Source organism: Tenrec ecaudatus, chromosome 11, assembly GCF_050624435.1.
Source record: "Tenrec ecaudatus isolate mTenEca1 chromosome 11, mTenEca1.hap1, whole genome shotgun sequence".
Lineage (NCBI taxonomy): Eukaryota > Metazoa > Chordata > Mammalia > Afrosoricida > Tenrecidae > Tenrec > Tenrec ecaudatus.
This window is the reverse complement of record NC_134540.1, coordinates 80,844,845-80,916,933: the sequence shown is the minus strand read 5'-3', so window position 1 is coordinate 80,916,933 and position 72,089 is coordinate 80,844,845. Positions and strand designations below refer to the sequence as shown.

At 43.6% G+C, this 72,089-nt stretch overlaps 1 non-coding gene and 1 pseudogene across 1 annotated transcript; both read right to left on the bottom strand.

The window, feature by feature from the left end:
• LOC142460989 (adenylate kinase 4, mitochondrial pseudogene) overlaps positions 1-12,386 on the bottom strand; it is a 21,466-nt pseudogene extending 9,080 nt beyond the window's left edge.
• A 28,122-nt stretch (positions 12,387-40,508) lies between these two features.
• Positions 40,509-40,635, bottom strand: LOC142462010 (small nucleolar RNA SNORA25). Its single transcript, XR_012787160.1, has one exon. It is a non-coding gene; the product is annotated as a small nucleolar RNA SNORA25 (small nucleolar RNA).
• Positions 40,636-72,089: the final 31,454 nt, after the last annotated feature.

Sequence of the window (72,089 nt, the reverse complement as noted above, 5' to 3'; positions counted from 1 at the left end):
AATCCCTGAACGCATTGCATTTACATTCTAGGGCAAGAAACGGCAAAAAACAAAGAGGTCTATGGTGCAATGACTGGCATAGTGTAGTGAAGCCCACTCAAGCAGGGTCAGGGGCAGATTGTGACGGGGGCTGAGTACGGGGGCCCATGATGATGGGACTTGGGGTAGGTGCTGTTTTAGACAGGTAGTTACCCTGATGTGACATGAAGCAAGACGTGAATACAACGAGGTGTGAACGTCAAGGACAAGAAAGCACTCTGCAGAAGGAACTGGACCTGTACTGCCCCGAGAAAGCGTCGAGCCTCACTGGTTCGATCCTCTGAACTGCAGAGTCTTGGGTGGCTAGAGCAGAAAGCAGGGAGGCCGTGAAGGTTCTGAATAGTCTAATCACACGATCTGTTTGAGTGTTTTCAGAAGCCATGACCCCCCCACCCCCCAACCACAACTGTGGAGTGTTCAGTACAGGAAGGCCAGAGAGAAGTGAGGAAGCTCCCTAGAGGGAGGCAGAGCAAAGGGGTCCAGTGCGGTAACTGCTCTGGAAGCAAAATGGACAGGATTTGCTGAGGGCGAGCGCGCTGACTATTAGAGAAACCGCAGACACCTTTGGGGTTGAGAAAGCAGGTCCCTGGTGGTGCCATTTACTCTGAGAGGGAAAACTGAAGTGTCAGGTAGGTCAGTCGAGAGTCCTGTTTTGGATAGACTACAAGTGAACTGTCTGTTACATACTCAAGTGGATATGTTGAATAAACTTTTAAATGTATGAATCTGGATTGGAGACAGGTTTGTGGCAGCGAGGATAGAGCTGGGGCTGGAGAGAGCAATGAGAGTCATCAGAAGGGACATGACATTCTAAGTCAAGTTTCCAGCTGAGGCCAGGAAAACCCGGGGAACCGAAGCAGACACAAGCGAAATGCACAGACGTCGTGGAAAGCGGAGGGCCAGGCCACAGTGCTTAGGAGAGCAATGGGTGGTATACAGATGTTTGTTTCCGCAGGCCGCCTTCCCAGAGCCTCACAAACTGGGTGTTTTGAAATGGCAGAAATATGTATATTCTTTCACAGTACTGAAGATTACAAGTTCTAGTCTTTGAATTAAAAAGTTAAAATTTAAAAAATTTTAAAAGGCATTGCCGTCAAATTGATTCTGGCTCATAGTGATTATGTGGCTCATAGAACTGCTAAGGGTTTGACCACCAACATTTTCACTAGTAGCCATGAACTTAACCACTGTGCCAACTAGACCACCTGCACAATACCAATACACCTTTGGGAAGCCATTGTTGAAAACAACAAATGAGCAAAGGAGTGATGTGTGATTCCAAGACCTAGGACACGGTGGGTGTGGGCCGGGATAGCTTAGAGTGATTGGGGGCCACGGTGGATCAAAAATGACAAAGAGATAAAAACTATTTTGGAAAGGTCTAAAACATATGGATAAAGGTTTTTGCCTTAAGCTTGCAGGCCAACAAAATGCCATTGTCACTAACCGGTACCGAGAAACCAAAGACAGTGAAAGCGTGCTGATGGCAGCTCTGTGCTTTATGGAGCCAGGAGGGATTCCACTTTGAAGACCACGTAAATCTGATTGCATTCCTCAAAGAGTCAGCCGAAGAAGAAATGTTCTACTTTAGTAGCATGAAAAATTCCACCCCATCACGTTCCAAGAAAAAAAAAATCAGCATGTGCATTTCAAAAATACCACGTCAGTTTGGATCTTTTTCCTGCGATCGTATAGGGATAAGGAGGGGACAGGAAACCATCGCCATGCAGCCCTTCAAAGCAGATGGAGGTATTTGGAGTACATGGCAGTGTAAGCCCACATCCAAACCACATGTTGCCTCTCCTTTCGAGCGCAAAGGCATCTCAAAGCATGATTCATGGCAGCGTGTGCCCTCAAAGCCTTCTTGTCTCCCTAGTCTTAAATGGCATTTAATTGGTTCACATTTTAACTTCAGTTGAGAGTAAGAATGTGTATTAAAGAGATAGAAGGCTTTCTCCGGAGGGGATTGTGTTTCAGAAAGGGAAGGTCATTCTAAAGCACTAGAGGAAAATGCCATGCCCCTGAGTCTGGAAGAATACTGCAAAAGACAATAGGCTCAAACTGAATAATGACCGCTGCCCTGCCCCCACCCCCACAATATCCACATCCTGATTCCTACTATCTGTGAGTGGTGGCAAAAGAAATCGTGATGATGTAATGAAATTCAGTTTTGAGAGAAGGAGATGATCCTAGATTATGTAAGTAGACCCAATATAATTTTAAGAGTTCTTATTAATTCACTGCCATCGAGTCAGTTCTGGCTCACAAGGACTCTATAGGACAGGGTAGAACTGCCCCCTGAGTTTCTGACATTGACTCTTTAAGAGACTAGAAAGTTAGTTGCTGCCATTTTCTCCCAAGGAGCACGGGGTGAGTTCAAACTGCTGACCTTGCAGTTTGCAGAACAATGTACGACACCTCCGGGGCTCCTGCAGTCCTTCTTAGAGAGAGGCAAGTGGGTCAGATGAAAGCAGAGAATGAGGAGATTTGATGACAGAAACAGAGGCAAGAAAAGGGGAGAGAGAGAGAGAGAGAGAGAGAGAGAGAGAGAGAGAGAGAGAGAGAGAGAGAGAGAGAGAGAGAGAGAATGCTGACTTCAGAATGGAGAAAGACAAGAAATGGAAGCCTCTCCTAAAAGATAGAGAGGTAAGGAAATGTATTCACCTATAGAGCCTGAAGAAGAGGCATAGATAGCCCCACCTTTTCGACTTGACTTCCAGAGTGCTGGGTTTTATGTTGTTCTAAGTCACTTGGTTTGTGGTAGATTGATTACAGAAGCAATAGGAACCAGAACCCTCATTGGCATGAAGGGAAAAACAAGAATTGCCCCCCACCAAAAAAAAATTTTTTTTTTTTAAGCCAGACATTTACATGCTCTTCTGGATACTCAACTTTCCATCATCTATAGAAGAGTTGAACTTTAGACTTAAAAGGAACTCACAGTCCATTTTGCCCAACAGCCCGAGGAATGAAGGGACCCTGTGCAGGCACTCAGCATAAAGCCAGCCCCCAGGACAATGACACTTCACCTAGAGCCACTCCTGGATGGCGTTCACATTCAGCTACCTTCTCCCTGTCTTTGACCTCCAGCATGGATGACCTGCAATGGGGTACCTCTGAGACAAGTCTCGTGGTCCCCTTGCACACTCTACTGATCCTATCCCCCTGCAAGAGCCTTCTATGGCACCTGCTGCCCCATTCCTCCTCTACTGGGGGCCTCAGACTCCTTCAATTATTAAGGACCATCACCCTTTACTCAAACTCCATGTCACCCTTAGAAATTTATCCTGCGACAAGATCATATAGAAATAGCCTTTTCGTGTGCTTTATTAACAATAGCTATGCATCTCCATTAATGAAATACTGAAAGTGGAACAAGATAACAACGGATTTGGGCACAGCAATAATTATGAAGATGGTGCAAAGCCGAGCAGTCTTTGGTTGTGCTAAATACTACACAGAGTCACTGGGAGTTGGAACTGTCTTGAAGCAACTGCCAACAGCAACCACCAATAATGCACAGTGTTATTTCGCAAAAGAAAAGATTGGGACCGCAAAACCTCCCTTTGGCCCATATCCCGCACACAACCGCGGCTCACATTGCGGCTGTCTTCTTTCTGTCTACGTGCTACGATTGTTTATCTGTTCACCAGGATCACACTGTGCATACCACTTTTTCTCTTTTATTAAAAGATCATTTTATTGGGGGCTCTTACAAGTCTTATTAAAATCCACACATCAATTGTATCAGGCATATTGGTACATATGTTGCCATCATTTTTGTATTAGCTCCTCTTTTTTCCCATCTCCCCCATGTAACTCTTTTTTTTAAAACATTTTATTAGGGGCTCATACAACTCTTATCACAATCCATACATATACATACATCAATTGTATAGAGCACATCTGCACATTCCCTGCCCCAATCATTCTCCAAGCATTTGCTCTCCACTTAAGCCCTTTGCATCAGGTCCTCTTTTTTCCCCCTCCCTCCCCGCTCCCCCCCATGTAACTCTTAATAGATTATAAAGTATTATTATTATTTTCATACCTCACACTGACCACTCTCTCCCTTCAGCAATAGTTTCTGTTGTTCTTCACCCTGGAGGGGGTGTATGATTATGTGTCAGTCATTGGGATCCGTTCCTCCTTCCTCCCCTCCTCTGCCCCACATCCCCCTACCCTTCTGGTGTCACTATTCCCCTTCCTGTTCCTGGATTCTGCGTGTCGTGAGCTCTTATCTCTTATCTATGTCTGTGTACGAGCTCCGGTCTAGTCCTAAGTGAGTTGCAGCACTGGGGTCATGATAGTGGGGTGAGGAAGCCTCAAGGAACCAGAGGAATATTGTGCATACCACTTTTTTTATCTCGTGCTTATTCCATGCACTTTTATGAAATGTCTTCCAAAAAAGTGGGAAATGGAATTACAAGATCATCCATTTTTTCACACTTTTTCGAAGCTTCCCCCCGCCCCCATCTCACATTTTTTTTAACATCTAAGTACATTTAAGAAACATTTATGCAACTCCTGCGAGTCAGTTACCTCGCTGGGCGCTCGTGATGCCGTGAGGAAATATGGAAGCTTTGACTGTAAGGGACAAGTTATTACTTATAGTGAAGCTCTCCATCATTGATTCATTCCTCGGGCAAGATCTCGACGCTCCTCCCGAAGAGAGGAACGCACCTCCCCTTTGGACTTGTCAGGCACAGGAAATGACTTATGCTAACGCTTCCTTAAGTTGGCCTAAGCTTCAGAAGCCCGACTCCAGTCAAGAAAAACTGTGGACTCACAGAGAATACTGATCAGTGTCCTTGCCATCACAAAGCATTGGGTAGCAATAGTGCAGGCAGCAGCAGCAGCCAACTCTCCTTAGTAACCACTGTGCGCCAGGCAGGAGCCCTGGTGGTTCCATGAGTTATGCACTGGGCTGCTCACCACAGGATTGGCCACTCAAACCCGCCAAGCACGCCAAGGAGAAAGTTAAGGTTGTCTACTCCCTCAAAGGCCTCCAGGCCGTGGAAGCGTTGGGCAGCAGTTGTTCTGTCCTACAGGCTCACCGGGGACCCCTCACCCAGCCTCCTGCACTGCTAAAATGTGCACAGCTAAGATTTGCATCATCAAACCTAGGAAATGACATCTAAACAATGCTACTAACGACGCAACAGACCTTTAAAAACGATCTCCACATTTCCCCCCACAAATGTCATTTTGTGGTCTAGGATCTAAGACTACACTTGGTATTTCGTATCTCTTGACTCTCCAGCCATCTGTGACAGCGCCTCCGCCTTTGTTTTTGATGGCGTTGGCACAGTGGTGCTCACAGATCAGCATGGGGTTGCTACCGACACAGTCAACTGATCAAACCCACCAGCTGCTCTGAGACAGGAAGATGAGACTGTCTACTTCCATAAAGATTCAGTCTCTATAAAATATCAAGGGTCCATGAGGGAAAGGGAATGGGGAGGGAGGGGAAAAATGAAGAGCTGATACCAAGGGCTCAAGTAGAAAGCAAATGTTTTGAGAATGATGATGGCAACAAATGTACAAATATGCTTGACACAATGGATGGATGGATGGATGGATGGATTGTGATAAGAGTTGTATGAGCCCCCGGTAAAATATTTTTTTTAATTCAGTCTCAGAAACTCCACCTAGGACTGTTTGAGTTGGCCCGACTCAATGGCAGTGAGTTTGGCTTGGTTGATTTTTCTCTGATCAGTTGGTTTGCTGAAAGTCTTTTAATTTGGGTTTGTCTTATGCAGTGTCGCCATGACATGGGGTTTGGATTGATTACTAGGCTGAGGGTGTTTTGATGGATTTCTTCATCTTAAGTTTATTTTTATTGCCCTAGTTAGTAAATACCTTGGGGAAAATATTTTGAGATTATGCAAATATCCTGTGTCACCTCAAACTCCATTAGTGGAGCACCACAGCAATAATTTGCATTGAAAAAAATTCCTGTTGGTGATTTTTCTATTTCCCTCCACAATCACTCCCTGGTTGTTATCAAGTCAATAATGACTTATAGTGACTGTGTTAGTTCTAAGTAGACTAGAGAAACAAATTCGTAGACACTCGTATGTGTATAAGAAAGAGCTTGATATACAAGAGCAGTTGAATATTGAGAAAGCATCCCAGCAAGTTCAGATCACATCCAGATAAAGTCTGTAAGTCCAATATTAGCCCATATGTCTGATATCAATCTATAAAGTCCTCTTTAGACTCAAAAAACACATGCAATGACACTGAGTGCCGGAAGATCACAGGCCAGTGGGTGGAAAGTCTTGTGGACCCAGTGGCGGTAGAAGTATCTCAGCACTGGCAGCGGTCTCCACGTGGCTCCTCCAGTTCCCAGGGCACGGGGTCTATAAGCGTGGTGACATGTATCTTGGCAGGAGAGCAACTCTCAGGGAGTGAACAGAGAAAGAGAGTGTCTCCCAGCTCCAAGGAAGAAATACCGAATTCCCAGAATCCTCCGGGGAAGGCCATGCCCACACAGAGGTCTCATTGACTATACAGTGCTTAACAGGCTAGACCCCCACCCCTTCACTCATAATTCTTTCAAATTGACAACAAATGGTATAACTACCACAGTGACCCTATAGGACAAGAAAGAACTGCCTCTGTGGGTTTCTGAGACTATAACTCTTTATAGGCATAGAAAGTCTCATCTTTCTCTTTCAGAACAGCTGGTAGTTTCGAACTGTTGATCTTTCTATTAGCAACCCAACATCTAATCACTATGTCACCAGGATTTTTCTATATTATTAATTAGAATTCTTGTATAAGGAAGTACCTTGTTAATATATTTATTGTTATTTATGTATCTAGTATGAGTTCATGGATATTTTACCCCCTTTAGGGAGTACAGGCTGACACTACCATTATTTTTTATTTTGTTGCTCAAATTGTTCTAGTTTTGATTTTTTTATCCTTCATCCAGCCTGCCCCCTATGCTCTTCTGAACAAGCTGCATGAGCCTAGAAGCAATGACATCTCAATGACAATGTGAAGCCCAAGTATCCAGATCTTAGTTTCTAAATGTCGTTGTCCAAAACCTCTAATTTTTTGCTTTTTCTTTTTTATTATTTTTAAAAATCATTTTACTGCAGGCTCGTACAACTCTTATCACAATTGATACATACATCCATTGTGTCAAGCACATTTATACATTTGTTGCCATCATCATTCTCAACACATTTTCTTTCTATTTGAGCCCTTGATATTGGCTCCTGGCTTTTTTCTCCTCCCTCCCCATCCTCCCTCCCTCCCTCCCTCATGAACCCTTGATAATTTATAAAAAAATTTTTTCATGTCTTATACTGACTGATGTCTTCCTTCATCCACTTTTCTGTTGTCTGTCCCCCTGGGAGGGGCTTATAGTTACATCATTGTGATCGGTTCCCCCTCTCTACCCCCACCTTCCATTTACCTTCCTGGTATGGCTACTCTCAATATTGGTCCTGAGGAGTTTATCAATCCTGGATTACCCGTGTTTCCAGCTCTTATATGTACCCGTGTACATGCTCTGGTCTGGCCCGTTTTGTAAAGTAGAATTAGGGTCATGATAGTAGGGGACAGGAAGCATTAAAGAACTAGAGGAAAGTTGTATATTTCATCAGTGCTATACTGCACCCTGATTGGCTCATGCCCTCCCCATGACCCTTCTGTAAGAGGATGTTGAGTTGCCTACAGATGGGCTTTGGGTCTCCACTCCACATTCCCCTTCATTCACAATGATATGATCTATTTCCATATCATTATATATAAATATTTACTTATTACATGCCTGTATTTAGACCTCTATACATGTCATTTGCCTCCTAGTTCTTTCCTCTATTTCCTTTTACTTTCCTCTTGTCTCAAAATCATGTTCAGCCTTCATTTGGGTTTCAGTAATTCCTCTCAGTTAGATTGCCCTTGATCAAGCCCTACCAGGCCTCCTACACTCTCCTCGCCATAGATTTTAGATCACTTGTTGTTCCCTTGTTCCTGGAGTTCTTAACACCCACTTCCTTTCCTCCACCACCCCCTCTCCCATGTCCCCACTGGAACCATCGGTCCCGTTGTTTTCTCCTCCAGATTGTTTATTCCACCTCTCTTATCAAGATAGACATGCAGACATAACAAGATGCACAAAAGCATGACAGAGCAAAACAAGGCAACAAAAGAAACAACAACCCCAAAAGCCAACTACAAAAAAAAAAAAAAGAAAAGAGCCTGTAAATAGTGCAAAGTCTGTTTGTTGACCTTTAGGCCTATTTTCCGGTCCAGTCTTAGTGGGGTACCAAGATCTGGTCCCAAAGTCTATTTTTGGTATTCCCTGGGACTTCTTTTCTTTGCTCCCCTTGCTGTTCTGTTGCACGCCCTTAGTGTTTCACCTTGGTGTGGTGGAGTCAGATTGGGTGCAATTCCTGCACTGTGTCTCCAGTGCTGTCCCCCATAGTGATATAGGTGAGTCGGGGACATTGTGTTTTGTAGTAAGGCTGGCCCTGTGGTCCTCTCTGTGCATTAATTGCTCTAAGCAGGAATATCATCCTCAGGGCTTGGTGGTCCAGGATGTGCTCTACTCTCTCTCCCTCCCCCTTCATTTGCTTCCGAATGCTCTGATCAGACATGTTTCTCTCCCAGAGCTATAGCTTCAGTGCTGTCCTCTGAAGTAAATTCTTCTGTGGGAAGGGGCAGCTGTCCACATAGTTGGGATTGGGGCTGGCCCCGCAGACCTCTCTACTGGTTCACTGCTTCATGCTGGTATGTTGTATTCATGTCTTGGAGCACCGGGTTGAAGACTGGTCCTTCTTTCCCTGTGGAGATATAAACAATACCTCCGCTTGGGTGGGTGTCCTATTCCCCCACTACCCGTGTCTTTTCCCCGCCTCCATTTTAGTTGGCTACCATATATATCCCTGGATTTGGTCTGGTCCCTGCCATACTACCTGGACCTCACCCCAGGAATGTATGTATACCGTAGCTTTTTCCCTATGCCCTTTTTGCATATTTAAGCTTACCTCAGCAGACTCATGTTGTGCTTGTCCTTTTGTGCTTGGCTTGCTTCGCCTAGCATAATTTCCTCCAGTTCTTCCCATATGATGATGTGCTCCTTGCATTCATCGCTGCTTTTTAGGAATGCGTAGTACTCCGTTGCATGTATATACCACAGTTTTTTAATCCATTTGGAAATTTGTGTTGTTTCCAACTCCTTGCGATTCTGAACTGTGCTGCAATGAACATTGGAGCACAGATGTCTGGCCGTGGTTTGTTTCTTGCCTCTTCTGGCTATATGCCCAGTAGGGGGATAGCTGGGTCGTATGGTAGCTCAATGTCCATCTGTTTTAGATATCACCAAATTGATTTCCATAATGGCTGCACATACATACAAATGTGCTTGACATAATGTATATATGTTTGGATTGTGATAAGGCTGTACAATCCCCCAATAAAATGATTTTTAGAAAAGAAACTGATGCTTTTATATATGTGTTCTATATGTCCTGCCCACCCCTGGAAGCTTGGGAAAGTGGGGTATGTGAGCTGTGAACATCACAATGCGAAAGAGTGGGGAAAAAAAGGTCCATAACAAGCTGACCCAGACTGCAACTACCGCAGAAGAAACTAACATCTTTTGTACACCCCACACCCCACATCCATCAACTGCCTGGCCTAGGATTGAGCAGAATTAAAGTTTGCATGAGGAGACTGGGGAAGGAAGGGATTTCCTTGTGGGATTCCATTGGAAGATTTCATGCTTGGGCCATTTTTTAAAATTTTTATTTTAGTTACACACCTTGGATTATATGATCTGGCACAAGAGTTTAGATCACATAATGGGAAATGGCTGCGATGTATTGGGAGGTCTTCCATGAAACTTACCTGACCCACTCATGCCTCTTTTAGAAGCCATGTAGGCCAGAGTAAATGAGGCCCTCGCGAAGACCCTGATAGGTCTTTGCTGCAAGGAGACCACAGAGCAGCATGCAGGGAAGTCTGGGACCCAGGCCCATGGAGTTGTGGGCAGGATTTCTGATACTTCTCAGGGATGACTTGGGAAAAGGCCTCCACTGGTCATACCGGACTTCCATACTTGAAGCCTCAGGCCCTTTTCTCACGGCAGGCGGATTTGAAACCTGCCCCAACCTGCAAGTGTGGTGTGGAGAAGTCCCAGTGAGGCAGCCCAGGCCAGCACTGCTCGAAAAGTGCCTCCTTGGATCTCTTCTCCCCGCCTCTCAGCAACCAGACACGGCTTTTCCTGCCACCAGTGTGGAAAGATACCAGGTCTGGAGGTGGGTGGAGGGCTCAAAGACCTCCGTTAGGTTTCAGACTAAGTCGTATGAGTCCGACATAGCAGTGCACACTGATAGGCCCACCAATAAAATGCTGCTTTTCTGGCTTTCTTCTCCATTCATACTTCCCTACCAGTGTCCTCATAGTTTTGAGCAAGTTTGGCTAAAAAATAGGTTTGAGCTTTCCTTGAGTCCAAGGCAAAATACAATAATAATAAGTCTGAATCCTGTCAGGTTTTCTCTCAGCATGGAGCAGTCCTTTAGAAAGCAATTTAATCGTTTGCATTAGGACCAGCTTCTTGTTTGACGTAGCAGTCCCAACTCTGGTAATGCAACGTGAAGAAATGATGTTCAACACAAGATTCCGTGAACATCTTTGTCGACAACGGTATTTTGAAGGGGAAAATGAAAGCATGCAAGGGTCTCACAATAAGAAATCCTTTAAAGGAATTGACTTCACGGACTACAATACATTGCTGTTCTTATTAGGTGTGATTGAGTCTGTCTCACACCATGAGGTCGAACAGAAAGAAATACCACCCAGTCCTGTACCATCTTCACAATTGTTATGTTTGAGCCCATCGTTTCAGTCTCTGGGTCAACCCATCTCAGTGGAGATCTTCCTCTCTCACTGACCCTCTACTTGCCCAAGCACGTTGTCTTCTTCGAGGGACTGATCTCTCCTCTCCAGAGTACCGGGACGTGAGACAAAGTCTTGCTATCCTCCCTTTTTAGAAGCAGTCTGGTTGTGATTATTCAAAGACATGTGTTTGTTCTTCGGGCTGCCCATGGTCCTTTAAACATTCTTTGCCAACACCTTTATTTCAATGCACCGATCTTCTTTGGTCTTCCTCAGTCTTTGTCCAACTTCCGTATGCCTATGAGGGACTGAAAATCCTACGACTTGAGTCACGTGCACTTTAGTCTTCAGAGTGGTGCCCTACATATTCATTAAAATGATTATAGGGACACTAGTTAAGACAAAAGCACACACACTCAATAAAAAAAAAAACTGTTCTCAGGCTAAGAGGACGTGGTTACCTCTGTAGAGATGGTGGGTTTGTTGGGAGTGAAGAATATAACAGTGTGCTCAGAGCTGGTGAATGTTCAGTGTCATTCCCAGATCTTTTATTACGCTGAATGGGTTGATAACCTTGTATAGAATTCAATTATATCAACTCTTAGAGGCTCTGCAGTAAAGACTAGTTGACGTTCATTGCTTTGAACTTGGTACCACTTTATTCCGTCTCCAAATTCGGTGCCCTGGATTGGTACCATCAGTGCACACGTCTTAAGTAGCTGAGTCACCAAACTGCCTTGATCTTCATTTGTCCAAATAGAGCGAAAACGTAAACATTTGTTCACCCTTCTCAAAAATAGTATCTGAGTTAGGATCCATTCCTCCTAGATAACTACTTTTAATAATGCCTTAAACAGACAGCAAGCTTAAAACATTTAACTGCTGCCCTTTGGGGAACGCTGAGTGGGGAGGGGAATTGCACATGGGCCTGGATTTCCATTCCTTCATCCCCTCACCCCACCCCCTGCCCCTATCTGACTTCTGTCCCATTGCACCCATACGGTGAGAGACGTAAAATAAGTGAATAACTTCTCATCCGAATGGGAAGCGGGGGGGACTTGGGACAAAAGCAAAGCCTGAATCAAAAACACCAACGTGGAGTTCTATCAAGATTGCTCAGCAAGCAGCCAACAAGCGCAAGTGAGAAAACCGTCAAAGCCAGGACCCCCAGCAAGTCTGACACAGCATGCCAACTTTTGGAGGCTTCTTCCCTTTCACAACCTAACACCCGGCTCCCGGTCAAGGTGGAGCTGGGACAGTGGTGGGCCTCTCCTACGGAATCTCTCCAGGGAGTGGATTGGGGTTTGTGCTCCCCTCACTTCCTTTTAGAGGGAGGTCTTGGCATCTTCAAAATGGAAAGCCTTTTAGAGCGAGGTCCACGGGAAAGAGGGATGTACGTCAGCCCTGAGGTCAGAGTGCATCAGCATTTCTCCATAGAAAGACCTTTCTATTGAAGGCACCACGGTGGCTGCAACAATGGTCTCCATGGTCGAAGCGGTTGTGACGCGGGGGCCCGACAGCAGTGCGTGGTCTGTGGGACACGGGGGCGCTGAGAGTCAGACTCCACACAGCAACACTTCATAACATTTCCATCGCTGGCAGCACTGTCAAGTAAGCAGTGGGCTGCTACAAGGTCGGCTGTTCCAACCCACCAGCCGCTCCGAGGGAACACAGCGGGACTGTGTGCTCCAGCAAAGACTCACTGCCTCGGAAATCCTGTGTAGAATAGCTAGGAGGCAGAATGCGCTTGGTGGCAGGGACTGGTTTTCCTGTTTTTGTGTTTTTTCATTGATTGACATAGATATGGGATCCGTCATAACGTTGACTCATCATGAAGTGGGCGAAAAAGAAGCAAGTGTGAGAGGCGTCAAGGTGAAGCAGGGAGGCAGCAAGAAGATACTGTGGGTGAGGAGCAGTTCTGGGAATTGTTGAACAGCTTGTGTTAGTATAATGAGACCGACTTTAATCGCCAGAGGTTACATTTTACTCAACATAATTTTCCTCTTTGTTTTACACTGTAAAGATTTTCAATCCCTCAAAATGCATCCACTTTTAAAGCCCATAGAATGGACATCCAGGCATAAGAAACAAAGCTATCTATGCATGAGAACCAAAACTGTGTAAATTTAGTGGAAGCTCCCCAGTAGTGCCTCCCCTGTCCCCCACTGCAACCCCTAGTCTAGGACACACAACGTGAGGAACTCTCTGGGAACAACAGACTGAGACACGCAATTTGTTTCTTTCCACAATGTCAAGTTCACTGGATAGCTCAAGCCCTAACAACACTTCCCAACAAACACAGGTTTGGTGGTGAGGCACAAACATGGACTTGCGCAGTGAATCAAGCAAAGGGAACAGCTGGAGAGCAAAGGCTTTCGATGTCGTCCCTGCAGTAGGGCAGGATCGGTCCAGTATGGTGTGCACTGGGCAGCACTTCTGTCTCAAGCCAGTAGACTCAGCGTGGAGCAGCGTGGATGATCTGGAAGGTGGAGGCTGGAGGAGCAAGGGTCTGGAGGTAAGCGCAGGACAAGATGCTGTTGCCCGTGGCTCTCCCTGCCCCACACTCAGACGCTTGCCTTTGCCTGAGCAATGGTCTGCTCCAGGTCTTGGCTTTATATAGCTGTCTGTCCTGGATCTCTTCTTAATGTAACTTTCTGATAGGTCACGCCAGAGTGTTATATCAGGAGTTATCAATGAAGGACATTCTTATAGCACCCTTTGGTCATGTACATCACCTGTGTCTATATATTCTATCTGGGCTAAAATATGTCAAGAATCTTGCTCTGTAAACGCCTCCCCTCGGCTCTGCTCCTAGCTTTAATGATATGCTATTCTCATTCCATCACTCCCACATTCATTTTTACATGCCTATATCAATGTGTAGCACGCTTTTGCATATGCTGAAGCATTACCACCAATGTTATTTTTGATACTTCCCCCTTGGGTTCAACTTATAACTGAGGTTGATCTAGAAATGTTTTAAGTACTTCACTTTTTAAAAATTGTGGTACCTATATATGTAACAAGTTACTTGTGATTTCAACATTCTTCATGTGTTACACTTCAGTAGCATTGGTAATGTTTGTTTCCCAACCATCACCGTTGTCCAACGTTTCTGATCCACTCTAACAGCTCTGCCCCCTGAGCAGTGAACCCCCCTTTCCCTGCCCTCTCACCTCTAGCAAGCCAAACTCCAAATCCACTGCCAAATCCAATGAGTCGATTCCAACTCATTGCACCTCAGAGAAGACCTGCCCCTGTGGGTTTCTGAAGCTGTAACCCCGCGGAGGAGCAGAAAGCCTCCTCGGTCTCCTCAGAGCAGTGACCGTTTCCAGTCTGGAGTCCAGAAACTGCATCTCAGAGGAATCGGAGAATGTGTTCGTTGTCATTTATTTCACTCCGCATGTTACAGCATGTATCAGAACTTCAGTTTTCTTTATGGTGGTGAATCATTGTACTATATTGTACTAGAAATGAGCCCTGGTGGAGTATTGTGTTGGACAGCAAACCACAAGACCAGAAGTTCAAGCCCACCAGCCTCTCTGCAGAAGAAAGATGAGACTTTGTATTCCTGTAAAGATTTACAGCCTCAGAAACCCAAAGGGGGCAGTTCTACTCTGCCCTATAGAGTTAGTTACTCTGAGTCAGAATCAACTCCATGGCAAGAACTTTGTGGCATGTGTTTGAACTTAGGTTTGCAGAGCAGGAGCCTTGCTGGCATAGTGGATTACATGTAGGGCTGCTCACCACAAAGTCAGCAGTTCAAACCCACCAGTCACTCTGTGAGAGAAAGATGAGGCTTTCGACTCCTACAAAGATTTACCGTCTCGGAAACCCACAGGGGCATTCTGTCCTTTAGGGTTGGAATTGATTCAACGGCAGTGAGTTTGGTTAGTCTGGAAGTTCACAGAAAGCTATGGATTACAACGAGAGCACTAACTTCAATTTGGTCTCCACATAGTTTCCACTGAATTATTGCTGACCATTGACGAAATGTCGAAAATGAGGGCAGAATGGGCTTGCTTCAGCTCAAGGGGGGGGACAATTTTGCCCTCAGGAACCTTCCTGGGTATGCCATCGAAGGATATTGGGGTACTAGGGCTCCTTGATCATGAGCCAAACCCCAACCAAGGTGGTCAGAGGACCTTGAGCCAATTATATAAGCTTTCCTAATCGGTGATGGGGTATACCAATCATGGTCCCTTTCACATTGCTGTGGTTCCATCTGCTACTGTGACAAATTGGTCTGCTGGCAATCATTTATCTTGTGACAGTTTCCTTTGTGCTCCGTATCCAATTTGAGTGACGTGGCTGTGAAACTGTGGATACCGTAATGCCCTCCTGCTGGTGGTCTCTGTCAACAGATGATTTGTCTTTGTCCTGTTTACATGGCCCTCCATAAGTTCTATTCGAATTCAAGTCTCTTTTCCACCTAGAACAGTGCGTATGTGCATTTAATTGATCCGTTCACGTTTTGGCGGACATGGAGGCCAGAGTCTCCCCCTGGGGACCACTGGAAACAGTGCTGCAGCAAGCACTGCACCAAGTTCTTATTTGAGTTCCTGCTTCCGTTTCTTGGGGGGTGGGGGGGTGGGGGGGGTGTCTAGAAGCGAAATTGCTGCAATCAAATGTTAATTCTATGTTTAACTTAGGAACCACCAAACTTTCTCTGCACTGGTTACACTGTTTGGCCATTCCACCAGCCACAGGTGAAGGTTTCAATTTCTTCACATCCTTACCGGAAATTGTTGTTTTCTGCTTTTTCAGTTAGAGCCATTCTAGTGGGTTTTACCACTGTGGTTTTAATTGGCATTTCCCTAATGACTAATGAAAGTGAGCATCCTCCCATGTGCTTGTCAGCCTCTTACATTTCTTCTTTGGTGAAATGTCTACTCCTATCCTTTTCCCATCTTTTCACTGGCTTGTTTGTCTTTTCGTTAAGTTGTGTATAGAGAGAGTTATGTAAATGTGTTACATCAAATACATAAACTCAAAAAAATAGTTTTTTTATCTTATACCCTTTGGGTTTCTGAAAGTTAAAATCTTTACCGAAGCAGATGACCTCATCTTTTCCCCTTGGAGCTGCTGACCCTGTGGTTGTAGCTCAATGCGTAGCCCATTATGCCACCAGGACTTCTTGTATTGTATATATATATATATGATATTAAATGCTTACCAAATCATACATATATCTATAATATTAAATGCTTATCAAATCAGATAGATAGTTGCCAATCTGTAGGTGTATCTTCATTTTTCAGTGAGATTTATCTGTTTTTGTGTCTAGCTCTGGCTCATTCATTTTGATTGACTTACAGTATTACATTAAATGAATGAACTAAAATTATTTATCTTTCACCTGCTCTGAGATCTTTAGGTTGTTTCCACATTTTAAACTCATAAATTATATTGAAATAAACATTATTTTATGTAATTCTTTAGAATACGTGTGAAAGTTTCTCTAGGTACAAAATGGAATTTCTAGGTCAAAAACAACATAAGATGTTCAATTTTAGCTTTATGGTAATTTTTCTTCATTTACATACCAAAAATGATTATGAAATATATATGTATTTTAAAAGTTGTCATAGTTTAGTTCAACTATCTATTTAATTCATTTCAGGAATGATTACCCTTGTTTCCATTAAAGAACTGTGAGATTAGAAATGACTTAAAAATATAAAGCGTATTATAACTTGATTGAAATATATTGTGTTTCACTGTGATAAAAAGTAAAATATGAAATCCTGATAGTCTTTCCAATTGTCTGACATACATAACATAATCATTTTATTCCTAGCTAGCTGTCACTCCATTATAACAAAAGAGGACAGGCATTTTCAATTGTATCATGAACCATAGACTACAGGCGTCTTCCCTGAAGAACAACTTCAGGTACTAAAATCAGAGCTAAAATATTAATAGAGCTACTGTGGAAAAAAAAGAATGAAGAGTGAGCCCTGAATTTATTTAAATAGGTACAAGGTTACAAAACACTGGTGATTTTGGTTCAAAATATGATCATAAAAAATTTAAAAATCATTTTATTGGGGGCTCATCCAACTCTTATTACAATCCATACATCCATCCATTGTGTCAAGCACATTTGTACATTTTTTGCCCTCATAATTCTCAAAACATTTGCTTTCTACTTGAGCCCTTGGTATCAGCACCTCACTTTTTCCCCCTCCCTTCCCCACCTTCCCTCCCAAACCCTTTTTCATGTCTTACACTGCCCGATGTTTCCCTTCACCCACTTTTCTGTTGTCCATCCCCCAGGGAAGGAGTTAGATGTAGATCATTGTAATCAGTTTCCCCTTCTTCCCCCACCTTCCCCTCCCCCTCCCCCTCCTGGTCTCACTATTCTCATTATTGGTCCTGAGGGGTTTATCTGCCCTGGATTCCCTGTGTTTCCAGTTCTTATCTGTACCAGTGTACATCCTCTGATCTAACCAGATTTGTAAGGTAGAATTGGGATCATGATAGTGGGAGGGCGGAAGCATTAAAGAACTAGAGGAAAGTTGTGTGTTTCATTGGTGCTATACTGCACCCTGATGGACTTGTCTCCCCGACCCTTCTGTAAGGGGTTGGGCTTTGGGTCTCTACACTCTTTGATGCCTGATACCTGATCCCATGGACACCTCATGATCACACAGACTGGTGTGATTCTTCTATGTGGGTTTTGTTGCTTCTGAGCTAGATGGCCGCTGGTTTATCTTCAAGCCTTTAAGACCCCAGATGCTATATCTTTTGATAGCTGTGCACCATCAGCTTTCCTCACCACATTTGTTTATGCACCCACTTTGTCTTCAGTGATCGTGTCAGGAAGGTGAGCATCATGGAATGCCAGGTTAATAGAACAAAGTGTTCTTGCATTGGGGAAATACTCAAGTAGAGGCCCAATGTCCCTCTGTTATCTTAATACTAAACCTATCAATATATGTACATAGATCTATTTCCCCATCATCATATATAAATATATATTACATATGTACATGCCTGTATTTAGACCTCTATAAATACCCATTGCCTCCTAGTTCTTTCCTCTATTTCATTTCACTTTCCTCTTGTCCCACTATCATGTCCAGCCTTCATTTGGGCTTAAGTAATTCCTCTCGGTTACATTGCCCTTGATCAAGCCTTACCATGCCTCCTACACCCTCCTTGCCATGGACTTTAGATCACTTGCTGTTCCTTTGTCCCTGGGTTTGTTAACACCCACTTCCTTTTCTCCACCACCCCCTCTCCCATGTGCCCCCTGGTACCACTGGCCCCGTTGTTTTCTCCCCCAGATTGTTTATCCCGCCTATGTTATCTAGATAGATCCTCAGAGTTAATAATATGCATGAAAAACAAGACAGAAAAACAAAGCAACAAAAGAAAACAGAACAATAACACTAAAAGAAAAGACTGTAAGTAGTTCAAGGTCTGTTTGTTGCCTGTTATGCATGTTTTCTGGTCGAGTCTGATAAGATGCCATGCCCTGGCCCCACAATCTATTTTTGGTATTCCCTGGGGACTTCGTTGCTCTGCTCCCCCTGATGTTCTGTTGCACACCCTTAATGTTTTTCCTCAGTGTGGTGGGGTTAGATCAGGCACAATTCCTGCACCGTGTCTCCAGTGTTGTCCCTCATAGCGGTATGGGTCAGTCAGGGGTGTCATGTCTTATAGTGGGGCCAGCCATATGGTGTTCTCTGTGCTTTGGCTGCTCTGAGAGGGAATATTGTCCTCAAGGCTTGGTGGGCCTGGATGTGCTCCACTCTCCCTTCCTCCCCCTTCATTTGCTCCCATGTGCTCTGATCAGACATGTCCCTTTCCTTGAGCTGCAGATTCAGTGCTGTCCTCTAAAGTTAATTCCTTTGCAGGCAAGCGTCATAAAATTTGATGTCGTAGAAAATCTGTAAGTATCAAAACCTAAATGTGGAGGAAGTTTCAGAGATTAGGGGAATGTAATTTTGCTTACTGTCTTATCTTATACAAGAGTGTGTTAGTCTGGGTAGACTAGAGAAAAAAATTCACAGACGCTCATATGTGTATAAGAAAGAGCTTTATATGTAATTGTCCATTAAGAAAACATCCCATCCTAGTCCAGATCAAGTTCATAAGTCCAATATTAGCCCATATTATAGAGCCCAATCTATAAATTCCTCTTCCGACTCACACAAAACATGCAATGACTCTGAATGCAGGAAGATCACAAGCCAGTGAGTGGAAAGCCTTGTGGATCCAGTGGCTGCAAAGCATCTCAGCACTGGCAAGGGTCTCCATGTGGCTTCTACAGCTCCACGGCTCTAGCGTAGCTCCATATGTCTTGTCAGCAGAAAGATGAAGCAGAGCACAGATCTGGACTCCAATGAGTTATTTATCCCCTTTGTGCTTCCAAATGAAGTCATCAAGCTGCGACTTGATTGACAGGCTACACTCCACTCCTATGCAAATTGACAGGAGATTACAATACTGCTATAAAGAGCAAATAAAAAGCATTACTACTAGCAGAAGGACACTAAGGTATCTGTCTTGGAGAGGAGGAGGGGAAACTATCACTATTTGCAGATGACGTGATTCTGCACATTGAAAACCCCCAAAAGCTCCACAATAGGAGTACTGGCAGCAATAGAGAAATATGGAAGAGTGGCAGGATAAATGATCAGCAAACAGAATTCTATTGGTTTGCTATATACATCAGACAAGACCATGAAAGAGGAAGTCAAGAAGGCAGTGGCCTTCACATTAGCCAAGAACAAGTTGGAATAGCTAGGGCTATATCTAAACAAACAACCAAAAATGATGTGTACAAGGAAAACTACAGAACCCTGCCACAGGAAACCAAAAGCGACCTCCACAAGTGGAAGAATATCCTTGCTTATGGATTGGAAAACTCAATTTAGCAAAGATGTCAATCTTACCCAAGGCACTATATAAGTTTAATGCTATCCTGATTCAAATACCAACAACCTTCTTAAAGAATTGGAAAAACTGATGACCAATTTCATATGGAGAGGGAAGAAGCCCAGAATTAGCAGAGAACTTCTCAGGAAGAAGGACAAGTTTGGAGGGCTTGGTTTACATGACTTTAACACCTGCTACACAGCCACAGTGGTCAAAACAGCATGATATGGGAATGATGACAGCTACACAGACCAATGGAAAAATAACAGAAAACCCAGAAATAAAACCATCAGCATATAGACAACTGATCTTCAAGAAGGGCCCAAAAAGCATCAAGTGGGAGGTGGATGCCCTCTTCAACAAGTGGTACTGCAAACAGTGGAGATCTACCTGTAGAAAAATGAAACAAGACTATTACCTTGTGGCGTGCACAAGAACAAACAAGTGGTGGATTGCAGACTTAGAAGTAAAACCCCAAACTATCAGATTATCAATGAAGGAATTAGGACAAACCTAAGAACCTTGGCATAGTGAATACATAGGCTAAGTGTAATAGGGAAGGGGAGGGTACACACGCGCGCACACACACACACACACACACACACACACACACACACACGAAGCTGAAATCAACAAGTGGGATATACTAAGGATAAAACACTTGTGTTCATCAAAAGACTTCACCAAGAGTGTAACAAGAGAACCCACAGACTGGGAGAGGATTTTTAGCAATGATACAGCAGACAAAGGGCTTATGACTAACATCTAAAATACCCTCCTCGCCTGTAAAAAAGAAGAAAACAGTTAATCCCCTGAGGAAGCAGGCAAAAGGCCTAAACTGTAGTTTCACTAGGGAGGAGATCCAAATGGCCAATAAACATAAAACACTCCTGATCATTAGCCATCAGAGAAATGCAAATTAAAATAACCATGAGATACCACCTGACATCCTTGAGGTTAACCCAAATCACAAAATCAGAGAGCAACAAATGTTGGAGGGGATGTGGTGAAATAGGAACTCTCCTCCACTGCTGGTGATCATGTAAATTTGTACAGCTAACTGTGAAAAGCTATCTGGTCATATTTAAAGCAAACGGAAATTGAGTCACCTTATGACCCAGCAGTCCCTCTTTTGGGTATATACCCAGAAGAGGTAATAAATATGTCGTGACCAGTCTGTACACCAGTGTTTATTGTGGCGCAATTCACAATCACAAAGAATTGGAAAACAACCTAAATGTCCATCGATAGACGAGTGGATTAGAAAACTCGGGCACATACATACAATGGAGTACTGCACTTCACTAAAAAGCACTGATGATCACATGAAGCACATCATCTCATGGGAAGAGTTGGTGGAAATAAGCAAAGTTAGCCAATTACAAAAGCACAAGTACAACATGAGTCTACCGAAGAAAGTATAATCAACACAGTAGATATCAAAGAAAAGCCACTTATGCCACACTTCATGGGTCAAGATACAGGCAAATGTGCAGTGGACAGACCAGTCCCAAGAATGTACATATCATTCCAACACAAAGAAGGGGAAGTGGGTGGGGGGTGGCCAGGGAATAGAGGGACGATGGCACAGGACACTAATCCACCCAGGGGGAGGGTATTGCTTGTCTCCACAGAAATGGGAGTGTGCACACAGACTCCACAACAGCACACCAAACCATGAAGGCAATGCAACCACATGGGGAAACTCCTGAACAGAGAGGGCTACAGGGCCGGGCCCAACCAGAGCCAAACAGACCCCCTCCCTGGAAGTCCCAAAACAAAACACGTGGGGTGCAAAGGACAACACTAAGCCTACAGGTTGGGGAGAGGAGCCCGCCTGCCACACCCACACAGAAGCAAACCAAGATGGATAAAGAGGATGAGGGGCTAGACCCCATACCAACACACCAAGCCCTGAGGACAATGTCCCTGCACGGAGCTGCTAAGGCACAGAGAGGACTGTAGGTCCAACACCAGCTCAAGACAGGATGTCCCCTCACTGGAGCATAGCGCGACAGGACAATATCGGGGACACATGAAGCGGAGTGAGCCCAATCTGACACACACCCCCATATACACCATGCTATGAACCAAGAAAGGAATATAACAGATCAACAACAAAACAAAGCCACAAAGCGGCTGAGGAGCTCCCAAAATAGACTCCAGCCTAGGAAGGGCAATTCCCAGAATCCCCCAGGACCAGTCGGGAGATAGGTCTTTGGAAAGACCTGGAATTATGTATGCTTTTGGGGGTGTTTTTTTCCTCTCTTTTTATTCAATCTTTTGTTTTCTTTTTGTTTTTTTTCTTTTGTTGTTGTTTTGCCTAACTATATAAGATAGGCATGGGAAGCAAGCCAGAGGAGAAAGCAATGGGATCTATGGTTCTGGAGGGACTTAGGGGAGGAGGAGGTGAGCGAAGGGAGCAGTGAGTAAACAATGCCATCGACAGGTGAGGTGGGAATTAAAATGAACAACAAGGAGGACATAGAGATCCTGAGAGTGTTTGAGAAATGCAATCCAGCCTGAGAGTTACTAAGAGGCAGAAGAAGGGTGAGTGTGATGGTGGGACAGGAGGACGGTAAAAGGAAACAGAGGAAAGATCTAAAAGCAAAGCTATCAATAGAGGTATAAACATAGATGTGCACTTATGTCAATATATTAGTTAATAAAAATAGAGGTATTGGTCTATGTACATATCTTTATAAGGCAGTGCATTGAGGAACTGGAAGTACTTGGGTCTCTGCTCAAGCTCTCCCTCAATGCAAGAATACATTGTTCTAACAACCCGGCATTCTGTGATGCTCACCCTTCCAGCACGATCGCTGTAGACAAAATGGGTGCATAAGCAAATATGGTGAAGAAAGCTGATGGTGTCCAGCTATTAAAAGATATAGCATCTGGGGTCTTAAAGGCTTGAAGTTAAACAAGCGGCCATCAAACAAAGAAGAAACAAGCCCACAGGGTAAAAAGCACACCAGCCTGTGTGATCATGCAGTGTCTACAGGATTAAGTAACAGGCATCAGAAGACCCAAAACAAAACATTGTTGAGAACGAGGGGACTCACAGCAGAGACCCAAAACCCATCTGTACACAGTAGGACATGCCCTCACAGAAGGGTCACAAGGAAGGGATGAGTCAACCAGAGTGCTGTTTAGCACCGATGAAATACACAACATTCCTCTGGTTCTTTGAGTCTTCCTCACTCCCCACTATCGTGACCCCAGTCCTGCCTTTCAGTTCTGGCTAGACTAGAGCATGTACACTGGTTAAGAGCTCAGGACACATGGAATCCAGGTCAAATGAACCCCTCAGGTACAGAAATGGAAGCATTGACACCAGGAGGCTAGAGGAAAAGCTGGGGGAGGAGGGGAGGAAGGGGAAACTGATAGTAATGATGGACACAAAACAACCCCCACAAAGGGGGATGAACAACAGAAACATGGGTGAAGTGAGACAGCAGTCAGTTTAAGATATGAATTTATAAGTTATCAAGGGTTAATGAGAGTCCAAGGTGTCTGAGGGAAGGGGAAAAAAGAAGAGTCAATACCAAGGGTTCAAATGGAAAGTAAATGTTTAGACAATAATGATGGCAATATATGTACAAATATGCTTGATACAATTGCTGTATGTATAACACCTGTAAAAGCCTCCAGTAAAATAATCTTTTAAAAGAAATGAATTTTAAAGGATTACACAAATTTGGGGACATGGATAGACTTAAAAAATAAACTTTCTAATTTGCTAAAATAAAAAAAGAAGTATTGCTACGAAGGTTCTAGTTCATACATGCACCAGCTTACTGCAAACAGAACATGTCTAAACATGTCTTTTTGATGAATGGGTGGCTCCAGATATGTTCTCTCAGTAAATGCACGTGCTTTTATCTTTTCAACCAAAGGGCCTTCAAAACAATTTGATCAAAGCCCTGGGGTTTAGTGGCTCTTCTGGGCCAGCCCAATTCAAGGCAGAGAGGTGAGCTCAAAGGGTCATGCTGACTGTTTGGGGATTCCAAAGAGGCAATCTTGATAGATTTTCTCAAAGGACACAGAATAATCATGGGGACTTATGAGGAGTATTAAGAAAATTGAAAGCTGTACTAAAGAAGAAAAAGATCAGGAAATTCAGGCCAGAGAATTTTTTTTCCCATCTCGACAACACACCTGTTCATTGTTTGAGTGTAGCAAGGGCTATCCTGTCACAATTTCACTGGGAAGCCTAACCCTTGTACACTATAGCCCCAATCTTACCTGTCAGACTTATTTTTATTCCCCAAACCCAGAAACATTTCAAAAGCATACAATTTCAGTACCTCAGGGATGCACTAACTCCTGTTTGGGATGTGATGTCAATCAAAGAGCACAGGATTCTTCTGAGAAGGGTTACAGAGATGGAAATGCCTTCAGGCGTACCTGGACCAAGAAGAAGATGTGTTGAGAAACAATAGCTTAACATTTTGATATTGTCATTTAATAAAAATTTCTATGATTTATAGCCATGGTTTTTTACTTACGCTTGCATATGCAAGATTATGTAAGTGCTTTTTAAGCCCATAAACCACTTTATTCCTTCATTCTACAAATAGTTCTTTCAGCAGTCACCAGACACCAGACTCGCTGCTCGTCATGGGGATACAATGTTCCTGTTTGTGGACCCTGAGTATCATATTAGGGAGACAGACACTAAATAAGACATGGATAAATGAAAGTAAAATTATAACTCTGACAAGGTACGAAGAGAAGGTACATGGTATTATGAGGATGTTTAATAGGAGGACTTTATGAAGTGAAAGGGGTTGGGGATGATCTCGTTTTGAGTGAGACCTATGAGATAACTAGGTGGCAGGTGGTTAAGCGTTCAACTAACAGCTATTGGTTTGAACCAAACCAGATTCTGCTGGAAGACAGATGAGGGAGACCGGCTTCTGAAAGTTCATACCCTTGAAAGCCCTACTCTGCACACGTGGGTTTGCCATGAGCTAGGCTTTGCTTGGTGGCAGCTACCGACCTAAAGAGAGAGCGCAGCAGGTTCAGGCAGAGTAGGGCCGGCATTCAAACACCAGATGGAAGGTATAGCTGAACAGAGCCAAATGGGGGGCCAGGGGGTAGAAATTCGACATCAAAAGATAAGACAATCCATCCATTTCTTTAATAAGAAGTTCAAGGAAGCAAGTAAGAAAAGGAACCCATGAACCTGCATGGGAGTAAATAGAGCAGTTGGAAACCAGCGCTTTAATTCCACGTTAGAGTCTTGGCATGAGTCTAGGAGCCATGTTACATGTGAGGTTGCCTTTTCTAAGAGCAGTTCCTCGGACCTTGATGTTTGCCTAACCACGTACTCTAAAGGAGACGTTCTTTTTCTCTGACATCTGGCAGGTGCAAAACATCACAATCTACTCGCAGACAAGACCAGGAAGCTGTGTTAAGGACAGTTTTCCCAGCACAGCAATGCAGCTGCTCATTCTCCAAAGTAGTAAGAGCTGTCCTACCACAATGTTGTTGGGAAAACTTACACTTTCTGCTATGGCCAAAGAAATGCAAAATGTGACTGACTTGTGCCTTAATGGTCTTGATGTAGAGCATTGCTGATAAATCTTTACAGTGGATCCCCAGTGAAAGATAGGGTTAAGAAAGCAATAGCAGGCTAACAACAAAACCAGTCCTGTCACAATCTTGTGATCATCTTGTGATAAATTGAAAATCCTGTACTCTTAACCAACCATATGGGGTCCTGGTGGGATAGTGGGTTACATGTTGGGCTGCTAACCACAAGGTCAGCAGTTTGAATCCTCCATCTGCTCTGTGGGAGACAGATCAAGCTGTCTACTCCCGTCAAGATTCCCAGCCTCGGGAACCTCAGAGAGCAGGTATACCCTGTCCTGGAAGGGCCCTGTGAGTCACTAATCAATCATGTACTTACGTGCTATCTCTTATCTCTGCTAAATCCTTGCTTTTAGGCACCCTCTGCTTTTGATGACCTGATTGTATTTCAACCAGTTATGATTTTGTAAGCTTTAGCTCCTGCTTCAATTCTACAACAATGTTTTCTTTCTCGTTGTTGAACAAAGCAGACGTTTTCCCTCGTGAATTTGGCCACCTTCCTGATGCAGATTGCCTCTGGACTTTCAGAAAAGCTCTACTTTTTGTTTGTTTTTTTCCTTTTTATAGGCCTTCCTTTTTTGTAACAGTTTTATTAGCACTTTACCCACTTATCATACAATTCAATAGTTCAATCATATCAATCGCTTTTAGAGCACTTTGTCTTCCTTGTGCTCGTTGTTATTCATGCAATGTTTTGAATCGTGGCAAAGACATACACAACAAAACGTTCTCCAAGTCAACAACTTCCACATGTATCTCTCAGTGCACCGAGTACTCTCTTCGTGTCATAGAACCATTACTGAAAATCTCTTCATTTTACTGAGTGTTTATTTTCACTTTGGGACAATCAAATGTAATATGTGGATTTCCTTTGGGTCTTGGTTGAAAAAGCACTCAGCTAAAAAATAATCTAAATGGTTGGGGAAACGTGAATTCTTATTGGTCATTAAGCACAAAAGCCGCTGTCATGGAGTCCGTGTTGACTCATAGCGACTCCTGTGGGTTTCTGAGACTAACTGCTTACAGGAATAGAGAGTCTGCTTTTTCTCCCTCAGAGCTGGTTTCGAACTGCTGACCATGAGGATTGCAGCCAATGCTTACCCACTATACTACCAGGACTCCAGTAGGTAGTACTAAGTATTCATTGTTCAATGATTTTAGGTTTAAGGGCATCTTGATTACATTTAAATTAATTTTTAAGAGCATTCATTTGGTTATAGAGACATTCATAAGTATGTGGGAATTAAGTGATCAAGTGTCTGGAATGTGCCTTAAAATAGTTTAGTAGGAAAAGGGAAAATGGAGAAGACTATAGAAAAAACAAAGTTAGTATATCTTGAGAACTCCTGTAACTTGGTGACAGGTACATGGGAATTCATTTCTCCATTTTGTGTATTGGTTTTAACAATTTTATTGAAATACAATTCACATGAAACGCAATGGTTTAATCGTATTAAACAGAGTTGTGCAATCATTACCACAATCAATTTTAGAGCATTTTCATCTTTCTGTGTTCATTAATATTAGCTTTCCATTTCCCCCCAATCTCCCATAACCTAGGAAACTATTAATCCTGTTACTGCCCCTACAGATCAGAGGTTCTCAACCTTCCTAATGCTGCGACCCTTTCATACAGTTCCTCTTGTTGTGGTGACCCCCCCAACCATAACATTATTTTCATTGCTACTTCATCACTGTAATTTTGTTTCTGTTATGAATTGGGTGACCACTGATAAAGGGTCGTTTGACTCCCAAAGGGGTTGAGACCCCCAGGTTGAGAACCGCTGTTTTAAATGGATTACTGAGTCAGAATAAGGAGCCCTGGTGGCGTAGTGGTTAGGTGGTGGGCTGCAATCCACATTGTCAGCAGTTTGAAACCACTAGCAGCTCCTAGGGAGAAAGAATGGGCTTTGTACTTCTACAGTTACAGGCTTGGAAACCCACAAGGGTAGGGTGTCGCTATGGGCCAGCATTGACTCAATGGCAGTGAGTTTGGTTTGGGGTTCGTGAGTGAGACTGAATTCAAAGGCACACAGTAACAACAATATTACTGCACTGTGGTGGAGGAAGCCTGATTGTATAGTAGTTAGGCCACTAACCACAAGGACAGAAGTTCAAAGTCACCGGTCACTCTCCAGGAGAAAGATGAGACTTCCTACTTTTTACCCTTGGAAAGAACTCCAGTCTCAGAAATCCACACGGGCACATCTACCCTGTCCTACAGAGCGGCTAGGAGTCGGCATCGTGGTGCTGTAAAGGGATGCTCCTGATTTTAAGAACTACACACTGAAGTAAAGGGAGATAAGGCATGCTAAACCAGCCTTGGGATCCCTGTCCGGCAAACCCACCCGCTGCCCCATGGAAGAAGGATTAGGTTTTCTGCTCTCATAAAGATGTACCGCCGTGGACGGTTGCTGTGTGCCGGGATAGACTCACTAAGAGTGGGTTAATGGATGCTAAAATCCCTTGTTGTCAAATGGATTCCAACGGATGGGAACCCTGTAGGAAAAAGTAGAACTGCCCGAAGGTTTTCAAGGTGAAATCTTTCAAAGCAGTTCTTCCGATTGATCAACTTGAACCTCCAGCTTTTCTATCAGTAGGTGAGTGCTTGATCGCTGCATCAGTAGGACTCCTTCCCATACGACCCCTGCTCACAAATGAGGCTCAGAAAATATCCACTCCATAGACCGTAAACGAAACACAAATCCACTGCCATGGAGTCAATCCCGAACCAGTAATCCTGCAGGGCAGGGGAGCACTGCTCCCTAGGGCTTCGGAGGCTGTCAACCTTTCTAGGAGCAGAGCGTTCTCTGGCCCATGGAGCAGCTGGGGGATTTGAGCCGCCAACCTTTGACTTAGCAGTGCAGTACTTACCCTACAGTGCCACAGCGCATCTATGAAAAAACCTAGAAACTCACTGCCTGTTAGCAACCCAATGCATAACTACTACACAGGCAGAGACAAATATGATAAAGCAAATAGGATAAAGGTAATAATTGCTACTATATTCTACATCATTCTTTCAACTTTTCTATAGATTTGGAATTATTTCAAATTAAAGAGTTTCTTAAAAGTCAAAAATGTGAATAGGAAAAACAAAGAAGGAATTCTTATAGCAAAGCTAGTAAAAGTCTCCTTCTTGGACCCAAAGCAAAACCGACTGCTGTCAACTTAATAACAACTCACAAAGCCCTATCCAGGCTCTCAAAGACTATAAATCTTTGCAGGAGCAGACAGTCTTATCTTTCTCCTTCCCAGGGACTGCTAGGTGTGACCCAAGTTATCAGCTTGTCACCTAGCGCCTGGGGCCACAGAGACTCCTTTAAATATGCATAAAATAAAGCAATAAAGTGATGCTCCTAATTGGCTAGAATGCTTTGAGTTTGTGTTTGAGCATATCATAGAGAGAGCTCCTTAGTCTGAATCCATCTATGTGAGTTATTATTGTTTGTTTGCTTGTTTGGTCATGATCTAGGGAGTTTATTAAAGAAGTTCAATAGGTTACCACAAGTCAAGATCAGCAAACAGTAAGGATACAGTCATTGTGTAGCAGCAACATATCTCCTCAACCAGCCACCAAGTCTCTCTGGTCCTCAGCCTCTCAGCCCCTGGGTCCCTTGGCTTCTTCCTCTGTGAACCAGGAACCCACACACCTGTTGCTCCATCTTACAGTCCCACAGTCTCGGGGCAGATGAGGAAAACAACCAAAATGGAACTCACTGCCATCAAGTCTATATCAAGTCATAGTGATCCCATAAGATATGGTAGCATTGCCTTTGTGAGTTTCCAAGACTGTAACTCTTTACAGGAGTTGAAAACCCTGTCTCCTGTGGAGCAACTGGTGGTTTTGAACTGTTGACCTTTGAGTTAACAGCCCAATGTGTAACTACCAGGCCACCTGTGCTCCTAGTGATGAGTATAGGTAAATAGTCAATCGTCTCAGGCCTGCTTCTCTGAGCCTCCAGGCCACAGTCTCTGGTGCATCTGGTCTCAAGGCCTCCACTACTTCAGAGACTTTGGACTTGCTCTTCCAATGATTCTCATATTTTGCTGTGTCCCAGAGAGCTCTTTGTCATTGAGGGATGGTTTTGATGGAGGTCTTCCTCTTCTTCTTCTTCTTCTTCTTCTTCTTCTTCTTCTTCTTCTTCTTCTTCTTCTTCTTCTCCTTCTCCTTCTTCTTCTTTATCTCTTAGCTCACTAACTCACCAAGGAAAACAAAGGATGGGGTCTTAAGTCTCACTCTAAAGTAAATAAGTCTTAAAGATGTCCCAAGGGAACAAAATGTGTGACTTGATTTTCACCTTCTACTAAAGTCAGTATTTAAGCCCACCTTAATCCTGTTACAGAGAAGGCCCCCCAAAAAGGGGTTATAATCATACAGACTGGACTTGAAAACACTCCTAAAGGCCAACAAACAGTCCCTGAACTAAAAAAAAAAAATCTATAGGCATAGAGTCCAGAATTTCCATGCATCACATAAGGCATTACGGCTCGAAGGGCCATAGGATTTAACCATGCCTCACTTATCATTTGCAGTCACTGGGTGGTGCTACAATGGCATATTTAGCTGCTAATCATAAGGTTGTATGTTCAAGTCCACCCAGAGCTGCCTAGTTCCCCCCCAAAAAATCAGCTTGAAAACCCTATGGAACATACAGTATACACTCGTGTATAAATCGAGGTTTTCAGCACATTTAAAAAAATCATTCTTATTGGAGGGTAAGCTATTATTCTTTTTTTTTAATTTTAACAATTTATTGGGGCTCATACAATTCTTTTCACAGTTCATATATATACATACATCAATTGTATAAAGCACATCTGTACAGTCTTTGCCCTAATCATTTTTTTCTCTTTTCTTCTTTTACATTTTATTGGGGACTCATACAACTCTTACCACAATCCATACATATACATACATCAATTGTATAAAGCACATCCATACATTCCCTGCCCCAATCATTCTCAAGGCATTTGCTCTCCACTTAAGCCCCTTGCATCAGGTCCTCTTTTTTTTCCCCTCCTCCCTCCCCATTCCCCCCTCCCTCATATGCCCTTGGTAATTTATACATCGTTGTTTTGTCATATCTTGCCCTATCCAGAGTCTCCCTTCCCCCCTTCTCTGCTGTCCCTCTCCCAGGGAAGAGGTCACATGTGGATCCTTGTAATCAGTTCCCCCTTTCCAACCCACGCACCCTCCACTCTCCCAGCATCGTCCCTCACACCCTTGGTCCTGAAGGTATCATCCACCCTGGATTCCCTGTACCTCCAACCCTCATATGCACCAGTGTACAGCCTCTGTCCTATCCAGCCCTGCAAGGTAGAATTCGGATCATGGTAGCTGGGGGGAGGAAGCATCCAGGATCTGGGGGAAAGCTGTGTTCTTCATCGATACTACCTCACACCCTAATTAACCCATCTCCTCTCCTAAACCCCTCTATGAGGGGATCTCCATTGGTCGACACTTGGGCCTTGGGTCTCCACTCTGCACTTCCCACTTCATTTAATATAATATATATATACACATACATATATACATATACACATATATACACATACATACACACACTTATATCTTTTTTTTTTTTGCATGATGCCTTATACCTGGTCCCTTGGGCACCTCGTGATCGCACTGGCCGGTGTGCTTCTTCCATGTGGGCTTATTTGCTTATGAGCTAGATGGCCGCTTGTTCACCTTCAAGCCTTTAAGACCCCAGACACTATCTCTTTTGATAGCCGGGCACCATCAGCTTTCTTCACCACATTTGCTTATGCACCCATTTGTCTTCAGCGATCCTATCATGGAGGTGTGCAGTCAATGATATGATTTTTTGTTCTTTGATGCCTGGTAACTGATCCCTTTGGGACCACTCGCTCACTCAGGCTGGTGTGTTCTTCCATGTGGACTTTGTTGCTTCTGAGCTAGATGGCCGCTTGTTTATCTTCAAGCCTTTAAGACCCCAGTCACTATCTCTTTTGCTAGCCGGGCACCATCAGCTTTCTTCACCACATTTACTTGTTCACCCACTTTGGCTCCAGCCGTTGTGTCGGGAGAGTGAGCATCATAGAGTTCCAATTTAATAAAAGAAGGTATTCATGCATTGAGGGAGTGTTTGAGTAGAGGCCCAAGGTCCTTCCGCCACCTTAATACTTGACCTATAAATATAGACACATAGATCTATTTCCCCATCCTCCTATATATATTTGCATGTACATGTCTTTGTCTAGACCTCCATGAATGCCCTTTGACTCCTAGCTCTTTCCTCCATCTCCCTTGACTTTCCTCCTGCCCTACTACCATGCTTCATCGCCACCTGAGCTAGAGTATACCTCTTCTCTAAGCAACCTTACCCTTGATCATTTCCCACCAGGCCTGCCACTCCCACTTCTCTACCATTTGGGGTCCCATGTTTTTCCCTTGTCCCTGGGTTTGTTAACACCACTTCCTTACCCCCCCACCCCAAGTCCCCCCAAAACTGTCGGTCCCGTTGTTTTTCCTCCAGATAGTTCATCCAGCCTGTCCTATTCAGACAGACCTGTGGGGTCACTAACATGCACGAAAACTAGACAGAGGAACACAAAGCAACAGTATACAACCAGACAACAATACAACCAAAACAAACCACTGAAAAAGAACAGAACAAAACAGTTCACAAGAGAAAAGCTTGTAGTTAGTTCAGGGATCTTTGCTGGCCCTTAGGAGCGTTTTCCAGTCCAGTCTGTTGGGGCACCACGCCCTGGCCCCAAAGTCCACTTTCAGCATTCCCTGGGGACCTTGCCACTCCATTCCCTTGCTGTTCCGCTGCACTCCCCCAGTGATTTGCCTCGGTGTGGTGGGATCAGGTCAGGTGCAATTCCCACACTGTGTCTCCGGTGCTGTCCCCTGTATCGCCCTTAGTCACTGAGGGGCATCATGTCTCATAGTGGGGCCAGCCATGTTGTTCTCTCTGTGGACTGGCTGCTCTACTCAGGAACATCATCATCACGGCCTGGTGGACCAGGTAAGCTATTATTCTTATGGAGGAGATTGAACTTGATCTGAGGTGGGAACTGATATCGACAGAGCATGCATTCTTCGCCGAGCAGTGTGTATCGGATCTCACATGATTATCTCAGATTCATGGGAGATCATTGGTTCACGGATGCAGCCTTGGTGAAAGAAGTGAATCGTGCCAGGGTCCTGCTGCAGCTGCAAATGAAAGTCAGGGGCCTCTGGCTTCAAAGTTGTTGACATCCAACTTCCCCATTCATCTGACCGGCCCTTAGGGAGCACCTCCGGGTTTCTATTGACCCTACACCATCCCTTAGTTTTTAATGTGAAGAAAGAGACTCTCCTGTGCACCTACCTTATCAGTGGCATGGCGATAAGAATGACTGTCACGTAGAATTTTGTGGAGATTTAATCAGAATAGTGTGCTACTATGGGGCTCAGAGAGGTTCCTACCATAGAGTGGCTACATCATTGGAAATGAAGTAAGCACACTTCCGCCTTCTACCACATGCTCAAACATGTTCACAGACTCATCACTAGTAGTAATAAAAATGGAAAACACCTAAACATTGTCTAAATCAAATAAAGACAGGTGCACCATGTGCAAACATGAAAGCACATGAGTGGAAGAAAAGGTGAAGCAGCCCAATGATGGTGATGCAGCCTTGCCTGAGGTGCCCACAAAGACAGGCTGGCCATCTGCTTCTAGCCGCTCCGAGGCTGGAAAGCCCAGAGTAGTTCCGCTCTGCACACAGGAAGTAACCCAAGAATGTGATTTAATAATACATAGAAGATTTGAAGAGCAAAATCTTTCTCTCCACGATCCCAATTAAAGTTGCCAAATATACGTATTCAACAAGTGGGGGCCCTGGTTGAGATGGAACAAGCCAACGCTACATGTCTCTCGCCGATATGAATGACAGCAACCGTGCACCGAAGGCAGGAGTCATCATTTAAACAAACTCACTACCATCGAGTCAATTCCGACTCCAAGTGGCCCTTTAAGGACAGAGTAGAACTGCCCTGGTGGATTTCCAAGGCTGTAAATCTTTAGAAAGAAAGCCACATCTTTCCTCCAAGAAGTGGCTGCTCAGTTTGAACTGCTGATCTTGCCGAGAGCAGCCTAATTCTAAATATAGTACATTGTGTGTGTGAGTTGGTATTTTAGAGAAACAAATCCACACTCATGTATAAGAGAGAGTTTTATATAAAGGGTAAGTGCACATCAAGAAAACATCCCAACCCAGTGCTGCCCAAGCCCACAAGTCCAACATTAACCCATATGTCTGACACCAATCCACAAAGTCTTCCTCCATCTCACAAAACACACACTATGACTGCAGGAAGAAAGCTGAGTCAGTGAACATGTAAGCATCACAGCACTGGCAGGGGTCTCCACACGGCTGCTCAAGTACCCAGGGCTGCATCGGGGTAGGTCCATACAGCTTCTCCTTGGAAGTGAGCCTTCCCAGCTGAAGCAGGGGACTGGCTAAGGCAGCTGCACCCTGGTCCGGCCATCACAAAGCAAGAGACCAGAGAACTAGAAAGGCGAGGCTCATCGAGACATTTGTCTCTCCACGCTTCAATTAACCCCACATGTGTTTATTGGCCAGGATTGGCAAAATGAACTTTAATTATATCACTGTGATTAAATAAAAAAAACCAAGCTCACTGCCACCAAGTGGATGCCAACTCCTAGTGTCCCTGATTAGAGGACTCTAAACCCAAAATGAAAAGCAAACAAACGGGCTTCAAAGAATGATCACTCGGTGTAGGTTCCATGTTTATATGCTCTGGTTTGCGTCAGAGCTTAAAGTCCTGTAACTCCCCAAACGGGGAAGACAGGAAGAAGAAAAAAAATAGGAAAATTCCTTTAGTCAGCAAGGACACAATTCTTCTCGTTCCCCTGGCCCAGCCCTGGTGAGTCCCAGTAAAGAAACCACAAACCTGTGACGGAAGCTCACATAGGCACGCTTTCTCACTACTTTGCTGCTAAGTGAACCAATCCCAACATCGAGCAAGCTAAACAATTAACGTTGTTCCAGAGTCCCAGGAAAGGGTACTCTGAAAAGTATAGGCATGATTCTGAAGAGGAGGAAGCTGCAGAAATAAATCTCTTCAGTCTATGTAAGACTTCTTGGGCTTACTCGTACACTACACGTTCATGGAATTGACTGGAACCAACACAGCAAAAGCTCGGAGAACCGAACTATAAAGTGGAACACTCCACCAGGCCGCAGACTAGCCCCGGAGTGGCGGCGAAGGTAGCAGTGCGTGTCGTTTGAATACGAAGCTGGTACCACAGGTCGCAGAAAAAGTGAGGGCTGATTGGATGAACAGCTTCGCGGGGGGCGAGGGAGGATGCTTCAGAGGATTTTAACAGGACCCAGAGCTTCATAAATAATGTTCAAAATGCCCAGGATACAAATCCAAAGTTACATGACAGACTACTATTTTGTGCAATGACATGGGAAAACTGCAGAGACAGCATCTAGACTAAAAGAAACGAGTCCCTTCAAAAGTGATTCCAGCATGGCTTCACATAATCACGTTTTAAAGACAGGCAACCCGATCTATAAGGGTGAAGTCAGAATAAGGGCTATCTTTGGGAGCAATTCGGCGATATAAGGGAGGCTTCTGGACCAAAGCGTCATTCTACATCTTGATATGGATGATAGCTACAAAGGATCTTCTTTTGTAAAAATTTTCAAGCTGATACTTAGAATTGGGGAGATTTATTGTTATATTTACTTTTTTAAGTGTGTGAACATTTTTAAAAGATACTATCAGAACTATGGACCCACAATTCACTTATGTCTGCCTATTGTCCCTCAGAACTTTGTGGGTCCTGCCCCAGGGTCTTCTGGCATTGCTAGGCAGAGGAGTGGGGCCACCTGGATTTTTTTCCTGCCTTGCTGATGCCTGCCTTTTTCTATAGGGGTGCCTGAACTAGCCTTTCATCATTCTTGAAGTTCAATAAAGGCGCCTGATGTTCACTGCTGTTGTTGACAGGTGCCATTGCATCTGTTCTGACTCAGAATGACCGTAGGTATAACTTAGCAAAACACTACCGGGTCTTCTGCCAGACCCACACGCGTGCCTCTATTTGAGCCCATTATTGAGCACTGTGACCATCCATTTTGACAGTCTTCCCCTTTTTTGTTGCCCCTCTATTTTACCAGGTATGACATCCTTCTCCAGGGACGCCTCCTGTCCGAGGTACATGAGATAATCTCTCGACAGCCTTGCCTCTAAGGAGCTTTCTAGTTGTGATTCTTCCAAGACAGATTTGCTTGTTCTTTAGGCAGTGCAGGCTAATTTCAATATTCTTTGCAGAGCCATAATTCAAACGCATTAATTCTTCTTCGGTCTTCTTTATTCTGTGTCCAATTTGCACATGAATATGGGGTGATTGAAAATAACATGGCTTGGGTCAGGTGCACTCAAAATACCATCCTTGATCTTCAAAAAAACCTTAATGGGTTGGCAGGTTTACCATGGCACTGCGTCCTTTGATCTCTTGACTGCTGGTTCCATGCGCATTGATTGTGGCCCCACACATAGACGAAATTCTTGACAACTTCAGTCTTTTTCGCTTTATCGTGATGTTAACTATTAGCCAGTTGTATTTTGGACTTTGTGACATTGACCTGCAATCCATATTGAAGGTTGCAATAGTTGATCTTCATCAGCAAGTGCTTCAAGTTCTGCTCACTTTCAGCAAGCAAGTTTGTGTCATCTGTTTATTGCAGGTTCTTAATAAGCCTTCCTCCCATCCTGATGTTACATTCTTCTTCATGTAATCCAGTTTATCTGAATATTTGTTCGGCATACAGATTGAATGCGTACACTGAGAGTACACCATCCTGACCCACATCTTTCCTGATTTTAAGTCAAGCAACACTCCCTCGTTCTGTTCATTCAATTGCCTCTTGATCTACGTGTGAGTTCTGCGTGAGTGCCATTCTTCTCAAAGTAGCTCACCTTTTGTTATGATCCACACAGTCAAATGCCTTGGCATGGTCAATGAAACATAAGTTAACCTCTTCCTGGCATTCTCTGCTTTAAGCCGACATCTATCTGACATCAGTAATGATATCCCATAGTCCGGATCCCCTTTGAACTCTGCCTGAACCTCTAACAGCTCTCTGCCAATGTACTGCTGCAATTTGCTCTTGGTTGATCTTCAGCAAAATTTTACTTGCATGTGATGTCAACGATATTGTTCTATTTTGACCATTCTGTTGAGTCACCTTTCTTTGGACTGGGTACAAATATAGATCTCTCCCAGTTAGTTGGCCAAGTAACTTTTCTCCAAATTTCCTGGCATAGATGAGTAAGTGCCTCCAGGGCTTCCTCGGCTTGCTGAAACGTATCAATGGATATTCCATCAATTTCCTGGAGCCGTGTTTCTGGCTAATGCTTTCAGTGCCTCTTGACCGTCTTCCTTCAGCGCCATGGGTTCTTGCTCTTGCTGAGCAGGCTCTTCCTCTCTCATTCTCTAACTCTAAGTCATCGCACATCACAAGATGTTACTTTATCTTCTCAAGCTGTCCTTTTGAAATATTCTGTTCAGCTCTTTGACTTCATCATTTCTCCATTTGTCTTAGTTACTCTAGGATTAACGGCAAGTTTCAGAGTTTCTTCTGACATTCACTTTGATCTTTTCTGTCTTTCCTCTCCTCGTAATGACCTTGTGAATGGCGGTCTTGTGAATGGTGGTCTTCTGTCATTGGTGTCAGTGCATCAAATCTGTTCTTGAGATTTTCTCAAAATTCAGGTGGGACAGACTCAAGGTATTTTGGCTATTGTGAACTTGTTTGATTTTCTTCAACGTCAACCTGAACTGACATATGAACAATTGATGGTCTCTTCCACAGCCAGACCCGAGCCCGGATTTAGCTGCTGATATTGGATTTCTACATTGTCTCTTCTCACAGATGTAGCCAGTGTGTTTTCTGTGTATTTCCATGTGTATAGATAAGATCCGTATTGTTGAAAAAAGGTATTTGCAATTAACAAATTGTTGGACTTGCAAAATTCTATCATGCAATCTCCAGCTTCGTTTCCACCAAGACCATATTATCCAACTGTTGTTCCTTCATTTTTGTTTCCAAATGAAGTATTACAATTGCCAATAATTATCCATTTATCTTGACTACATATTTGATCAATTTCAGACTGAAGATGTTGAATTCTTCCAATTCTTTATCACTGTTTTGTGGTTTGTGTATAAATTTGCATAATAGTTGTACTGATTGAAATTCCTTGAATTTGGATAGATATAATCCTTTCATACACAGCAGTTTTCCTAGATGAATACTTTGTATATTCCAAGTTCCAATGATGAGTAGATTTTGGCAGACATTTCTTCTCATATTGAGTCATGCCACAGCATCCAATGAGGGCGCCGAAGGCTCGGTTCCCATGTACTCTGCTCCATGCATGTCAGTATGGTCACCTTCACTTTACGAAGGCAGCTCTTCCTCGGTCATACTCATTAGGCCTTCACTATCTGACAGTATACTAGTACTATTGGTAAGGTTTTCCCTGGGAACCCTGTGTTGATTTGCTAACTGAAAAGTTGGCTGTTCAAAATCACCAGACATTCTTTGGGAGAAAGATGAGGCTTTCTACTCCTGTGAAGAGTTACAGTCTCAGAAACCCAAAGGGGTCATTCTACCCTGCCCCCACAGGGTCGCCACGAGTCAGAAGCATAATCTCTTCATAGTCTAGAAGTGCCACTGAAGCCTGTTCACTGTGGGTGGCCCTGCTGGCATTTGAAATACCAGTGGCATAGCTTCCACCATCACAGCAACACACCAGCCACCACAGCACGACAAAGTGACAAACGAATTGTGGAGCCTGATGCTCATAGCTCTGTGTTAAGGCTTCCATGGTCTACATTGTGCTGATTCTTGAACTGTGGGATCTGTTAGGTTTCTATTTGAGAGCAAATTTTCTTTACTATTGCCCTACAACTTTCTTTGTCCCACTTTTTCCCCCTGAACTTCCAAAACCAAAATTACTGCCATTGAGTTGATTCCAACTCATAGCTACCCTATAGGACAGGGTAGAACTTTTCCTGTGCGTTTCTGAGACTGTAACATTTCTCCAGAATGTTTTTGAACTACTGAACTTGCTTTCAGTGTCCCGACACAGAACCACGACACCACCAGGTTCCTTCCCTCTTCTTAGTTAATACCAAGCATCCTTACCCTTCTCATCCTTTTCTGTCCTGTAGCTTTCTCATTTCTCACAACTATCTTGTGTTACACAACAATTTCTGCTGACCGAGATCTGTAATAACATTGACTTTATTACTTCTGTAATACCCCTTTTCATCTGATTTGTTGGTCTCAATTCATCTTTGAGCTCTGATTTCATTAAATTTATTACCAAGTTCTGCTACTGCTTAAAGTCCTTGGGTGGTGCATATAGTTAAACGCCGGATTACTAACCAAACATTGGCGGTTTCAACTCACCAAGAGTTGAAGATGTTAGAAGATGACTAATGATCTACTTCTGAAAGATCATGCCCTTGAAACCCCTATTAAGCAGCTCCACTCTGCGCACATGGGGACATCACAAGTTGGGGCTGACTCACAGTCAGCTGAAAGCAGCGTGACTTGATGGGAGCGTTTGTGGATAAACTGCTATCGAATTAATTTCAACTCCTAGTGACCTTTATAGATTTTCCAAGGCAGTAAGTCTGTACTGCATCTGATAGCCTTATCTTTCTCCCAAGGAGCAGCTAGTAGGTTTGAACTACTGACTTTGCAGTTAGTAGTCCAATGCTTATCCAAAAGCACTGCCTCAGGTCCTTTGAACATGGCGCAGTGCCCTAGAAAAGTCCTCAGACTCTTCTTGCCTCTCCAAGGCCTCACAATCATGAGAAAAGGTTCTACTCTGGGATAAATCCCCTTAGTTTTCCCATGAGCTTCTCACTTCCCTTCTCAGTCTGCTTCTCTTCAATTGGAGAACATTCATGCAACTCATAAAAATTTAATGGGATTAGGCACTGCTCTGTGCTGGCTTTGTGTTGTGACGTGGGTGGAAATTTACAGAGCCTTTACAGGAAAGCCTGTCCATTCCTGTGCTATATTTTACATCTGATTTTTCACTTTATTTCCTTGGCTCATATAAATGTGTGCCGGGTTTTGCTGATCGTTCCTTTCTTTGCTTTGACCTACTTAATGTATATATACATATATACATACGTGTTATGTGATATATGTTACATATATGTTGTGTGTATAGACATACAAATAACTTTTAAAAATTGCATTAGAATCCTGCTATTCCACTACTAGATGTATACTAAGAAAACCTGTACAACAATGTTCCTCACCTCATTTATCACAATAGCAAAAGATGGAAAGAGTTAAATGGCCATCAGCAGATGAATGGATACACAAACTGTGGTAATGACATACCTATCTGTCACTGTGTCATACCGTGGTGGCATGTGTGTTGCTGTGGTGTCATGGTGGTTCAAATGCCAGCAGGTTGTCCATGGTAAACAGGTTTTAGAAGAGCTTCTGATAGAGAACAGATTATGAAGAAGGAATATTCTGTCCACTTCTGAGGGACCGGCCACTGAAAACCTTATGGAGATCAGTGGAACATTATCAGGAACACTGAAAACCTTATGGAGATCAGTGGAACATTATCAGGTACACTGAAAACCTTATGGAGATCAGTGGAACATTATCAGGAACACTGAAAACCTTATGGAGATCAGTGGAACATTATCAGGAACACTGAAAACCTTATGGAGATCAGTGGAACATTATCAGGAACACTGAAAACCTTATGGAGATCAGTGGAACATTATCAGGTACACTGAAAACCTTATGGAGATCAGTGGAACATTATCAGGTACACTGAAAACCTTATGGAGATCAGTGGAACATTATCAGGTACACTGAAAACCTTATGATGAATGGCATGTGTGAGGATGAGGTGCTCAGATTTGAAGGCACTCACGAGAGGACGGAAGAAGGGCTGACTTCTCGAAGCAGAGTCGACCATAATGACACGGAAAAAGCTTTCCGGGTCTTCATTAGCTGATGAGTCAGGATTCAAAATGAGAAGGAAAAAAGCTGGAAGCATTTATTTATTTATTTAACATTGTATCTCCACAGGAGAAAACAGCACTATAGAGTGACTATGGCATTCCGTGGAGAACTTTCATCTCTGGTCACAGCATTAAGAGCTCTTGGTCTCAGAGCCACAAGCCCTCTTTGAGATGACCTGGGAAGCATTTATTAATAATCAGAACTTTGGATGTACTCAGTATGAAACTAAGAACATTGAAAATCATCAAGGATGAAATAGAATGCTTGAAAATTTATATCCCAAGAAGTAGTGAGCTGGAATGGATTGATGCCATTCAGAGTCAGACAATCAGACAGTTTACTATACCAAGAATGACAAATTCAAGAGGAAGGACATCCAAGTCATCATCATAAAGAACTTTTAAAGAGCTATCTTGAAGTACAATGCTTAATATCTCTAGTCTTGTGAGGAAATCCAATTAGTATAACTATTATTCAAATTTACTCAACAACCACTAAAAGTATCATTGAAGAAATTGAAGAATTCTTCTGTCTGAAATTGATCAAAATATACAATCAAGATGCACTGATAAGTATTGGCAATTGAAATGTGAAAATTGGAACCAAAGAGAAGAGCAAACTGGAAACAACAGTTGGAAAATATGGCCTTGGTGATAGAAATAAAATTGGTAATCACATGATAACTTTTTGAAAGACCACCAACTTCTCCACTACAAATACTTTTTTTCAACAACATAATTGATGATTGTACAGATGGACCTTGCCAGACACAATACTGAACTTAAATTAACTACATCTTCAAGAAGAGATGATGAAGAAGCGCAGTATCCACAGACAAAATGAGACCAGGGCCTGACTGTGGAACAGACCATCAATTGCTCATGTGTAAGTTCAGATTGAAGTTGATGAAAATTGAAACAAGTCTACAAGAGCCAAAATACAACCGAACGTATATCCCAACTGAATTTAAAGACCACCCCCAAGGTTGGATTTACTAAACACCAATGACAGAAGACCTGGTGAGCTGTGGGATGATATCAAGAACAGCAGACTCGAAGAAAGAAAAAGGTCTTTTAAAAGACAGGAAATAGGAAAATCAAAATGGATGTGCAAAGAGACTCTGAAAGTTCCTCTTGAACATAAAGTAGCAAATATCAATGAAAGTAATGATAACATAGAAGAACCAACCAGAACATTTCCAAGCGCAGCTTGAGGTGACAAAGTAAAATATTATAATGAAATGTGCAAAGGCCTACCTATAGTAAGTTAACCAAAAAGGAAGAACATGTTCAGGGTATTTCAATCTGAAAAGAACTGAAGAAAGCAAGCTGTAAACTTGTAATATACTAAGAACAAAATATTGAGGGATGCAGTAAGCATCCAGATAAGGTGAGAATAATACATGGAGCAACTGTACCAAAAAGAAATAATAAACATTCAGCCATTCAGTAGGTATCTGTGATAGGTAGGTTTATTGTGCCAACCTGGCCAATAAGAACATGTGGAATTAATAAGGTCGCAGTTTAATTGGAGGGCAAAAGATAAATGGTTTGGAAAACCCTGCCTCTTTCTCTCTTGCTCTCTGGTGATTGATCAGACCAGTGTACGACTGCCTTAGCTAGTTCTCTGCCTCAACATGTGAGCTACACTACCTGTGGGACACCCAACCCATGGATCATGTCGCTAGGGTTTAAGGTTTCTTCGAGAGACCAGCTTCGCCACGCTGCTGGTGTATACATCCCTTGAGTTTGGGAAGGCCCCAATCCCAACTGTGTGGACACCCCCATCCCCACCCCAGAAGAATGTACCTTGAGCACAGAACTGAAGCTACAGCTTGGGGAGAGGGACACATCTGATTAGAGCACACGGGAGAAATGAAGAGGGATGCACAGAGAGGGGAACACATCCTAGCCCATCAAGCCCCAAGGACGATATTCCTGCTCAGGGCAGACAATGCACAGAGAGGACCATAGGGCCAGCACCATCAGGAAACACGATGTTCCTCACTGAATCATATTGCTACAGGGACAACACTGGAGACACAGTGTGGTAATTGTGCCCAATCTGACCCCATCACACTCGGGGGAAACACTAAGGGCACACAACAGAGCAGCAAGGGGAGCTAAGTGATGAAATCTCTAAGAATACCAAAAATAGACTTTGGAGACAGAGTGTGGCACCCCATCAGACTCAACTGGAAAACACTCGTAAAGGCCAACAAACAGACCTTGAACTAGGATTTTCCATTTTTGTCAGTGGCTTTCTTTTTGTTGTTATTTTGTTTTTGTTTTTTAAGTTGTTGTTATTTTGTTGGTTTTCACTTCCTTTATTGCTTTGTTTGACTTTGCCTGTATTTGCAGTTATTAATGTCGCTGCATGTTTATCTAGATAAGATAGGCGGGATAAACAATTCAGAGTTGAAAAGAACAGGGCTGATGGTTCCAGGGGGATATTAGAGAGAGGGAGGTGGGATAAAGGAAAGGGTGGGGGAACCAACCCAGGGACAAGGGAACAACAAGTGAACTAAAATCAATGAGGAATCGGGTGTTGGATGGCTAGTGGGGCTTGATCAAGAACAGTGTAGTAGCAAGGAATTGCTCGACCTGAATGAAGGCTAAACATGACGGAGGGACTAGAGGAAAGCAAAAGGAAATAGAGAAAATAACCAGGAGGCAAAGAATATTAATAGAGGTCTAAATACAGGCATATACATAGGTAAATATATTTATGTGTAATGAGAGGGGAATAGATCTATGTACTCATATCTAAATGTTAAGAGTTAAGGTTGCAGATGAACACTGGGCCTCGACTCAAGTACTCCATCAACACAAGAACACTTTGTTCTAATAAGCTGGCATTCTGTGATGCTCACCTTCCCAACACGATTACTGAAAATAAAATGGGTGCATAAGCAAATGTGGGGAAGAAGGCTGATGGTGCCCGACTATCAAAAGATATAGCGTCTGGGGTCTTACAAGTTTGAAGATAAACAAGCAGCCATCTATCTGGGAAGCAACAGAATGCTTCTCAGAAGCAAGGATGGAGAGACTTTGTGTCACATACGTTGGATATATTGTCAGGAGAGGCAAGTCCCTGGAAAAGAGCATCATGCTTGATAAAGAAGTAGGGCAGAGGAAAAGAGGAAGATCCTGGAGGAGATGGACTGACAAAATGGCTCCACATCAATGGACGCAGACATAAAAACAACTGTAAAGGTGGCGCTGAACCAGGCACCCAACGAGAACAGCACCATGAAGAGAAATGGAGCCCTGATGTGCGCCACACCATGTGCTATCCTTTCCCATTCTGTGCAGTGAACAAAGGACAAGTGCTGATGATACCGCTTATACCAACTGTCCAGAATGTGCAAGGCTATGGAGACCAAAAGTCCCTGGATGGTGCAAGTAATTAGTTACTCGGCCACTAACAGAAAAACTGGAGGTTTAAATGTACCCAGAGGTTGGTTCCTTGAGAAAAAAGGGCTGGCTGGCAATCTGCTTCTGAAAGGGCAGGGACTTGAAGTTCACTTCGCATATAAAGGGTCGCCATGGGTCAGAATCTACTAGACAGCAACAACCATCGAAATGAAATAGTGGGTCCCAGTGGCGGACAGGAGAGAGTGGGAAAGAAAGATTCCATTCTTGGGAGACACCGAGCTTCTGTTCAGGAGATGACTGAGCCACAAGATGATGAGCGTGTCTGGTGCCACTGAACTGGCATGTAAATATTGTTGAAATGTCAAATGCTTTTATATATATATATATATAAATTCAAACATATCTATCACAATAAAATATAAATGGCATCAGCTCTGGAAGGAGAAAGAATTTGTGATTCTTTCTTCTGCCACCATGTTAACTCTTAGTTTACTAGCTTTGGAGCATTCAAAAGGAACTGGGGCCTAGGTAGACGACAGATGTGTAACTAAGTCATCCAGTTCCTCACAGCACACTGCAGACCTGGAAGGGGTGTGTCCATTTCTCTCTACTTGGTGAAATGGAAAATAGAGTCATGGGGTTGACAAAATGGAAGTAATCCCAAAGAGTTCTAGATTGTAAGGGAAGAACAATGTAGGCTGATATAACTTCACAGCATTCAACCAGACGCTAGGATACCATCAGACAACATGATTCACTTTCTGATCCTAGCAAAGCTCTCCTCCTGCCTCAATTATTAATGACCATGCATGGGATTGCTTACTAATAGGGACCAGTCTCACCACCGCCCTGCTCTGTATCCTAGATAGTGCACTCAGATGTTCCTCTGATAGTTTCCACGTCCACAAAGTGAGGCCAACGGAATGTGGTGAGCAGAAATGAGATAATAAATAGAGTGTTTTGAGTTTACCTCTGTTGGTGTTTTATTATTATTGTTATTTGCACTTGCAATCTATAGGAGAATCTGATATTTGTCATCTGCCGTATTATTGATGTTGTAATGCTTCCTGTGTTTGTTTAAAGTCCTACGGTTCTCTCAGCCAGCATTTGGAATTCAATTTGGCAAATACTGAAATCGTAGAGCTGGGAGGCAAAGCTTCATAAAAAACATTCTGTGATTCAGAGTTTAAGTTCCTGCTTTGACACTAAGTCATTCTTGCAAGTCCACAACGGGCTAGGCGTTTAAAATATGTGCTCATTATCTCAAACTATACTTGACCAAAATATTACAATATCTCAAACTGTAGTTGACCAAAATGTTCCAGAATAATTACAGCTAACCCTTCTTAAGTTCCTACTGCATTCCCAGCACCATCCGAACATCAATATTGTAAAGATGATAAGACTTGGGCTGTTAAGTAAGTTACTAAAGGATACACAGACCTTCAGAGGTGAATTCAGAAGGCAGATGGCAATGTTCCTGCACAGGAAACCCGTGCCACCCAGGGTGAGTGATCGCGAATTCCTTATAGCTTACCTTTCAAGTCACAATGTGTGGAGAAGTAAGGAATTCGATGATAGGAGATCAGAGATCTGACATAGGATCGGTTCCTTGCCAGAAAAACAAGCAAGCAAGCAAAACCAAAACACTTTTAAAATTATACCACATAGTGATCTTTCTAACGATCTAACCTACCGGTCTCCAAGAAGAGTTCACCCTGACTCGGCTGTCATCACGGTACGTTCTGTTGCTACGTTTATCACCGTAAGCATTCCTCTCTCTTTAATGAAGCTTTGATCATCTAAGTTCTGTTCCTGAAAAAGGGTTCCTGACTTTGTCCTTGGCTCCTAGGGTCGGTGCAAAGCTCTGGCCCCATACATGGCACTGCGGCTGCACCTCTATGCCCCTGATGCCCCAGCACATGCCACAAAGAAAGATCATTGACATGACATCCTTCCCAGGCCTGGGACTCTGAAATGCAAAGCACAGTTCCCACCAGCTGCCTAATCCAACTGCTGTTATGTTATCATTATTATTGACTAAACCACTCGTAGTCTTTGGAAGTAATCCTATATGATTTCTTTTCCGTTCATATTGAGATGTTTAGATTATTATTCAAAGGAGAATTCCACCAACTCAATTTCTGAGTCCTGCAAAGCATATCACTTGCTATGAAACTCCTGCGCACATTAACTCTTTCTCTGCTTGCCCTGATCACAGATCTATGAGCACTTGCTCTTTGTGCACTGGAGTGCGTGTTTGAATCTGAAGCTATGTTTGTCGTTTCTGTATGAATAAGGGGTATTTAACAGATACCTAGCAATGACGACATGAAGAGCCACACGAGAGGAGTCAACGACTTCAGTGACACATCCTGCGATGCCAAGGTTCTCTCTGTCTTTGAGCTCTCAGACATTTTCACGCCCCAGTGACATCGGCTTTAAGATCTTTCCAGTGAAACGAAGCTGAAAATGGAGTCGAGGGTATCAAGTGGAAAACTTAGTAGGCATTCATTGCGATCTGGGCTCTGCATGCCCCCACCCCTTCGCTTGCCTATCTTCTCTGTTAGAGCGTCAGAGGGAGGCCCAGACAAGACCATTAGGCTGTAATATTAGCTGTGTGACAAGCTCTCCATATGGCGCCCCATCAGCTACTAATAGCTATTGACTGAGGCCGATGAAGTCATCATGAAACGCTGTGCTCAGCCAGTCCCTCCCCCGCCCCCCCCATTCACAGCGGTGCCGCATCTCTGTGAATAATGATGACGCTCCCCTCTCCAAGACCCTTCCTCCAAGGAACCCAGAGAGCTGTGCAACTTTTCTCTATTGATTTTCATCTCGCTGACGAGTGCGAGAAGGGAGCCTTTGCTACATACAGACTGCGCTTTGAAGACCTTAAGAGGGCAGTGGCTGAACTGAGGCTTGTCCAAGTCAGTGGTGAGACTCAGCTCCCCTCTGATCTCTGAAGTCATCCTGAGCATGGATATTACCACTTGCCGGTTCTTCCACTGAAACCACAAGAGGCGAAGCCAACCAAAGCTCAGATTCATTGGACAGGGCGGGGCAGGAGTGGTGGTAACATGCCTTGAAAATGTTTTGTTCTCAAAAATCATATCATTGTGAATGAGGTGGGGATTGCGGAGTGGAGACCCAAAGCCCATTTGTAGGCCACTGGACATCCCCTTACAGAAGGGTCTTGGGGAGGAGACGAGACAGTCAAGGTGCGATGTAGCAACGATGAAAAATACAACTTTCCTCTAGTTTCTAAATGCTTCTTCCCCCTTCCCCCATCCCCACTATCAAGATCCCAATTCTACCTTACAAATCTGGCTAGACCAGAGGATGTACACTGGTACAGATGGGAACTGGAAACACAGGGAAGCCAGGGTGGATGATCCCCACAGGACCAGTGGTGTGAGTGGAAATACTGGGAGGGTGTTGGGAGGGAGGTTGGAAAGGGGGAACCAATTTCAAGGATCTACATGTGACCTCCTCCCTAGGGGACATAAAACAGAAAAGTGGGTGAAGGGAGACATGGGACAGAGCAAGATATGACAAAATAATAATTTATAAATTATCAAGGTTCATGGGGGCGGGAATGAGGACCTGATACCAGGGGCTTGGGTGGAGAGCAAATGTTTTGAGAGTGATGAGGGCAAGGAATGTACAAATGGGCTTTACACAATTGATGTATGTATGGATTGTGATAGGAGTTGTATGAGCCCCTAATAAAATGATTTTTTTAAATGAAGAGCTGATATGAAGGGCTCAAGTAGAAAGAAAATGTTTTGAGAATGATGATGACAACAAATGTACAAATGTGCTTGATACATGGATGTACATATAGATTGTGATAAGAGTTGTACGAGCCCCCAATAAAATGATTGAAAAAAAATAAAAGAACACAGATGAATGAAGCATCGGCAGGTTCCACTGCTGTAAAAAAAAAAAAAAAAAGACTGTAGCCAAGAAAAACACATGGGCACTTTTACTTCACTGTATAGTCATGGATGAAAAGGGAGACAACAACAATGTAAAACACAGAACAAGCTTCTGATGATCATTAAAATTTAATTATTTAAAAAATATAAATTTTTTTTAAAAAAGAAAGTGTTTTGTTCTCAAAAACATTTTAAATGACTGCCACTTTGGAGAAATCTTCCCACCACTGAACCTATATTCTTTGGATCTGTAATACAATGGACAAACATGGAACCTCAATGGGAGATTGCAAAAATAAAAGGAGGAAAGGGAAAATTGAGAAGTCACAAAGGAAATGTTTCCTTGGCTACTTTAAAAATGCATAAATGTACGATGTCCTTTCAGAATAGCTAGGAAAAAACAAGTCCCAGGTGTTCAGCTTCCTGACCCGATCCTCCAAGTGAAACTTTCACTGAAACGGGTCAGCTATAATAAACTGGTTCCTGACATTTCCTCTGGAGGCTGAGTCATAGGGTAGCTGAACAGGTCCAGCAATCTCCAAGGGAAGTCCATTCTCAGGCCCAAGACTCTTAGGAATCTGGACCAGCGTTTTCAGGCGTGCACTATGAGCATTTTGGACCAGGTCGCTCTCTATTCTCAAGACGTGGTCTGTGTTTTGTCGAACGCGTAGCAGCGTCCCTGGCCCTACCTCCTAGAAGACAATGGTGCCCCCTTCTCGGTGCTGTCTTAGTTAGTTAGGGCAGCTTGAACAGAAATATCACAGGTGGGTGGGTTTTTATGTCCTCACATCTCAGTGGAGCTTTCTTTGCTTGCATTTCAGGAGACTAAAGATCCCAATCCAGGGCACCGGCTCTAGGGGAAGGCTTTATCTGTCAGTTCTGGGGAAGGATCCTCATCTCTTCCAACATTCCGTGCTTCCTTGGCAAGCTTCACTTGGCATCTGTCTTCCTCCATCTGTGTTTCCTTGTCTCTGAGTCCATGCAGCTCCTTGTAACTCAGACATAGCTAGGTTTAGGGCACATGAGGCATTGATGTGGCCTTACAAACATAACAATCCCTATTCCCAGGCGGTATTAAATCCCAAAGAACAAGGGTTAGCATTCCAACACATTTTTTGGAGGGACAAAAATGGAATCTTTGACAGTGGTGATTATCAAGACGGCTCTAATGTGCCCCCCCCCGGGGGGTGGGCAAACTTGCTCCTGCTGGAAACCCACGGCGCTATATCAACACCCCGAATGAGTTTTTAAAAATTAACTTACCTCTAAGGGTTGGCTGTTGTCAAATGTTACTAAGAATGACATAGTTCTATAGGAAATGAACCAGAATATCCAAAAGAAACTCCAGAGGTCTCCATCTGAAAAAGATTCATGCATTCAATAGAGGAAAACTACATGTGTATTTTAAGGAGTATTCGTCCTGAATACCTCTTGCAGGGAAAAATAGAGACGACCTTTCAAATTAAAAGTCCCCATTCACTAAAGGTTTTAGAGATTAAAAAATGCTTTCCAACCCTCTAATTATAGGTATTATTAAGGATTACCGGAAATGTTATACTTGCAATCAATGTTAAGATAAATTACTTTGTCCTTATCTGTAGGCAACTGGACATCCCCTTACAGAAGGGTGTCAGGGAGGAGACAAGCCAGTCAGGGTGCAGTGTAGCAATAATGAAACATACACTTTTCCTCTAGTTCTTTAATGCTTCCTTCCCCCACTATCATGACCCCAATCCTACCTTACAAAACTGGCTACACCAGAGCACGTACATGGGTACAGATAATTGCTGGGAAACACAGAGAATTCAGGACAGATAAACCCCTCAGGACCAATAATGAGAGTTGTAATACCAGGAGGGTAAGGGGTGGGATAGAAAGGGGGAATCGATCACAAGGATCTACATATAACTCCCTCCTTGGGAGAAAGACAACAGAAATTGGGTGAAGGGAGACATCGGACAGTGTAAGACATGAAAAAATAATAATAACATCAATTACCAAGGGTTCATGAGGGAGGGAGGGTGGGAGAGGTAGGGGAAAATTGAGGAGCTGATACCAAGGGCTGAAGTAGAAAGAAAATGTTTTAAGAATGATGATGGCAACAAATTTAAAAATGTGCTTGACACAATGTTTGGATGTATGGATTGTGATAAGAGTTGTATGGGCCCCCCAAAAATTATTTTAAAGAGAAAAAAATTGTTTTGCCCTTAAAAATCCACTATCATTATAAAATAACATATTAACCAAACAAATGGACATATTTATGCTACCTCTACTAACAATTGCCTGTTGATGACAAAGTTACAGATTTCTAGTTAAAGGGTAAACTTAAATTACCTTACGTTTTGATGTTTTTGATTTTTGGAAGTTATGAAATAAGTCATCATGAGAAGCTCCCATTGAGTGACTTTATTTATTTGATCTACAAACAGTTGTTTGTAAACAGTTGACTGCTGTAAGTATTCGTGAATATACTTCCTATTTCTCTTTCTTGTAAAGACTCGGTGGTGGGGAAACGTGAGCCCTGGTTGATGGGGGGGAACCTCATTAGACCACGAGCCCAAAGGCCAGCCTCTTGAACATCCCAGCTGCTCTGAAGGAGAAGGACGAGGTCTTTGCTTCTGTAAAGATTCACAGCCGCAGACACCCCGGAGGGCAGTTGTGCTCTGTCCTCAAAGAGGTCTCTGAGTCATCACGGACCCCATGGCAGCGAGAGGAGCGGGAACCGACCCAATGGCAGTGACTTTGGAGGTTGGTTTCATGGAGAAACCAATGTACTCATGATAGAGCATGAGTAAGACTACACAATGGTGCAAAGTACATTAAAAATAACCCGGTGGGAAACCATCACCTGTGGGTTAAACAACATAAAGGAAAAACTAGAGGTGACCAGGAATTGTTACCAAAACCCCAAAAAGGAAATCTATCACAGTAAATTGCCTGTACTGAGAAGAAATCAAGAATTACATCTTGCCATAGACCTTGTAATTTAGGGAATAGTCTAATTTTACTGCTACCGGTAGTGTTGTGATATGTCGGACGTAGCACTGGATTGGGGGTAGAAAATAGAACACGTCAGTTTTCATGCCCCCGACTTTGTGACTAGAGATAAGACCCTGTCAGAGCTTCAGGATCTGCATGAATAAATGAAGCGCCCTTAAAGGTTGTTGATGAAATGAGATTAGCTATATGAAAACAGGCTATGCGATGTAATTCCATAAACAGACATGAGAATCAGGCTGTCTATGTAGCTATATACATACACACAGATCTGACCTGTTATTTTCACAAGGATCCCTCCCTCCTGGTGCAGGGGTGAAGTAAATCGCTCCTAACTGAAAAGTTGATGGTGTGAACTCCAGCTGGCTCATGGACGAATACAACTGTCTACTTGTTCCTGTAACGAATTCATCTTAGGAAAACCCGAAGGAACATTTTCCCTATCCTATAGGATCAATACGAGTCAGAATAGACTCGATGACATCCAATGACAATGTTTTCTTGGGCCTTCCAGCCCACTGCCCTCCAGCTGATGACCATGTATAGGGACCCTATAGGACAGAGCAGAACCCCTCCATAGGGTTTCTGAGGCTGGAAATCTTTATGGAAACCGGTGAGCTCATCTTTCTTCTGTGGAGCCGTTGGTGGAGTCTAACCAATTTGGTGAGCCCGGTGCTTAACACACTGTGTCACCAGCGCACCTTCTTCTTTCAAACGACTTCATTATTAGTTCATTCCCAGTAGGAAACCAGATCTTTACCTTAAATTCACTTGCAGCAGAGCAAAGGGAAAGAAAACTCCACTGAACTTAAAGCTAAAGTGGTCTAGGGCAGAAGAAGCAGATGTCCGCTGTCTCAAGGTTAGGAAATTAGTGGTTGTTGGACTTCGGTTCGGTTCCTATCTATTGTTTTGAGGGTGCCCAATGAATGGAAAGGAGACATATAAATCTCTCCATAACTATTTGTTAAATAGGTAGGTGCACCATTTCCTATATTTTCGCATTAGGTTAAACCTATGAAATTACTAAGAGCCCGGGTGGTGCTGTTGAGGAAATGTTGGATGGTTAACTGAAAGGTTAGTGGTTCAAACCTACTAGCAGCTTGATGGGGGAAAAAGATGAGGCTGTCTGCTCAGGTTTAGAGTGACAGCCCAGAGATGCTAGATAGAGTCATTATGGGTCAGAATCAATTTGATGACAATGGGATTATAGGTTGAATTGTTTCACTCCCCCCACCAAAAAAAATGTGTCATGGAGTTCATATTTGTAAATATGACCCTGTTTAGAAGTAGACGGTTTTCTTTGTTAACCAGATTACACTAGTGTAGAATGGGTCCTAAACCTAAGCACTTCTGAATTATTAAAAGGGTAGAATAAGTACTAAGAAGCACAGAGGAAGACACCATATGAAAACACACACACACAGAGAAGTCCAGGACCTCCGAGCGTTGCCAGCTACTAGCGGCTGAAATTGACACCCTCTAGAGCATTCCAAGTGTCAAAAAATAAATTCCTGTCTTTTAAAGCTACCCACTGGTTATTATGACAGCATTAGGTAACTACGACATCACCTCTATCAAAAACAGTAGCTTTAGGTGCTTCAACCTAATACTGAGCTGTTAATAATAATATACGCCACTCTCCTTGATAACGTCCTAGACTAAGAGCCAAGACTGCTGGATTAAATGACTATATTAAGTATATACTCTTTTAAAGACTTGAAATTAAGTAACCTGCATTTATATTCTAGATTCACTCCTCAGGAACTTTTATGTCACAACCTCTTGTGCCCTTAGATTTAATATCTATCCTGAAAGCTACAGAGATAAAGTAATGTAAAATATGAGTCAGAGAAGATTATAGAGTTCTGAAAAGCAATAAATGATCCTTTATCTTGGCTTTTTACCCTGCAGATAAGGAATTAGCATTCATGGCATGATGTTTGTAGGATAAAAATTGCTATAGTTTTTGGAGAGTAATTTTCAATATATATAAAAATTCTAAGCGTGCAAGCTCTTCATGTCAGCAATGGCAGCTCTCGAGCTGTCCTGCGAAGACATCTGCACTGTGCACACAGACACTCACAGAGCATTCACAGCCTCACTGGTCATACTATGGAAACACCGCAAACAACCGACAATCGGCACTGTCGGCATAGTGAGGAGCTTGTAAGCTATCCGTGTGATCGACTCCTAGTGACTTCTTAAAACCAATGAAGACAATGTCCACAAATTTCATCTAAGATCTATAAATAAAACAAAAGCCAAATGATCTATACAGCGTGAACTCCTTTTATTTATTGAACAATGATGTATTTTGAGGTATATGTACATTTATGAACATGATGATGAATTAAAAATGATAACAACTGAAAGTGCTAACTCTGAGGAAGGAAGTTGCACACATAACTGGTGTGCAGCGTGTGTGTGTGTGTTCATGTGTGTGCCCTTGTGTGTTGAGGAGTAGGGATGGAAAGAAAAGCATCAGGAGATACAAACCATCAAGATATGTTGAGGAAAACAGAGTTTAAGACAAGTCTGAAGTTCATGGCTATTGGAAAAGGTGAAGGAATGCAGGAAAGTTGCCCCCCAAAGTCAGACAAGTCTGGGGGTTCATTCTCAGCCAAGCACCCAAATGGGCAGAGCCCCGGAGTCTGTGCACAGCCACTAAGCAGGAGCTCCTGAAGAGAGGAGCCAACACTTGGCTTCCACAAAGCCTGAGCTTCTGGAAGATGTGTACGCTTGCCATATCTGACTCCAACACCTGCCCAGGGGCAAGACCTCGGCTTCCTTTCACGTTCCACATCTCCAGTGCTCTTGGCATTGGCCAACTCCCACCCAGACCCATCCAGGGCAGCCGAATGACCCATCATGTCGCCGTGAGGGTGGTGCCGTTGTTAGGTCTGGGCGGCTTTTCCTCAGTTCTCGTTCCCCAGTGCAGATGGAGTTCCCCCAGCAGAAGTACAAAGGTCAGTGGAAGTACGCGGGGATGCGTGAACGCAAAGGTTTGACAGGGTACTCTCCCAGACAAGAAACGTCCGTCTCTGGAAGGTGTAGAGGGGCACCAGTTCTTGATCCTTTATACTCCCCAACTGTTCTGCCCCCACATCCACTCAGGGGTGTGGGGGGGGCAGTGCTACTAGCGGTAACATAACCGGTCCCTACCACGCACACCCAGGCTTTGAGTGTGCATACGTGTGTGTGCGTGTGTGCAAGGTAACTGACACTGTGCATATCTTTTCCCATAGCCTTCTAGTGTGCTCTCTTAGAAAGGACCCTTTGCTTTATGGGCTTGGCTAGTGACGTCTTGATGAGCCATGGGCCACTGGGGAACAAGCCTTTTCCCCTAAGCATCCTCTCTATCTCTGTCCAGGTGGTCGCAAAGCAGTGTAAGCAAGAATTTTTCCTTTTTGTTGTTGTTTTGTTTTGACCATGTTGTCTTTGATTTTGTTTGAATTTAGACGCCTTCTACGCAACTATGTTGCCACCTAGAACAAGTCGTAGAATTCGTATAATCCCTCACATTGAAAATTCAGCTGGGAGAAATTGTTCTTAAAACAAGTACTGAGAGTTTTACCACAGTTCCTGTTAAGGACTATTTTACTCTTTTCATTGTAACAGAAATAGATTTCAGCCAATTGATAGGCATCTATTCAAATGAGTCATTAAAAGCTTGCTTCCTGCTATATAAAAACAATTACCAATGCCGACTGAGTAATTTGGGTCCTCTGAACACCACAGATTGTTAGTAAGCCTTTCTCCCATCCTGATGCCACATCCTTCTTCATATAATCCAGTTCCTCTGATTATCTGCTCAGCTTGCAGATTAAATAAGTGTGGTGAGAGGATAGCACCCTGACACAACTTTATTGATTTTAAACCACACAGTACGTCCTTGCTTTCTTTGCACAACTATCCCTTGAGTTATGTGTCAGTTCCTCATGAGCACAATGAAGTGTTCTGCTTTCAAGTGATCCGTAGTCTATTGTGGTCCACACAGTCAAATGCCTGTGCATAGTTAATAACACACAAATGAACATCTTTCTGGTAGTCTCTGCTTTGAGCAAAGGCCCATCTGACATCATCAATGATATCCCTTGGTCCACATCTTCTTCTGAATCTGGCCTGAACTTCTGGCAGCTACCTGTCAATGTGCTGCTGCAGCTGTTGTTGGAAGATCTTCAACACAATTTTATTGGCATGTGATATCAGTGACATTTTTCAAAAGTTGGAGCATGCTGTTGGGTTACATTTCTTTGGAATGGGCACAAATATGGGTCTCTTCCAGTGAGTTAGGAGCCCTGGTGGCATGGTGGGTATGCATTGGGCTGCGATCCACAAGGTTCATAGTTCTAAACCACCAACTGTTCCACAGAAAAAAAAACAGGCCGTGCAACTTCCATAAACAGTTACAGGCTTACAAACTCTCAGGGGAAGCTCTGCCCTGTCTATAGGGTTGGTGTAAGTCAGCATGGACTCAATGGCAGTAAGTCTGGTTTTTTGGTTTCCAGTCAGCTGACCAGGAGCTGACTTCCAAATTTCCTGGCACAGATGAGTGAGTGCTTCCAGTGCTTCAACATTTCAATTGGTAATCCATCGATTCCTGGAGCCTGGCTCGTGACTAATGCTTTAAATGCAGCCTGGATTCTTCTTTCCGTACCATTGGTTCTTCTTCATATGCTACCTCTTGAGATTTTGAACATGGTGTGGGACTGAGAGGTCTATCATTCAGGGAGACGTCGGACAGGGCAAAATATGACAAAATGATAATTTATAAATTATCAAGGGTTCATGAGGGAGGTGAGAGCAAAGAGGGAGGGGCTAAAATGAGGAGCTGATGCCAGGGGTTTAGTGGAGAGGAAATGTTTTGAGAAGAATGAGGGCAATGAATGTACAGATGTGCTTAACACCATTGATGTCCGTATGGATTGTGATAAGAGTTGTATGAGCCCCTAATAAAACTATTAAATTAAAAAAGAGGTGCTGCCTTCTGTACTTGGAGTCACCGTGAGTGAGAACAAACTCCATGCCACCTAACAACAACAACAACAAAGCTTGGTAATTTGTGACGCAACAAAAAGCAGTATGCTTCACTTGCTACTTTCCTGCAAAGGAAATAGCACACAAGGGACTTCCGCTCATACCCATATATTGAATGTGTCGTTTGGGGGCCATCTAAATTTCATAACCACGGAGACTGACTCATTTATTGCCCACAATTGCAGCTGTCCCTTTCCATGCTGGTCAAGTCCCAGTTTTACTCTTAAGTCTCTGATTGAACTAAGCCCCCATTGGCAGGCAAACGAGATTCCCTTATCAGGAAAGGGCTTGGGAGCCTTGCATTAGCCAAAGGAGCCTTGAGGGAAAGTCTGCAGGGGAGCTGCTTGGAATGGCTTTCCTCACTCATGAAACAAGAAGCAAAGAAAACCAAATCATCTTTTCTTAGCAGGCCTGGCCATGGATGGATGGGAGGGCCGGTGCATTGATGGTTGAGGTCACCTTGAATCTATGTCAGAGAACAGCCATGGAGAAAAGCCCGACCTGAGGGTAGCAGAGTAGAGCAATACCTGGTGACACCATGGAGCCCCGGCACTTCCAGGCAACGGGAGACACTGATTGTCCATCGCTCTAAGTTGACTGATTTGTGACGACCTGTTATTTGCATCCAAATCCTCCTACCAAAGATTCTTGCCTAAGTGCCTTAATTATATCTTTGTAATAAAACTTAGTGATGAGGAGGGTGTTGCATCATATGAAGCCATGGCTTGCTGTCACTATACTTCTTGACTACTGTGCCAGTTACATAATCTGGAGTCACTTTGAGAGGATTATGAGTGAAGGGGTGGAATCTGGCCTGTCAGTCAAGATATATAACCAATGCGGCCTCTGTGTGGGCATAACCTCCTGAGAATTCTGGGAAATCCAGTATTTCCTCCCTGAAGGTGGGAGAGACCTCTCTCTCTGCTCACACCCTGGGAGACATTGCAGCTAACAATACACATGGAACTATATAAGTGCCCTGAGCTGGAGGCGCCACATGGACCTACCCTGATCCAACCAGACCTCTGAAGTGGGAGAAGCTACACAGAGACCTCTGCCAGCGCTGAGATGCTTACAACACCACTGGATCCAAAGACTTTCTCCTCACTGGCCTGTGATCATCTTGCATTCAGCGTCATTGCATGTGTTTTGTGAGTCTGAAGAGGACTTTATAGATTGGTATCAGACATATGGGCTAATATTGGACTTACGGGCTTGGACTGGACTGGGTTGGGATGCTTTCTTAATTTACAATTACCCTTTGTATAAAACCCTCACTTATACACATATGAGTTTCTATAGATTTGTTTTAGTCTACCTGGATTAACACAACTACCATATTCTATTCTTTGTCCCTTTATTAAATAATAGTGGGAGCCAATATTCCTTTACTGTCATGTTAATGATAACTGGTAATAAATAGATTCTGATGAAAGCTGGTAATAATTCGGGTACTCCAAGAGGGGATCTTGGAGAAAACTCAAGCTGGGCTACAAGTATAGGAGGCATGCATTCGCTGGCACATATATTTATGCTGCATTATGGTCACACACATCTTACCATATTAAACTGAAAAGTCGTCTTTTTCTTTTACTATCGGAGCAGTTGAGCATCTTCTATTAGGAAAGTGTTATTTGTTTTTATGCTTCTTTGTCAATAGGCTCATTTAGTAATAAATACATATGACCTGTTGTTTGGCGGGGGGAAGACTAGACAATAATTTCCTAAGGAAACACCTTTTAGACCATCCATCTTCTTAGCCCTCAGAATGCGTTATGCAGTGTTTTTGCATATATCTAAAAACAGCTGACTCGATAGCAGCTAACAACAAGCAAACAAACAAACCCGAAGAACCTCACTGCCATCGAGTCCATGCCGACTTGCTCCAGGCTGTGACGCTTCACAGGAATAGAAAGCCACATCCCTCTCCTGAGGAGCAGCTGGTGGTTTCAAACGCTGACCGCTTGGGTCCTAGCCCCACGTGTCACCACTACCCCACTATGGCCCCTAACAACAACAACAACAACAAAGACAAACCAAACCTGCTGCTGCTCAGTTGATTCTGACACGTGGTGACCATGTGTTAAAGAGTAGAGCTGCCCCATAGGGATTTCTTGGTTGTAATCTTTATGAAACAAATAACCAGCCCTTTCTTCCGTGCCACCACTAGGTGGTTTGAACCACCAAACCGTTTGGTTCCCATGCCATTAAGTCAATTCCGACTCATAGCAACAATATAGGGGACTTTGAGGCTATAAATCTTTATGGGAACAGAAAGCCTCATCTTTCTCCCTTGAATGGTTGATGGGTTTTGAACTGCCAACCCTGAAGTTAACAATCCAAGGCTTACCTGACAGCGCCACCAGGACTCCATAAACCCACTGCCATCAAGTCCATTTCAACCCATAGAGACCTTACAGAACAGAGCAGAATGGTCCCTGGGCGTTTCCAAGAGTGTAAAGCTAAAGGAAGCAGATATCGTCATCTTTCTGCCCCGGAGGGGCGGGTGGATACAAACTGCTGCCTTCCTGTAAAGAATATAGCCTAGAAAGCTCTTTGGGGCAATTCCACTGAGTCACATGAGAAAGGTGTGGCCTGGTGACATTTAACAACAGTGAGTAGTTTCTTTTTTTTTTTTACACCAAAAACAAAAATGAGCTTGAAAAACAGCAGATTTCCTCAGGAGAAGATCTGGGAGACAAAGAGCATAACAAAAAGCGGAGGGATGGAAGAGAGAGAACATAAAGCGGAAGAAAGCATTCACTTAAGGAGTGGGCAAAGCAGATCATTTTACAGGCAGAGAAAGAAGACTTTCAAGTGAAAGTCGCTCTCAGTAGGATCTTTTTGAAGAAATGAAGGAAGTAAGAGGATTAGTGGAGCATGTAAAAGTGGCAAAAAGGTTGAGAATGAAAACTCCCAGAGGATTTTGGATTTAGACGTGGAAAAGGCAGCCTGTGGCTTGTCTTGGGCCCCACCCACTTCTCGGAACAGTCTTACATTACTGTATTTTATAAGCACTACTTAACAGGGCTAATAAAATGCGCAAGTATATTTTGGAAAACAAAATCCACTTTTTCTGTTTACATTTCCAACTCAGGAAACAAATTCCTGGGGAAATACATTTGACAGTGTTTTTAGTCCTTCAAAGTAGCCTTATAATAAAAAGGCAAATATTTTTGTTCTTTTAAAGTTCAGAATATTTAGATTGACTAGAAAATAGAGGATGGACCTTCCTAGCAATACAGTTTGCTTTAACCTAAGGACATTTTTGGTGTGTTTGTGTGTGTGTGTGTGGGGGGGAGGTTACAAGAAGAAGAAAGGAAGGAAGAAAAGTCATCCCCAATGGTTTTGTTGTTGTTGTTGGGGGCCATCAGTCTCGTCCCTGTGTACAGTAGCATGAGCGCCTGCGTGGTCTTGCACCATCGTCACAAGTGCTGATAGACTGAAGCCCACGGTTGCAGCCTCCAGGTCAGTCAATCTTGTTGAGGGCCTTTCTCGCTGACCTTCTCGCTGACCCTCGACTTTGCCGAGCATGATCTCAAGCACGATGGGTTAGGCAACCAACACACAATAAGAACGGCAGACAAGGTCTGGGCATCCCGAAGGAGCAGAAATAGAAACACAAGTAACAGGACTGAAGTTAACATCTTCATTGCTTGAGGGTCATGGAGAATTTTATTCTGACTGCTTTCTGATTATTTTTTTGAAAGTCTTCTTCATTCCATTTGCTTCATTCTCTCAGGAAGTCACTGCTTCTACCGTATATGCTTGAGTATGAGCCGAGTTTTTCAGCACATTTTTAATGACGTTTTGTGGTAAAATTAGACACCTCAGCAGATATTCGAGTCAGCTTACACTCGAGTATATATGGTACTTCATTATAAAAACCAATTGCTGCCAAAGCAATTGGAGTTCATGTGAGACAGTAGAACTCTCCTCCATCGGGTTTCCAATTATCTGTTTTCGGGAAGTCAAACACCAGGCCATTCTTCCAAGGTATCTCTGGGTGGGCTCAAAACACCAACCTTTCAGTTAGCAACTGAGACATTAACTGTTTTCACCAACCAGGAACTCCTCCTTGGGCACACGTGTGCACACACACACACCCCACTGTCTTCAAGTTGATTCAGACTACGAGTAACCCTATATAGGGTTTCTGGGCCTTAACGTTTTTACAGGAAAAGACGGCTTCAGCTTTCTCTCAAGGAACTGGTGAGCTTGAACCACCGATCTCATAGGCAGCAATCCAGTGCTTACCTAACAGCCCCACCGGAGCGCCTTGTGTCAGCATATACTTGTCTGAAGATGGCCTTTCAACTAACTCAATCCTGAATTTGAAGGGAAAAAATCCTGAGTAGCCCAGCTTGAGTCAAGGTGGGCTCTGAAGAGCTCGCGCAAGTGTTAGTACTAGGATTCCAGCGCAGTGGACGTGGGCACTCCACAGGGACCACCGCTGGTGGGTTCCTCAACGTTGGCTGCCAGCGCTATATTCTGGAAGCCTTGTGTGCATTTCACATTTTAATCCATTGAAACCTACTTAAAACACACTACAAAGAACTAATATTTCTGTAGCCACCATGACGTGAACAACCTGTTTTCACATTTATTCTAGTTAGTGCCCACAACAATACTCATCGAGGCAGGTGGTCCCCTAGCTGTGGTGCAGATGAGAAAGCTCCCAGGAGGTGGCTGGATTATCCCACTGTGACTTGAATGACTATCTCCACCGACAGCGACCGTCACATGCGCTGACAGCGCTGGCTAAGCACTGAGAGCTGACCGCTCAAAGAAGTAAAGCCCAGGGACACTGACATCAGTGGCTATAAGCCACACGCAGAAAACAAGACAAAGAGCAAAGCCCGATTGTAAATGATGGCTAGGAGATGAATTCTACCAGAGAGTGAGAGGTACAGGAGGCCAAAGAAAGGGAGACCTAGGGATGAGGCCGTTAAGGAAGGCTTCCGGGTGGCAATTGGATTTCCAAAGGCCCTGCGTCTAGGGATACACGAGACACGCGTCAACTCAGAGACTGGTAGCATGGTGTGCTGGCTGCTTCCAGATACATGTGCCCTTTGATCTTCTCCATGCTTCTCTGGAGAAGACGTATATTGAAGGTCAGAAGCATGCAATAGATTCTCGAGATCAAACAGCTCAAAATTCCCAAGGCTGGTCGGAGTCTGGCAGTAGGAATTACATGCAGACTGGGAGAAAAGCACAGCCTGAGGTGTTCTTGGTGACCTAATGCTGCTAGACCAGTAGTGGGCGGCTTTAAAAGACACATTTGTTGTTTGTTTAGAAGGTCGGAAGTCTGAATTGACGATGCCAACCGTAAGGGCAGGGTCACTCTGTCAACTCTGAGGGAATGACTTGCTTCCTGGGCAACTCTCTTCCTCCATCTCAGCTCGCTCACTTGTATCACCTCTTTTATACCTCAAAAGATATTGACTCAAGTTCAGGGTTTAAAACCAGTTCAGTCATGGCTGATGCATCCGTGTCCAAACGGACGGGAATTTGTGAAATGTGGCTGCACCAGAAAATAAGAGGAACAGAAAACAGGATGGGTTGGAAGCCTCAGATGAGAAAATCAAAGGAGATATAGTGACCCCTTTCTGGAGCCTAGTGTAGGAGCCTGGGTTATTGCCAGGTATGAGGACCCCAACGCAGATTCAAAGCAGGGCAGCCAGCCGCCATCTTTGAGCGGGGCATGGGTGTTTCTGCCTCTGCCATTCAAGAAATATGGGTGCTCTACTGCCCTTGTTTTCTAAAAGGGACATTACATTTTTAGCAGGTAAGCTATCTTTGATTTTCCCCATTGGGGTTATTATTTTACCAATCATAACTCATTGTGTCATCAGTCATAACTGATGTTTCATCAGTCATAACTGAATCAAGAACAATCCATCCAAAGCCCTACTTAAGACACACTGAACCATACTGTCTCGTTAACAACAAAGAATACCCATTCCCAAAGGAGATGATAGCCGCGGGCGTAGGAGTTAGGACCAACGACACATTTTCAGAAGACATAATTCAATCCATAAAAATTGTTTATTTAATTTTTTTCATTTATATACAGTACATGAAACTCATCATTTAGTCAGATCCTCCTTAGCAAACGAGTTTTTCCACGAGGCGATTTGACAGCTAAGTGCAGCTTGTTCCTTCAAGCACCAAAACATTTTTAATTAACTCCATTTTGGATGAAAATATTCCTGAAATGAGATAATTCCTATTTAGCGCAGATCCTGGCTTATAGCCCGCTGCCATCAAGTCCATTCTGACAAGTAGTAACCCTAAGTTACAGAGCAGAACCCCGCTCCACGGTTTTCCAAAGCTGTAAATCTGCCCTGCAGTAGACAGCTTCAGCTGTCTCCCATGGAGCGGTTGATGATTTGAACTGACAACCTTACAGTTAGTCCAGCACCTAACCTATATTGCCGCCAGGGAATTCAATAAATGTTCATTAGCATTTCTATTAATAAAATGTGAAGTGAACTCTCAGGTTACCAACATCCAATCTGGGGCAAATCATCCCTGCCTTTCAATACTGTGTCAATTGGCCCTCACTTTGAAATAACTGAACCAATCCCTGCTCACAGAACATCCCGTATCACAGTCACCCTCACCTGCTGTGTGCGGAGCTTTACAGTCATGGCAAAGGCTTTGAGCCTTTTCTGACCCTAAAGTAAGGTGAGCTGAGGACTGGGAGCCTCGGTGGCGTAGCGGGTGAAGCCCTGGACGGCGAACCACAGCGCTGCGATCTGGAACCGCCAGCCGCTCCTTGGACATAAGAGGAGGTGTTCTACTCTCGTCACGAGTTCGTCTCAAAATCTAAGGACCAGTTAGTTCTACCTTGTCCTAGAGAGGCGCTGTGAGTCGGATTCAACGCAATGGCAGTGAGTTTGGTTTGGAGATGAAACCCGGATGGAACAGAGGAAAACTCTGTAACCCAAGGGCTGGCTCAATTCACATTCCATTCTTTTCCTTGGGAATCAGCAAATACAATATAATTTCACTTTTCTTCATGACCCAATGAATGAACATTAATTATTTTAATTGCGCGATGAGTATAAAGCTGTCTTGGGATTTACTGGGAACTAGGGGTTCTTTGTCCCCACATCAAATATCCCCAAGCGTCAAGGCTTGGCTAATTCTAGGTCTGGTGGCCAGTGTTGCTGCCCCCTCCCTTGCGATCAAGCTGTGACTTCTCCTGGTTGTCAAGGTGCCGCCTTCATTTCCCAGCACTGTTTGTCCATGAAGTGAGATATCTAAGACTTAGATCCTTAGCACCTGGATTCTGGTATCGAGCACTGCCTTTAACCTCAGCCTTAGTTTCCCATTTATCCAGGTATCTTCACGCTCCCAGTTCTAAAATCTGAGACCATCAAATGGCTGGGGAAAACACACTCACCAAGAGAATCGAGGGCATCTTCAATCCTCTTGACTTAGAATCCCATGTTGTGTATTCATTCAAATAGATTGGATGTTTGCCAGTTTTCTGACAATCAAAAAATTGGTCTTATTAGGTTTTCAAAGCAAAGAAAAATGGCTGCACATTTTAAAGCTCTATTTGCTGCAATCTTGCCATTGCCTTACAATACATCTACAATGGTTTATAATAAATATGATTGAGACAGATTTCTTCCTCTACGGATAGGCCCAGACCCATCCCCATGAGAAGACAAGCTGGAATTGCAGGGGAGGAGCAAGCACTGAGGGACGTCAGCTATATTGCCGAAAGAGAGCGCTGGCTTTGGGGCCCAAAGGGACAGTTCTGGTTAACTGTGCCGTCTTAAGTGTGTCCCATGGCCTCGCTACATCTATTTGTTTCATAAGGTTGCTGTAAGGATTAAATTAAAGATACATTCTATGTGTTTTGCAAATTTCTTCCAAATGGGAGGTATAAGCCACTGCCATTTCAGTTTGATTCCGACTCATAGTGACCTTATATAGAGTTTCTGAGACCGTAAATCTTTCTGGGGGCAGACAGCCTCATCTTTCTCCCTCAGAGGGGTTAGTGGATTTGATCTGCCAACCTTCTGGTCAGCAGCCCAATGCCTAGCCCACAGTGCCAACAGAGCTCCTTTAGCTGCCACACACTTCGGGCAAAGGGAAGTGCTTGACCACGAGGTTCGTGGTTGGAATGGTCGTCACAGAAATGGTCATCATTTCAAGAGGAAAGCTCCCCGCCCACAAGTGGGTATTTTTACACCCAACAGCTGACTTTACAGCTGTGTCCCTTCAGCAATTAATTTCGGAGTCTCTCTCGTAGGCCCCAGGCACTGCGGTTAGCATTCAGAGGCGTGCAGGGAATCTATCAGCGGTGACTGCTTCCAAAACCCTCCCTGGAGCAGCTTCGCCCTGTGCTGAGCCTCTTGGGTGCGCCATGCTCAGCATGCCGAGAGCGTTCACACACGGGTGACTTTGACTCGCAATACTGCTCTGGAAAGTGAGAGATTGAGGTTCAGAAACGCAGTCAATTGCCCAAGGTTAGATGGCTCAAGCAGGCCAATTCTAGGATTTGAACCCAGGTCTTCGTTGTCTTTCTCTGTCAAGAGAGAAGTCTAGCACTGTTCTCTTTAAAGACCGAGTGGAATCAGAGGAAGGGTCTCCCAGGACAAATAGGTCAAAGGTTAGCGAGCTAAGTGCAAATCTATTAACTGGAGAGTTTCTCTAAGGAAAACTGCCCGTGGTTTAAGTGCCACTTGGTCTTGTTTCCTGTAGCAAGTGAAGGTGAAGGTGACAAAGAATTTGCTGTGAACAAGGGTTGATTCCATTGTTCCAAAGTGGGGACAACTTTATACAATATTGAAGGACAAATATGAGTTTTCCTAAATTGGATGCATGTAACCTGAAGATGTCTCGATGGAAGTCCAGCAGAGGTTAGTGACAGTAAGTCTGAGAGGCGTAATAAACAAACATGCAAAAACAATTCAGACCACAAGGAAGACAGAATGGCCAAATTTGCCTTCATCTATACGCTACACCCACCACGGGAGCTGAGAGTAGGAGATCAATGAGGAAGAGTGGAGAGCAATCACCAAGGAAGGTGTGGCTTCACTCCTACTGCTACCCAGGCTCTCTCACCTCAAAGTGAAATTTCCATTTTTAAATAAGACCACGCCAACTTCTGACTAGCAGTAAGTATGCCACAGTGAACTCATTTCCTCAAACTTCTAAGAGAGAGCTTTTTTTTAATTTTATTTTTTAAGAGCTTTTGTGCTCCATAACTTTTCAGAGCCTTAGTCAAAGGTGACGGTTCACAGCAAAAATTGTTAACGTCTTAGCAGTCATTTCATGAGTATCGTGCCATCTCCAGACCACCAGACATATGTCGTTTCTGTAATCCCACCCAAAAGCTGAAAAGAGGGGCTCTCCACATCTAAGGAGAAAGTTCATTTTCTCTCCAAAGGAATCTTGTCATTCTTCGTGGTTCTAGTCAGTTCAAAGTCATGGTGGGGGTCAGCCCCTCTGCAGAAGAGAACTGCGCCCTATCAGAGTCTCAAGGCAATGGCCTTTTGGAAGCACAGAGCCAGGCCTATCGTCTGAGGTCGGAACAGCCAGATGTTCGGTCAGTAGTTCAGCATTTTATCGGCAGTGATGCACACCCAGCTTAGGAAGGAAAACCACGAAGACAGGCTCTGTCCCATGGGGACCCCAGGTGTGTGAGGACAGAACTGTGCTCCCTGGAGCTTGCCTGTACCGAGTCCTCAAAAGCAGAACTTCGGGGGCATCTCGGGGAGCCCTCGGAACTCCTATTGATCAGTTAGCAGTTGAATGCGTTAACTGTTTGCATCACCCAGAAAAAAGACACCTTAAGAAAAACAAGAGCCAGAATTGGCGATGCCACTCTTTCTAGACATCCTGTGATTGTGTCTGATGCAGGAACCAGGTACAAAGGGAGAAAATGGGAATCTGAAAATAATTCCGATTCATCATCAAGCAAAGAAAGGTTAGTAAAGTTTATCACTTAGAACACTGTGGTAGTTACATAATTTCATGTCAAGTTGAAGATATATAAAAGTATAGGTGTAGAGCCTATCCTGTCAATCAGGTCACAGCCTGATTGATGTGCCTCCTTGTGGACGTGGCCTTCTCATAAGCACGCCCCCTGAGAGCCTCCCCTTCTCTCCCTCTGCCTTTACCTTCCTGCTGGCTGACCCTGGTTTCTGCCAGGGCCCTGGACGCATCCACCACCATCGGAGCCACATGACTGCGCCCACCGGCCTGTGATCTTCCTGCATTCTGCATCATTGCATGTGGCTGCGTGAGTCTACAGAGGGACTCATGAACTAGTATCAGGCTTATGGACTTGAGTTGGACTGGGCTGAGATGTTTTTCTGATTGATATAAAGCGCTTATACCTATATGAGTGATTCTGGATTTGTTTCTCTAGTCAACCCAGCCTAAAACAAACACCTCAGTAAATGACAGAAGGCTGATTTAAATGTAGAGAAACTGCACCAAGATGTATCTATATTGTTGCCCTAAATCACCTTAAACCTCAAGAAACCCACTGCCATTGGGTTGATTCTGACTCATCGTGACCCTATATAAGGTTTCTGCAACTGTCGATCTTTCCTGGAGCAGATGGCCTTATCATTCTCTTTCATAATCACAAGTGGATTTGAACCATCAACCTTGCAGTTAACAGCCAAATGCCTAACCCATAGCACCACCCACACTCACCAAACTCACTTCCATCAAGTCAATTCTGAGTTATTGAGGCTCTATAAGACAGAGTAGAACTGTCCCTTTGTGTTTCTGAGACTAAATCTTTACGGGAGCAGTAAGTCTCAGCCTTCTCAGGTGGGTTGTGGTTAGAAAATTAATTTGTAGCCCTCTATGCTCCAGGACAGTTACTCCAATGAAATTCTTAATACAAAAGTTGTCAAGTTGAAATAGGCATTGCCCCATGTACTTTTCTTCTTTTACTTTATATTAGGAATTGTTAAGCAAATCTTCAAACTCCAAAACTAAGCTCACCCCTATCAAGTCAATTCTGACTCATATTTAACTTCATAGGGCAGGGTAGAACTCCCCCTTTGGGTTTCCAAGACTTTACATCTTTATGAAAGTAGACAGCTTCATTTGTCTCCTGGAAGATCTTCCAAGGTGAGTGAGCCTCCTATGACATTCATTTCTTCAACAGACGTTTATTTACAAAGACGGACATGACGTACAATGAGTGCAGCAACAAAAACTACACGAGGAAGAAAGTGAAGAGGGGTCTTAGAGCCAAAATAATAATGATAACAACTGTGTAGATACATCATGGTTATTGTTAATATTTTAAATGTGCTTATGTTAAATGTTTGGAATTCTTATGAATGATATACCATATCTGCCATGTATTTAAAAATAATTCAGGATGGATGGAGTCAAACCAAACTACGCTCACTGCCACTGGGTCAATTTTGACTCATGTCGACCCTACAGGACAGAATAGAACTGCTTCATAGAGTTTCCAAGACTACAGGTCTTTTTCTGAGGACAGACAGCTTCACCTTTCTCCTGAGGAGCACATGGCGAGTTTGAATCACTGACCTTGCATTTCATAGCCTAATGCTTAACCCACTGTGGCACCAGGACTCCCTAGGGATGGAGCAGGTAGGGTAAAAATGCAACAAGATCGGTCAAGAGATGATAACTACTGATGCTGAATGATGAGCCTCTGGGTAGATTTGAATTTTTTAATTAAACAAAAGCATTTCATAAGTCAGTCACAAAGGGGGGGAAATGTTATGTGATTCAGTCACCTAAAATACAGGCACGTGTGTATAGAGCAAAGTTCATCAGTAGTTGCTAGGGATGTGCGGGAGGGCGCGTTGCTGTTGGGCATGATGAGAAACCTTGGCAGTGAATCATGGCAATGGTGGGGCAGCATGGTGAACACACTAACGTCTCTGAATTGTGCACATGGAGAATGTCGAAAAGGCGAACGGTTTGCTACCTATACTTTTGCCACATAGTGTATTTTTTAAATGTGTTCAAGACAGACCTGGGACAATACCGGCAGTCATAAAAACACTGCTTTTAGTCCTCACCAAATCTTTTGAAAGTAAAGCAAGTAGCTGTCAGAACCCCAAACTCATGGACCCATAGCTATATCTATTCCCAAGAGAGAGATTGGCTTGAGCAATTGTGGTGCCTGGCAGGTCTAAAATCCATAGATCAGGCAGCAGGCTGGGTAACGCCTCCTGCTGGCTCATGGGACTGTGGGGGACAAGCAAATCCAAAATGTGTAAGTTAGGGAACACAGAGAGCCCAGTGGAAAAGACAATAGCATTCTACCAAAAATCTGTTTATTGTGACTCTGAAGGAAACCATACCCTAAGGAAACATTTCTTTCAATTGATTGATACAGGATCCTGGTGGCATGGGGGTCTAGGTCCTTGGCTGCTAACTATCAACTGGTTGATTGATAAGATTTGATTACATTATGGAAAATCCTTACATTACATTACATTGCATTACAAAACAACAACTAATGTAGTGTTTGGCCAACCCATTGGGAATCATAGCTTAGTTAACACATAAAATTAACTATCACAGTGACTTCCTCCGGTTCTCAAATGCCTCATTCCTGCTGAATTCATTTCCTCATGGTGAGGTATTGTGCTTTTTTTCATTTGTGCCTGTGCAGTGAGATGTGATGCTTGTGAGAGAAGATGGATTTCTCTAGTATCATTCCCACTGTGCCTTGGGCACATCTGAAAACAATTATGATGCAAGTTTCTGAATAATTGTGGGGAAGAAGGGATGAAAACATCACTCACCTGCTCTTTTATGTAGTCCATAAACAAATGTGTGATTTCAGATGGCTCAGCAAAGTGCTGATTGAACCTCTCATCTGAAATATTCCGGAAGAGGGTAGGGAGCAATTAAGTGGTCAACGCAAGCTTCAAAGGTTAAGAGGGAGTATGAAGTGCTATTTACATAGCATTTGCATTGTATTAAGTAGTATGAGTAATCTAAAGATGATTTCAAGTATGCAGGAGGATGTATGTAGGTAATTTGCAAATACTCAAAAAGAAAAAAAAATCAAACTGATTGCCATCAAATCCGTTCTGACTCATAATGACCCTAGAGGAGGAACCTTCAGGACAGCACAGAACTGCCCCCTGGGAATTTCTAAGACTGTCACTCTTCACTCAAGCAGAAAACCTTATCTTTCTCCCCCAGAGGGGCTGGTGGTTTCAAATTGCTGCCCTTGTGGTTAGCAGCCCAACATGTACGCCCGACATCACCACTGGACTCCCAAGGCTCCTATGCAAATACGACACCATTTGTATGAGACCTGAACATCCACTGGTTTTGCTATCCGCTGGGGTCCTGCGCCGAATCACCCACTGATGCTGAAGGATAGCTCCTGATCACTTGAACAGAATGAGCCAGCCAACTACACTAGCTTCAGTTTTCTTTATGATCTTGGTGAAAGTTAGACATTACACACGCCAAACTTCTCCATCGTTTTTCTTCTTTAGGAAACATGGCTTTCATTGTTTTTCATTTATAAAGCAAAATGGTTTCTAGGTGATCTTAAATTAAGTTGCCCATTTGGAACATAATTGGTACTTTGGTTATGGAAAAGAGGAGGATAATATGCAAATCTGCTTGACAAAGCAGATTTTCCAAGGCCGTACTCCCTTGGAAACGGTAATATATAATACTGATTTCCAATTTAGGTACTAATTAAAGTGGCCAGATAGAGGGCCATATTTTCCAAACATTTTCGGAGCATGCCTTTTCATCTCTAATATGTTTCTCCTCTTCGCCTGGGAAGGAAAGAAGCAGTCGATTCCAGAAGGCGGTCTATTAACACATTTTTGCAAGCCTTTTAAGTTTGTACTCTAAAAATGATCTGCTATCACTATGTAGCCATGTAATTAGAGTGCTTAAAAATTAATTGGTCTTCTAATAATGGACAGATTTATAGTAAATGAAGGTGCCTATCTAGCCGGCAAGGAAGCTGCCCCTGCGCTTGATAGTAATAACCATTTTCAAAAGCAGACTTTGTGAAACATTACGCGGTACATCTGATGACAGCTTTTTCCCCTTCATTGATGGGAAGTTAATTACACAACGCACCCCAAAGAAATCATGCGCTTTAACAGCCGATGCAAACTTCAGAAAATAACAAATTGAAAACGTAATTTGCCTGAATAATATACTTCCCCAGAGTCGGCGGGTCAATAAGTATTCACTGAGCACCCACAAGGTACAGTGGGCATGCACATTAAAATGCATGACCCGCTCCTCAGAAACTTCACTCCAAGGGAGAGGCTATGCTGCAGTCAGATGTACAAATCTCAGTTTAGCTTTCATGACGCCCAAGAGCATCATTTTCCAAAGGGAATATGATGGACTTGTTAACGTCTCATATGCCAGTTGTTAAGGCCATGATGGAAAGATTCTGGAGAAAGTGCCATGGCGTGCCAGGGACTGCCTCCGTGATCAGAACGTGAGAGGCATGGTATCATTGTGTCTCCCAGCAGTATGAGCACTCCTGCCCCAAATCTCACTCGCTTGATAGGAGACCAGCCTCAGTCTCTGCTCAGAAAGAAATCCCTGGAAAGGCAGCTGCTCTGGGGAAGAGAAAGCAAAAAGCAAGAAATGAAAAACCTTCTTCTTTGCTTTTTCTTTGTTTTGCTTTTCTTCTCGTTCTGCTGGGAGGCTGCCTGGTGTAGACACCTCACACAAGCACTTAGCTTATATGCTGATTTTAAAGCCTAGCCACCTCCCTCTCCCCTCTGGGAATACTATTTCATCTTTGCTCAGAAACCTAAGAGTACTGCTTAGAGGAATGCCAAAGGCAATGCTGACTCGGAAAGGCAGGAAACAGGTGTACCCATCCTTCCCTGTTTTCAGAGAGCCGGAGATAGTGGGTTTTGAGTTCGGAAAGGGAGAGAAGCTGATGAAGCAAGATTTCCACAAAAGCCAAAACCCACTCATTAGCACTTACTAAGAACCAGGCCCTGTGAGAAATTTTGTGTGTGCTTTATAGACAACTAGAAGTAGAAACATTTAGGGATGAGGAAGTGAAATTTTAATCTCCTTGTAATACTAAATGCATCCATTTAGCTAACCAGCAAGTATTTCAAGACATCATATTAAATAATGAATGTTGTGGATTGGATTTTGCCCCCCCCCCACATTATATATTATAAATCCTACCACCTTTCATTACAGGTACAAAAGGAATGGTCCCTGGGAGCATAGTGCGTTTGGAGTTGGGCTGTTGACCACAAGGAAGCCCATGTACAAACCCACCCAGGGAGAAAGAGGAAGCTCTCTGCTCCCACTGAGATGGACAGTGTCAGAAACCCAAAGGGGCCGTGCTTCCCTGTCCTATAGGAGCCCCATGAGGTGGATCGCCTCCGTGGCAGGGAGTCTGTGCGTTGGGTTAAGGAGCCCTGGTGGCTGAAGGGGTAAGAGGTTGGCTGCTAAACGGAAGGCTGAGTGCTCACACACCCCCAGCCACTCAGCAAGAGCAGGATCTGGAAGTCTGCTACCATCAGATGATGGAAGGTCAATTCGAAGACCATGGATTTGGGCTTTTTGGGTATTTGTGTGGATGCACTGTCATTTGGGTAGAGACCTTTCTTCTTTTGTAATTAGTTTATTAATTTTTAATACTTATATATCATATCATTCCACAGTTCACTCACATCAAGCAGAACTATACAATTGCGACCACAATCAGCATTCTTTTCCACATGGACTCCTTGACATCATCTCCCCTTTCCGGCTGTACTCCCCTCCCCCCAAAACCCTTGCTGTCTCTATAGGTTCATCAATCCTGAGTTTCATATATTGAAGAACATATAACCCACTTCAATAGGGTGACCTCTGATAGAATGATACCACTGAGATACACCCTAATATGAACAAACAAAACAATACAGACCAAAAATGCAGAAAATTTTGGAAACCAGATTAGGTCTAGCATGCATCATAGGGGGCAATGTACTGACAAAATTGTAATTATTCAAGTCAGATTTATGCCTTTGATCTTCTATACTTAATTCTCCAATGCTTTCTGTTTAGTAACCGCTTTCCTCCCATCCGTCAATTGTGGATAGAGGTAGTTCTCCGGAGACTTACTGTATATACTCGAATATAAGCTGACCCGAGTACAAGCTGAGGTACCTAATTATTACCTGGGAAACCAGAAAAACTGATTGACTCGAGTATAAGCCTAGGGTGGGAAATGCAGAAGCAATTGGTGAGTTTCAATAATCAAAACAAATGAAAATAAAATTACTAAAAATTG